Here is a 72,089-nt window from a genome sequence, read left to right as displayed (position 1 = left end):
AGTAAGTGCAACACCCATGCCCTGTATCGATCATTGACCGATTATTCACAAAATCGAATCACTTCATCCTTCCATTCCCCAAGCTTTCACTAAGTGTCGTCCAATTAGGATAAAAAGGCTTGAGTGACGGTGCCCTTTAACCTTGGCCTTTCCCCAATCGTTCTTATTCAAAGCACTTCTTTCTTGCCTGGCTTTCAACCCCTTTCATGAAGTTTGGTCCAGACTGAATCAAAACTGAGTTAAGTTATTCACACACACACACACACACACACACACACACACACACACACACACACACACACACACACACACAGACGCATGCGCGCGTACACAGACTCTCACGCCTAAGAGAGAGAGAGAGAGAGAGAGACCCTCGCGGGACTGGGCTGAGGATTTTAAAATACATCTCTATAGGTACTCCCACGACGTAAGTTATAACTACAGTTGAAGTTACACCGTTGAATTTAAGTTTCACGAAGTCTCACCAACGGCTTAAATTAGACCCTCGACTTAGTCTACATCTGTGAATTAACTTACACCCATTGTTAAAACTACAGTCACGTCCTGAGTTACGTCCAAGTCTTAAGTTGCACCCACGACTTACTTTACACCCAATGTTTAAGCTATAGTGAAATCCTGAGTTACATCCATGTCTTAAGTTACACACATGACTTAACTTACACCCACTGTTAAAGCTACATTCAGAACCTGGGTTACATCCACATCTTAAGTGAAACGCACATATTAGATTACGCTTACAACTTTATTTACTCGCCTTCAGTACGATTCAGATTATTCATTTATATTCTTGCTACTGCCATTCGAATTCATCCAGTGTGGGAAGGATCTCTCGAAAATGATCCTGCCATGTAAAGAAATTCAGTGGAAAATAAAGTACCTGCAAGGGAGTCGTCTAAACCCACAGGGATACGATATTTAGTCATTCACACAATCTTTTCGTCATCAAGAGCTTAATAATATCATCTGAAGGCTGCAAAACTAACACAATTACTATTATAATGAACGGAAACTGTTTTTAATCCTTTCAGTTCCCGTTGAGATGAATTTAATTATGTGAAGAAAGACAGGGCAACAAACGTCATCATGCTGCAAGCCTTAACCTCTTCAGCCCAAGGACTTCTTCATTAACCTACACTTGCAAATCGAGAATGGGTGTTGCTTTGCCTCTCTTGACATGTGCGTGTGTGGGGGGGGGTGAATGTGTGTGGGGCTGTTTGTGTGTGTATGAGGGGGGGATGTTTCTGTGTGTGTGTGTGTGTGTGTGTGTGTGTGTGTGTGTGTGTGTGTGTGTGTGTGTGTGTGTGTGTGTGCGCGAATAAAATAACTCTAAAATAACTCAAAGAACTTCTATCCGAGTTTAAGCAAATTTGGTATAGGAGTAAAAGTACAGCCAGAAGGAGTTTTTTTTTTCTTTTGACAACAGGCCAAAGACCAAAGTCACAGGCTAGGTAAAAGCTTGACCAAGCTAAGTTAACACAAGCAGCTTTCATCCGATTTAAACCAAAGCTGGTGGAAATGTTAAGGGTAACGTAAGGACGAAGTGGTCGATTCTCAGGACAAACAGTCAGAAATAAGGTTACATGGCAAGGTCGAAGTTCAGCTCGTATCTCAGTGTAAGTAAAGGAGCCAAACAGTTTTTGTCTGAAGACCCACACTTGGTTGAAGAGTTAAGGATCAGCCAAGGGAATGTTCTACTGTTTTGGAGAACACAACAAAGGTTAGGGCTGAATTGCAAGGTCAGCCTAAAAATAAAAAAAGATAAAAAAATAAAAAGATTTTGTACAATTTACACCAAACTATGTGGAAGGGTTCAAGGTAAGGTAAACATAAAGGGATTTGAGTGTGAAAACAGTCAAAAGCCATGGTCACAGGAAGAGGTCAAAAGTAAAGGTCAAAACATAAGGTTGACGAAGACAAGAGTGTGATATGATTTCGACCTGTCTTGGTGGAAGAGCTAAAGGTTAGGCAAGACTGAGATAATTCGATTTTGAGAGCAATGGATCGACAATTGTCACCGGACTAGGCTATGTGAAATATTCGTCCGTTAGGCCAGTTGGTGGGCAAGGTTGGTTTACTCTCTGTGTGCTCCTTCTTCTTTACTCCATGCTTCCTGCATGATTTTTTTTCCTCACTTAAAAGGTGCGCCTGATACTGGAGGATTTAACCATTTCATAGTTGCTTCAGCCCAAACCTAATATTTAGGCTACAACCAGACAACTTTATGCAGAAGGGGGTGAGTCATAAGAGTTTGAGAGTGTTATAGAAGGATACATATAACCTAAAAAAAAAAAAAAAAAGGAATATCATCTCAACAGACTAACATGATGTGGTGGCAGCCTGGCTAAAATAAAACGATCTAGAATTGGTGGTGCTGAATAAACTGGCCATGGCTTTGGTCTCATCTGTAGTAGTTTACAGACCTCGCCTTGAAACTGCTTAGACAGAGAATGATACTGATATAACGGCTGCGTGTGTATATGTGAGTGTGTGTGAGTGTATGGGTGGGTGTGGGGGGGGTGGAGTATTTACGTGTTCAGTAGGTAAGAAAGCTGTATGTTTGTTGTGGGGGAAGTAATCCCCCAAGTCATTATGTAGAAGGTAAAACTCTTCTTTCTCTCTCCACAGCTCCCTTTCCCCAAAATACATGCTATGCACCTTTCTCCATATTGCTCCAAACATTGATTCTCTCTCTCTCTCTCTCTCTCTCTCTCACACACACACACACACACACACACACACACACACACACACACACACACACATACAGTTCACAAGAAGGCCCACAGTGAGCCTAGACCTGGGTTTGATCAGTTCCCATACCGTGATGATTTTGTTGGAAGGAGGCCAGGCGTACCGCCCTCTGCCTGTCGGCTCATAGTCGCGAAGCTCATAGGTCCCTACCCTGGGGTTCCCTTCTTTATGAAATTTTTAAAATGCCCAGTTCCGTCCTATACTGAGGACACGGGGTGCAAAAGGATTAAAGAAACTAGTAAACTTGTCAGTGTTTAACCCCTTAGGTCCCAGAGTTCCTGTGCGGGGAATATTGCTGGAAGGGAGCTAGGTGTACCACTTTCCGCCTGTTGGCTCATAGTTGCGAAGCTCATAGGTCCCTACCCTGGGGTTCCCCCTCTTTATTAAATTTTGAAAATGCTCAGTTCCGTCCCATACTGGGGATGCAGGGTGCAAAGGCGTTAAGATACAGATTAAATTAGAATTCATTCTAGACAGTTTACCAACCAACAAAGCTCCGAGTCCATATGGAATTCCTCCAATTGTTTTGAAAAAATGTTCCCAAGAACTTGCTTCTGTTATGGCTAAAATTTTCAGACTATGCATCCATACTTTTTCATTCCCCAATTCTAGGAAAGAAGCCAATATCCACCCAGTTCCAAAGAAAAGAACTTCCTTTGACCTCTCTGACTACAGACCAACAGTCAACACATCTTCTGTTGGTTAAATATTTGAGATCGTAATTAATAGGTACATTATTAAGCATTTTGAATCTAACAACATAACTCGCTGCCTCTCGGCCAATTTTTCACCGATGACCCTCCCCCCAATCCTGGCAGATTTTCGAAAATTTTTGTTGTGGCTCAAACCTCCACTTTATATGAGAAACATTGGAAAATACCAAAAAAAAAGTGCTCACCTTAGCTTTTAAGAGCATTATACAGGTGTCCCTCCGAACACGGTGGCTCAGTCGGTAGAGCGGTGGTCCGCAGTCCTACCGGACCCAGGTTCAAATCCCTGCTAGGGCAGGGAACAGTTTAAGGATTTGAATGTATTAAAAACAGACTTTACTGATCTACCAGAAGACCCGCCGACGTCGTAAAAATACCCCCGCTAACACCAATATACCAGTCTTGTATGAGACAGCCCTAGCATGTATTCAATATGGATGGTGGGTGTTAGCGCCGAAGTGGTGACATGTAGACGTGTATGGTATGTAGGAGGACTACTGGGCCTTGGGAGCAGGCTATGAAGCCTATGCCCAGAGTCGGACACAAAAAAAAAAAAAAAAAAACGTACCATCTTCTCTGGAGCCGTACTGCTGCTCTCAAGTTTTCTGAGATAGGGGTAACTATTGCAAACCACTCAGAATAGGTAGATATTTGTTCATTTCGTACAAATTTACATGTAAGACAAGAATATACTGTATTGGTTTTCACACAATAATATAGGCAATATAAGCGTTGTTTCACTCACCCAACACATCAACATGCTGCACTTTCCTTGGTGACATTACCTCATCATCACTTCTGCTCGTTTCTTCCTCCAGCACTATGTAATCTTTGTCCTCCGCATCGTCATCGATCGGGGAATCACTCTTGTCTGTAAAGGCATCAAGGGCTGCTTGAATTTCGTCGTGAAAGAGACCGCCACTTGTCTTTACTGGCCAGGCCATTGCTTACAGATGAGTTGCCGAGACAATGGCTCGCTGGGGTCATGTGGGGGATGGGGAGTCTGGGCAGGTAGAGGAAGGACTCCAGCATAAACCTACCAAAAATCACCTGCAAAACTTGAAATATGTGTAACTGACAGACCTCACAATTGCAGAATGTACTGGTATGTCGGCCGGTCTGAGCATGAAAAAAAAGTTGTGATGTACCCATACGTTGACAGGACGTGGCGGGTTAATTAGTGATAGACAGTATGGTTCCTGCCACAAAAGATCCACTGTTGTCATACTTAATCTCCTGACTCGTACCACCCATCAGTCAATTAACCAACATCGAGAAACTCATGCAGTAGCTACTGATATTTCTAAAGCTTTTAACAGGGTTTGACACCATCCCCTGCCATAGAAACTCCCTTGCTATGGCATATCATCTTTTGTACCTCTGATTCCTCATATCTCAGTGACAGAAAGTAAAGAGTAAAAGTAGATGATGTATAATCCAATTTTCACTCAAAGCTGGTGTGCAACAAGGATTAGTCCTGGCTCCAACCTTATTTCTAATCCATATTATTGATTCCTTATCTGTCACCCCTAATCCCATTGATTCATATGCAAATGACTCAACACTTCACAGTTCATTCACACTTAAACACACATTCCCAAAGTTTAATATTTTTAACTTACAACTCAGCACAGCAGTCTCCATAAATCAATATTTATCTCTGATCACAGAATGGGGACAAAATAACATTATATTATTTAACCTTAGGAAAACCAAATGTATACAGTTTACTAGTAGACAGCTATTTTCCTGATTCCTATATTATCTTCAGTGCTACCAATATTCCTAACTCTAAGAGTACTGAACGTCTAATTCACTTAACAATGCCCTCAGCTGGACCTCTCATGTTAGATCACTTGCTAAAACTGCTTCAAAGAAACTTGAATTATCGTACAGATTCCATAACTTCTTCACTGACGAGAAGTAAGCTATAATTTACAAGAGTCATGTGCGCTCTCAGCTGGAATATTGCTCATTCTTGTGAAATAGATGTGGAGAGGTTGCACTAAAACAATTGAACAAAAATCAGAACAAAGCTATTTACTCAGCTAGCAAGTGGGGTTCAGCAGTCATGGAATTTTATGATTGTTTCATATCATTTTAATCCTTGGATCACCAGGAATAATATCCAGGTGCACAACCTTGGAAACAAACTATTGTAAGTTGGAAATCCAAGAGCATCCAAGATGGCTGCATATCCATAAATGTTAATAAGTTGATCATTATTTGCAATAATTTCAAGTGTAAAACAAATTTTCCCGGGTTTTTAGGGACAAGGAGTACATTTTTAATAATTTCAAAGTAATTTGACAAACATTTGCCTGTGATATCAACTACTGTAAGCTTGAAAAAAAATGACGTCCAAGATGGCTGCCATATTTATAAATGTTCATAAATTTGTAATACTTTACACTAATGTTCATGTAATAAAAGTTTTCTTGGGTTTTTAGGGACAAGGAACTCAATATATATATTTCTAAGTAATTTCACCTACCTTTACTGGTAATTACCCTCCATCCTTATTTAATCGGGATGACACAATGCAAGCTTGTGGAACAAAATAAAGTCGTGTGAAAGCTATATAAGAGGATACAGGCATAAGTAGTTGTGAAAAGTTGCCACGGTTCAACAAAGCATGTGCATTTGTTATCGATGTCAGGCACTAGGTTCATCATTTGCTATTTGTGGAAGATGAGAAGTTCACTGCCATTGCACCTGGATACAAACAAGTAATTCTCTGTGAAGTCTCAGCTAATGCAGTGGCTGTTCACCTGCGTTTGATCGCTATAGAAGTCCAAGTATTAACGAAGCAAGAAGGCAGATGAAGACTGGTAAGCCAAAAACAGTAAAATTATTTGATGTGTCAGGCCAGCACAAAGCACCCATCCTTCAGAGTTCTTTGTTTGTTCTATAAACAAACCACAGTTACTTGCCTACTGGTTTGAAATATTGTGTCAGCTCCAGTCTTCATGTTTTGGTAGCAACAAAATTTATCTAGGTGATGGTTTCGTAGAAGGAACAAAGTCAGTAATATTGCAAAGTGGAAATGTAAGTGCAGTCCATGCCCTTGAATCAACACATGAAGAGGCAGACGCTCGTATTTTTTGCATGCCCTGTATAGTTTTTAAGTAGACGAAGTTGATCAGGTTATTGTGCATTCAAGTGATACATTTATTATTCCCCTTTGTCTTTATTATGCATCCACCATGTTGAAGAATCTTCCTGACACTTGGTCAAGACAGCAACAAACAATTTACCTTCCCATACATGACATTGGCAAAGCACTGCAACCACACAGATGCCTATCACTTCCAACAGTTCACAGTTTAAGGGGCATGGATGGCGCCAGCAGTCCCCTTTTTTTTACCAGCAAAAAAAGGATGGTTAGCAGCAAGTAACAAAATTCACCTGGATGTTGTGGAGGACTTTGGCAGTGACAGCAATGCTATCATAACGTAACATATTATCAGTCAGGCTAAGAAGTTACTTGTCACCGTCTACACAAAGAATGACGATATGTCAGATGTATCTTTGAGTGAGATTCGCACTCAAAAAATTTCTACCAACAAAACCACACTTCTCAAGCTCCTTCCACCTACTGAAGATGCTTTTATGCAACATCTCAAAGGTTCTGCCTTCGCAACAATCATCGACAAGACAGCATACTTTGCAAAGCCTTGCATTCCTTCACTTGACGAATATGGATGGTGAGTATAGCAAGCAGAACTTTTGCCAGTTTGCCAGTTCCGGGGACTCCAGAATTCTGGCCACCAAAGATGTTTACATCCCTTTCTTGTGGTTTCAGAAAAGGTTATTTAAGAAACTGTTCATGTGCCAAACGGAATGTTCCATGTTACCTTCTCTGCAGATGCCGTGGATTTCCAGAAAGCTGTTTCGGAGTTTAGTACTTTCAAGAAACTGAGTATAGCCCTGACTCTGGTTAGTTTTTCTATGAATAGTGTATTTTCTTTTTCCCAGTCTAAACAGAATCATCTCTGTATTGGACTAAATCTCGCTATTAGTTATTTTAGTAGTTACATTGGTTGTGTTATATCTCATTCACAAAAAACTGTGTTATGATATAAGGATGAAATGTTTAATTACTGGGATATTATAAAGGATGTTTTAAGAACTTATATTCATGACATGTTCAGTTATTGACATTTCTCTGATGTCTGCTGTTATCATCATCATCATCATCATCTAATCATGTGTTGCCCCATGAGAAGCGTGGGAGCCCGGAGCTAGGCAAGTTGGACCTAACATATAAGATGAGAGTGACTAACGTTACACATCCCTAAGTGGCATTACGTCAGCAGTCAACTCCAACCACCCCTTCAATATATACCAACACAGGCTCCATCTAGTTGGAGCACCTTAATTAACCACCAAACCACCAGGCGACACAGTCGGGATATATGGTTACCACCCAGCCTAGTAAATGGTTTCCTGGTGCTTTACACCTTGCCTAGGCAAACTCGTTCGTCTTTGTCTATCAACTCGTAGATTTCATTCTTGCTGAAAGTTTGCTTTCATTCAGCCAGTCCCAAAGAAAGGTGACCATTCCCAACCCTCTAACTATCGTCCAATTGGTTTAACATCCTGTATCTCAAACGTTTTCGAGTCAATTCTTAATAGAAACATTTTAAAACATTTTTCCTATCACAACCTTCTTTCTGATCGTCGGTATGGGTTCCGTCAGGGACCCATACTGACGACCTTCTCACCTACCTTTCAGACTCCTGGTCATCCTCCTTTCGGGACTTTGGCGAAAGCTTTGCCATTGCACTTGTCATCTCTAAGGCTTTCGATCGAGTCTGGCATAATAAATCTTTAATTTCCAAATTGCCCTCTTACGTTTTCTGTCCTTCTATCTGTGCCTTCATCTCTAGCTTCCTTTCTGGTCGTTCTATAGTCGCTGTTGTAGACGGCCATCATTCTTCTCCTCGATCTATCAACAGTGGCGTTCCTCAGGGCTCTGTCTTATCACCAACTCTCTTCCATTTATTCATCAATGACCTTCTAAGCTGTACATCTAACCCTATCCACTCATACGCTGATGACTCCACGCTTCACCTTTCCACTTGGTTCCTGCAACGTCCATCTCAGCATTTATTTCAGCAGACAAGAGATGAGGCAATAGCACACCTAATATCTGACTCGGCCTGTATCTCTGACTGGGGTAAAAATAACCTGTTTGTTTTTAATGCATCAAAGACAGTTTTTACACCTATGAACCCGACAAAATCTTCCACAGGTATACCCACTAACGTTTAATAATATTCAGCTTAATCTTGCATCATCCTTGAACCTGCTTGGGGTTTCATTTACTCAGGACTTATCTTGGAAAGATCATATTACATCTGTTGTAAAATCTGCTTCCAAGAGATTAGGTGTGCTAAGCCGACTCCGTTCCTTCTTTACTCCTACACAATTGCTGAATCTATACAGGGGTTTTATCCGCCCCTGTGTGGAGTACAACTCTCATGTGTGGGGAGGCTATCCACATACAGCTCTTCGCAATAGGGTGGAGTCAAAGGCTATTCGTCTCATTAACTCTCCTCCTCTTACTGACTCCCTTTAATCTCTGTCTCTTCGCCGCACTGTTGCATCTTTGTCTCTTTTCTATCGCTACTTCAATGGTCACTGCTCCTCTGAACTGTCTGCACGCATTCCTCCACCTCTACGACGGGCACGTAGCACCCGTCTAGCAGCAAACTCTCATCCCTTTTCTGTCCAACTCTCCAATGCAAGAGTTAACCGTTACTCCCAGTCCTTCATTTATGCAACAGGTCAACTTTGGAACTGTCTCCCTCTGTCTGTATTTCCTACTTCCTATAATCCCCAGTCATTCAAACGCAGTGTGTCCAGGCATCTCGAAATGATCGGATCTTGAATTTGGCTCTCTCTTGTATTTTGTTTTTCTCTTGGAGGGAACAATAATTGCGGGCCCACGGCCTTTGGTTCCTTCTTCCTCGCAATATATATATATATATATATATATATATATATATATATATATATATACAGAGAGAGAGAGAGAGAGAGAGAGAGAGAGAGAGAGAGACAGACAGACAGACAGACAGACAGACAGACAGAGACAGAGAGAGAGAGTTTTATTTCCTTTATAATTTTTCCTCTGCCTCCTTTCATCTCCTCTCCTTCATCTCTTTAATTTTTGAACGGTTATCATCCCTTCTCTCGTTTGCCTGTGTTGTTATCTCTGTCGCTTCTTTTCCATTCCGTTTCTCTCCTGTTTCTGCAGTTTTTTTTTATATTTTTTTTATATTTCACCCTTTCTCCGCTGTCTAATATTATTTATACCTCTCGTCTTTGCTTTTTCACCACTCTCTCTCTCTCTCTCTCTCTCTCTCTCTCTCTCTCTCTCTCTCTCTCTCTCTCTCCATCACCATCTACCTGCCTATCTATATATATACAGTATCTATTCTCTCCTGTCATCTCTTTTCACTCTCTCATAACCCCTTCTTGTCTCCCTCCTGTTCCTTTATTTCCCCTGATCCACATCCTCCAACAGTACAATTTTCTCTCTATTTTTCTTCCTCTCATGGTCATCTCTCACCCACTCAGTTTTCTCCGTTGTGTCTTTTACTTCAATCCTCTTTCATGTTCTCTATAACTTTATTTCCTATCCCTGGTAAATGGACGAATTTCGTAGTTATTCATTATAATTATTACTGTAGTCTTGCCACCTCCAGTTGGTTTTATTACCTTTGGAGAAGCTCTTTCGGGTGACTGGGATAAAAACTCTTTCTCGTTACTCCCTTAACCAAGGTCGGGGGGTCCTTGGATTTACTGTTCACAAGGTTTTTGCCACTTTTAGTCCTTTATGAAACATACTGAACGAAAAAAAAATGGGATCATGTTGATTAAAATACTATGTTGTCATGAATACGAGACGGTCAAGGGAGTTGGTGTTAGCTCTTTTAGGCCTCACGGACTCACTCTGCTGGCATTCATTGAAATAGAACACTAAACTGTCCTCATCATGAAAGGGTTAAAAAATAGAAGTATTAACAATTTCTAGTAATAGAATAAAATGCTGGAGGTGTCCTAAGGATGAAAGTTAATAAAATCAGCGATTACCAGAAGAGAAGGGAGAGAAGATTGATGGAGATGAGGAAAGGAAAATGAGGAGGTAAAGCAGGAAAAACGCTGGTGAAGACAAAAGATTAAACCAATACCTATTGTCAACACGAGGGTCTTTTCCATGAAAACGAATGACAGTGGCCGCTTTTACATTCAGGTTCCCAAATAAACTGAGAGATGATTAGACATTAGAGGGCAGCAAACCGAGTTCACCAGGCCAATTATTCCATCTACGACTCCTCTAATTGCGAGTTGGACGTTTTAACGAACACACCACTGGCTATCCCTGGAGGAATGATGGAAAATCGTAAGAGAAGAAATGAGGAGGCGTATGACGAGAGAGAGAGAGAGAGAGAGAGAGAGAGAGAGAGAGAGAGAGAGAGAGAGAAAAGGGGGGGGGGAGGAATACGAGACGAAAAGGAGAGAAAGGAATACGAAACGAAAAGGGGAGAAAGGAATGTGAGACGAAAAGGAGAGAGAGCTTGAAGGTGAAGGGATAATTAGGCGAAAATAATTATGAAGATACATAACCTAAAAACCTCATATGTTTGCCAGCTTTCAAACACCAGTGTATTCCTGCGCGACATTTTTTATGGATGCCATAGCATTTCACCCTCGGTCTGTGTGTGTGTGTGTGTGTGTGTGTGTGTGTGTGTGTGTGTGTGTGTGTGTGTGTGTGTGTGTGTGTGTGTGTGTGTGTGTGTGTGTGTGTGTGTTTGAAGTTGCACGACCAGATGTTGCTATGATGTCAGGATGTGGGTACCACAATATGGAAGGCAAGGTTGAAGGAGGGAAGGAGTTTCTTCCGGTGATGTTGCTAAGTTCCGAAGTGCATGTGAGATGAGACCTGTCCACCACCGGAACGCAACTGATTCTATGGGAACTTACCACCGGTACTGTAATATATATACTTATACACCGTTTAGGGATCTGACGCCCCTTTGCGATAGACCATATCTCACTAGTTTCGGACCAGAGCCTTTTCCACAGCGAGGTGTAGGGAAATACGAGGAGGACTGACACTCGGGTGGACGGCGAAGCCACTCCTCCCAGGGTCCAAAACTCCACTACGTGTAGGCTGTGGGAATATGTGTAGTGGGAAATCCGGAAGCTTGAAAATTGGTAGACCTGACAGTTATCATTGACTTATTGTACTTCTTTTGTTATACATATGGTCTCCCGTTTACCAAGATAAGAGGTCCGAAGCATTTGTGCCGCAACGTTGACCTATGGGTGACGGAAAGATGTTCGTAAAACCTTGAAAGTCAGTAGACTGCCTCTTTGCAATCGACTCTCAAGTATTGTGTCTGCAAGATTTCACAGGTAAAATTGGCACAGTTGTTGTTGTACGGTACCCAGGAGTTGTTTTGGGTGTTGAACTAGTGGTAGGACTAGGACATTCTGACTGCGAATTTTTGATGGTTTACACAGAAGTACAAATTAAACAATGAGTGCCCCATTGGTTCACTCTTTGAATATTCGTTTGCATCTGTCACCTATAGCACAGTACATCTGACAATGAGAAATGTCTTCCTCAAAAAGTGGCCAAATGAAAATGGATGTTTCTATTTTGTTTTATTTCAACATAACGTTGTCAGACATTTTACATGCGAACATGTCCGATTTGAACTTCAGTGTATTCAGGTCCTGACCCTTTCCATTTAATAGTTTTTTTTTTTTTTTTAAACCTACATATACCAGGAGAAACAAGCCTTTATCAAAGACGTATCCCACCCATATGATAAAGAATATATAGATATGCACAAATTTGTATGATGATTTCCTATATAGGAGCAAAAACTTGGACTATACAATAATGGTGGGAATAATAATAATAATAATAATAACAATAATAATAATAATAATAATAATAATAATAATAATAATAATAACAATAACAACAATAATAATAATAATAATAATAATAATTTCTTAGAAATCGATCTGCCAAGCATCATCCTCAGATTCTTTGTGCAGATCGAATGGAAATCTCCAGTAGACAGCACCAAGTTATCAAGATAGATTTCTCGTTATATGGTCATAACTCGTACCGTACGACAATATGGCAATTTTACATATATGGGCATCGGCTTTCTGTGTGACGTGAAGCCAATCCACCTGATAGAGTCTAAGATACAGGTCCGGACGGAAAGACAGGCAGAGTATATCATCCGAGTTCATAAAGGACAGACAATGTGGCAGTTTTACATATACAGGCATCAACTACGACACACTCTCTTTCTTTGTGATATGAAGCCATCAGTCTGGTGGTTTCCTGGATACATGCCAAGACGGAAAGACGGACAGACATGACAGACTTTTCCTTATATGATTATAGCTCGCAAAGTACAGACAGTATGGCAGTTTTATATAATATAAGGGCATCAACTACGTCACACACTCTATCTGTCTGTGTGATATGAAGCCAATCCACCTGGTAGTTTCCGAGACAGAGGGCCGGACGGAAAGACGGACGGACGGACAGACGGACGGACTGGGGCGATTCCTATATCCCCACCAGAGAGAGAAGCCAGCTTGTGAAGGAGATAATGCGAACGACTTTTTGTCTCAGTCACTACACAGAGCTTCTCCAAAGGTAACAAAACCAACTGGAGGTGACAGGACTACAGATATGTAATGAATAACTATAAAATTCGTCCATTTACTACGGCTATGAAATAAAATTATAATAGAGAACATGAAAGGAATGTGTAGTAAAACACACAAGGGAGAAAACAGAAATCGTGATAGATGGCCGTGAGAGGAAGAAAAATAGAGAGAGGAGTATATTGTTGGAGGACAGTGGAAAGGGGAAATAAAGGAAGCAGAAGGAGACAAGAAGGGGTTGTGAGAGAGTGAAAAGAGATGGCAGGAAAGGACAGAGAGAGAGAGAGAGAGAGAGAGTAACAAAGTTGCGTCAAAAGAAACAAATATATTGAAGCATCAAGAGAACGGGGGAGGGAAGACGGAGTGAAAAAGTAAAAAAGAAAAAAAAAATCAAGTAACGGAAAGAGTCGACTGGTTTTAAAGGAACGGTTTGCAAGAGAAAGTTTGCGACAGGAAATGCAGGAACGCGGAAGAGACAGATGGAGAGATTCAGGGGAGGAGAAAAAGGAGGAACAAGATGGAGGAGGGAGAAGTGGAAGACACGACTGGAAGAAAAATAAACCATCAGCAATTTCAATAGCTCACCACATCACAAGCAATCGCTGGACCTATTGATTTCAATGACTTTCATATAGAGAGCACTTCGAAGTGAAGCGCTGGTGTACTAAGGCCTCCCTAGAAAAGTGTCATGCATGTTGGGCGAAGGTGAAAGTAACAAAATCCTTGCAGAGCGAAAAGGGCGAAGCCCAAAATTCTTTCCACCGACCCCTTGGCGATCTCAGAAACTACTGGCCCAAATGGGACCATAGTCCTTTCAGACCTCCTCCCCGAACCTGTCCATATCACACAAAATTTTCAAGTCTGTACCTTTATGGGTACCTGGGAAGCCGCGAATAAACCGTTTTTAAAGGTTTTTGGATGTAACTGCAAAATCAGTTCTTGGCACTGGATGATACTGGGTCACATGAAGTTGCAAACTGAGAGACACAGATGACCAAGTATGATGGATGTAGCTTTGAAATTGAGAGAATAAGAGCAATTACTTCTTCCTAAGAAAAAATATATAATAATAATAATAATAATAATAATAATAATAATAATAATAATTGATAATAATAATAATAATAATAATAATAATAATAATAATAATAATAGTAGTAGTAGTAGTAGTAGTCCATCTATCTATCTATTGCCAGACGCCTCAATCCCGTTTGGGGTGCCACAAACAAATCGCCTCCACGTCGTCCTGTCCCCCGCCATTTCACTGCCCTGCTCCCAACTCACACCCCCCTCTCTCATATACCTCTCCACCCCATCCCTCCATCTCATCCTCGGCCTCCCCCTCCCTCTTCCCCCCTCCATCTCACTCACATACACTCTCTTCGTCAGTCTTTCACCCTCCATCCTCTCCACATGGCCAAACCACCTCAGTGTGTTCCTCATAACACTTCCTATCACATCCACATCCACACCACAACGCTTCTTTATATCCTCATTCGTCAGCCTGTCTCTCCATGTGACTCCACAGGCTCCTCTTAAATAACTCATTTCCACTGCTGTCACCCTTGACTTGTGTCCTTCCAACAACGTCCAAGCTTCACTTCCATACGTTAGAGTTGGTATCACAATACTGTCATGTAGTAACTTTTTCACTTCCATGCTCACTTCCCTGTTTCTTATCGCTGCTTTCAAAGAACCAGCAACCTTTCTTCCCTGCTGTACCCTTTCAAGCACTTCACCCTCCAAACCTCCATCCTTACTCATCACACTACCCAAGTACTTAAACGTACTCACATTTTCCAATTCCTCACCATCCAACCTCGCTGTACATTCATTGACTTCACCTCTCTCAAAGACCATCACTTTACCCTTCCCTACATTCACCTTTAGATTCCGTTTCTTACACACTCTCCCAAACTCATCCACCAAGCCTTGCAGCTCCCCTTCGTCTTCACTCAACAACACAGTATCATCTGCAAACAACAGTACAGGGAGTTTCCAAACACTATCCTCTCTCACCAGGGCCACTCCAACATCCACTACCCTACCTTGTACCTCTTTTATTACCCCATCCATGAACAGATTGAACAACCATGGAGACATGACACATCCCTGTTTCAACCCAACCTCCAAAGAGAAAAATTCACTTAGTTCACCATCCACACGCACTGCAGCCTTAGCGTCATCATAGATACTCTTCACAGCATTCAACAACTTTCCATCTACTCCATATATTCTTAATACTTTCCACAATCCATGTCTATCCAGCCTGTCATATGCTTTCTCCAAATCCATGAAAGCCGCATACGACTTCTTTCCCTTCTCTAGAAACTTTTCCAATAAAGATAATTATTATCAATGACAAGACCAATATAACTATTCGCTGGTGTGATGAGGTATAATGTGGGGAGAGAGTGAAAGGATGAGAATAACAAATGAGAAAGAAACACCATGATGTAAGAGAGCAAAGTGATGAAAATTTGGGGGAGGAGAAAGGAGCGTAAAGAGGAGGAAGACAAGAAGCGAGAGAGGGGAGAGAAATGTAAGAAAACAGAGCAGTAAGGCGTAGAGAAGCAGGCGGGGCGATTCAAAGAAGAGGGAAAGAGGAAGGACAGAAGAGAAACGAAAGACAAAGGAAGAGACGAGAAAAATGAGAGGGAAAGAGACAGGGTAGGAGACACACTGAGAAGCTAGGCACTTGGAAATATAATGTCTTGGCAAAAACAGGAATTTACAAATGACAAAGAAGTGCTTTTTAAACATTTACATTTGAAAAGTTCACCATCAACTCACCCGATGGAGTGTTAACTTTGAATGATTTTAAACTATTTACTACGCTGGGTGGAAACTATATAAGTAAAGAGACACTTGATAGTTTCATGGTTAAGTCACTGTACAGTAAGTGGATGTGTCAAATACAGGTGTACATTGTCAGATGAATGTAGTTTATTACCCAAATATTGCTATTCGGGACAGAGCAGGTGTGCACTTGCCTTACATAGCAAGAATAACCAGCAAAGCCTGAGATCTCTACTCTCCTGATGGGGCAATAAAGCATTGGATAATAGACAGATAAATGCACCTTGTCACCCTGCCAGCTGGACAGATGTTAGCAGTACTTGTGGAAGACAATACTTCGTCCACCTTTACTTGGCGGAGATCTGTGTCCCTTTGATGCTTACTTCTCCAAGTTCAGCGGCAGACTAAGACTATTCTGTGGCTCAACATTCTATCCGAATTTCACTTTTTGCCACTATCGCTATACTCTAATGTTAATCTCTTTTTACATTTAATTAGCAGAATAGATAATACTATGGTTCTACATACTATTCATACGACCAGCATCATATTTTAATGCTAATCTTCTATTACACTTCAGCAATCGAGAGAAGAAGTGGCATAGGTCAAGTTAAAGGGGATGAAGTATAGGAACCAAGCCTCACGGACTCACTCTGCTGGCGTTTATTGAAATAGAACACTAAAACTGTCCTCATCATGAAAGGGTTAACGATGCAAGTATTACCAATTTCTGCTATTCGAAAAAAAAGCCAGAGTTATTCAGAGTATAAAAGTTAATAAAATCAGCGATTACCAGAAGAGAAGGGAGAAAAGGCAGACGGAGATGCAGGAAAGGAAAATGAGGAGGTAAAGCAGGAAAAACGCTGGCGAAGACAAAAGATTAAACCAATACCTATTGTCAACACGAGGGTCTTTTCCATGAAAACGAATGACAGTGGCCGCTTTTACATTCAGGTTCCCAAATAAACTGCGAGATGATTAGACATTAGAGGGCAGCAAACCGAGTTCACCAGGCCAATTATTCCATCTACGACTCCTCTAATTGCGAGTTGGACGTTTTAACGAACACGCCACTGGCTATCCCTAGAGGAATGATGGAAAATCGTAAGAGAAGAAATGAGGAGGCGTATGACGAGAGAGAGAGAGAGAGAGAGAGAGAGAGAGAGAGAGAGAGAGAGAGAGAGAGAGAGAGAGAGAGAACCTGAGTGTGAAGAAGAATGAAGAATAAAGACTACAGAGAAAGAGGAGGGAAGAAAACCCTGAGGGAAGAAAACAGTTAAAGAAGTGAAGCGGAGTACAGCAGAGGAAGAGAGAGAGGGAACAATAAGAAAATAGGATGACGAAAAAGCAGAAACAAAGCAGACAGACGGACAGGCTGATATAAAGATAGAGACTGAAAGACAAAGAAAAGATAGATAAAGGTTCGAGGAATGGTGGAAAACAAGTGGGTGGATTATATACCAACATATTCCCGGAACTCATTATTTTCAGTGACCAACAGGGAAGGAGAGAGAGAGAGAGAGAGAGAGAGAGAGAGAGAGAGAGAGAGAGAGAGAGAGAGAGAGAGGGAGAGAGAGAGAGAGCGTGAAGGCGAAGGGATAATTAGGCGAAATTATGAAGATCCATAACCTCAAAACCTCATTTGTTTGTTAGCTTTCAAACATCACTGTATTCCTTCGTGACGATTTTGATGGATGCCATAGCATTTCACCCTCAGTCTGTTTGTGTGTGTGTGTGTGTGTGTGTGTGTGTGTGTGTGTGTGTGTGTGTGTGTGTGTGTGTGTGTGTGTGTGTGTGTGTGTGTGAAGTTGCACTGCCAGATGTTGCTATGATGTCAGGATGTTGGTACCACAATATGGAAGGCAAGGTTGCAGGAGGGAAGGAGTTTCTTCTGTTAATGTTGCCAAGTTCCGAAGTGTATGTGAGAGGAGACCTTTCCACCACCGGTAGGCAACTGCTTCTATGGGGACCTACTACCGGTACAATAAAATACATACACCTTTTAGGGATCTCGCGACCCCTTGTGGTAGACCATACCTCACTAGATTCGGACAAGAGCCCTTTCCACAGTGAGGTGCAGGGAAATATGAGGAGGTATGGCTCTCGGGTGAACGGCGAGGCTACTCTTCTCATGGTCCACAACTCCACTACGTGTAGGTTATGGGAATATATGTAGTGAGAAATCCGGCAGCTTGAAAACTGGTAGACCTCACGTTTATCATTCGCTAATTGTACATCTTATGTTATACAGATGGTCTCCCGTTTACCAAGATAAGACGTCTGCAGCATTTGTGCCGCAGCGTGGACCTACGGGTGATGGAAAGATGTGCGTAAAACCTTGAAAGTCAGGAGACTTCCTCTTTACAATCGACTCTCAAGTACTGTGTGTGCAAGGTTTCACAGGCAAAATTGGCACAATTGTTGTGGTACGGTGCCCACGTGTTGTTTTGGTGTTGAGGTAGTGATAGGACTAGGACATTCTGATGGTGAATTTGTAATGGTTTAGATGGGAATACAAATTTAACAAAGAAAACCCCATTGGTTCATGATTTGAACATTCCTTTGCAGCTGTCACCTATAGCATAGTACATCCAGCTATGAGGAATGTCTTCCTCAAAACGTGGCCAAATGAAAATGGGTGTGTCTATTTTTGTTTTATTTCAGCATAACGTTGTCAGACATTTTACATGCGAATATGTCCGATTCGAACTTCAGTGTAGTCAGGTCCTGACCCTTTCCATTTAATGGCGTTCTTTTTTATTTTAACCACCATATACTAGGAGAAACAAGCCTTAACTGCCTTTCATTCTATCTACTGCCTAACGCCGTGCGCGTTCGTGTGTAGCAGGGCGGGGAGGGGAGGGGTGTGAGTGTGTGTGTGTGTGTGTGTCACCTTCATCACTTTGAAGTCAGACTCGGATGAGCTTCATGAAAGGGTTACAAACCAACGAACAGAAATGGTGCAAGAAAATGCAGTTAGCAAGCGACACACACACACACACACACACACACACACACACACACACACACACACACACACACACACACACACACGCACCGCTCGCTGATGCAGTGGTAACGCTCTCGCTTGCCATCTGGTGGACGAGAGTTCGCGCCTCGCTCAGGTTGCGAAAAGTTTCGCTGACGAAGTGGGTGGTTACTGTCCCCCTTGAGCAAGGGGACGGGTGTGTGCGTGTGTGAAGGTCACAGCCTTGCCCTTAGATCGGACTATATGAGCTCTCAGCTCCCTTCCGGGAGGGTAAAAGCTGACGATCACGACCATCAACTGATCCTGACCGACCCGGTGAATTACACACACACACACACATTCAGGTTGATTGTAATGGTGGCGTTCGTAACTCCACACCGCACAACTGGTCCAGCGTGGGGGCCCTTAGAATATGGCTCAGCATAATTTTGTGTCTGGCACCTCACCACCTCCTGGAGTTGCCTTCCCCTTCCCAGCCCTTTTCTCTCACCCCCTCCACCACTCACCCCTCCCCTCACCTCAACACTCCACTCCAAGCCTCTCATTTCACCCCTCCCCCCCCCCAATTCAGCACGGAATACACTGCTGACTCTTCCCTTCCTCCCCACCATCCTACCTCAACCCTTCCCAACACCCTCCACCACTCTTTCCCATCCCCTTCCACCACTCCCTTTCCTTTCCCCCTCACCACCGATTCAACACCAACTGTACAATCTCTTGTACCCTACCACACCACATTACTACCATTCTTTCCCTTCCCCTCTACTGTAAATAACCAACTCCAAACACTCCTTCCCTATCCCATCAGATGTTGCTTTTCCATTCACCTAACTCTTACTTCATCAGCCATCGCCTCCTCTCTACTATACCATACAGCATCAACACTGTCCCTCCCGCACCATACGAGCTCTCGTACAACCAACACCATCCTTTCCCTTCCACTTCACCCACAAGCATCACCCCCACCACCATCACCACCACCATCATCCTCCCACTCTACCCCACCCAAACCATTCCTTCCCCCTCCCCATCTTTTGTTTTCCATTCTACCATACCTCATCATTACCATCCCATCCCGTCCACCTCATCCCCACAATTATTATCTCCCCGTCCACCCATCCCCTACCTCACCGACCATCCATTCCTCTACAACCTGCACTACCACACCACCGCCATCTCTTTCTTCCTCCTACATCACAATTATCTTGCCTCATATCATTATTCCTTTCCCTTTCCTCTAAACTACCATCATTCCTTCCCGGCACCGCATCATCTCTCTCTCTCTCTCTCTCTCTCTCTCTCTCTCTCCACACTATAAACCAGTACCATTCGTCTGTCCATCTCCACCCTACATCTCTGGCACTATCTGACAACCACCCTTCCCTCCCTCTCCATTCTGCACCACCCTCCTCCCCAACCAAAAGCAGTTATCGCCATCTGTTTATATTCTTTCCCACTTTCACTGTCCCTTCCTGTCCCCCAGCACCACTGACTCCATCCTTTCCTATCGATCCTGCCTCATCTCCCCACACCATCACCACACCCACTCCACTAAACCAGCTCTCTCAATCTATGAATCTATTCCACTCCTAATCCATCATCCTTCCCCCACCCAGTTTTAACCCTCCACCGTACTCCACTACTATCCTTTTCACTCTTCCGCCATTCCACACCACCACTATCACAACCATCACCACTATCCTACCACCATCCATCTCTTCCTTCCCACTCCACACCACTACCACCGATCATCCATCCGACCCTTCCCGCTCAGTTCCACCGCTACCATTATCCTTCCCCATCCATCATTCACTCCTCTCCGTTCCACATCTTTATCTGTCTCACTCCAGTCCTATACAGCCGACATCATCACCAATCGTCCCTCGCCCTTTTACACCATCGCCACCATCCTTTTCCATGCATCTTTCCCTTACCACACCCATCCCCTCCTAGCCACTACTACCATTCCCTCCTCATATGCCCCTCTTCATACCACCACCACCACTACCACACTTCACTGTTCTGTCATCTCCACCCGAAACCATTTCCATCACCACTAACTCACCACCACCATACCACCGTCTCTCAATGCCAGACCACTACCACAATCACTGTCCCATATTTATCTGTCCCTTTCCACGCCACCATCACCATTGCCACACTAACATCCTCAGCCCCCCACCACACTGCCACCACTTCCACACCACAACCATACCATCATCCGTCTTTCCACCTCCCTCCACTCCAAGTCCCACAAACTTCCCACGGTCTTGCATCTCTCTCTCCCCTCAAGTTCCTCGTTTTTACGCCTGCGATAACACTTCCGGACACACACACACACACACACACACACACACACACACACACACACACACACACACACACACACACGCCTCCTATGGTTTTCTGTGTTTGTGTTAGTTTCTTGCTGCTGTTTGTGGGGCTCAGATAGAAACTAGTTTAGGACGGTGAAGGATTATAATGCCAGTGGTTTCTGCAGTTCCAAAATTCATGTCTGCTAATGTCGACTATGGAACTTGGAATACTTTTGTGGTTTTCGGTGTTTGTGTTACTCTTTTCCTGTTTCCTGTGCGGTTCAGATTCACGCAAGTTTACAGTAGCGAGCGATTACACTTCTAGAGGGCTGTGGTGATCCAAAACTCCGAATGCTGTTAACCACTGTGGATATGAGCATACTTCGCCTATGTTTTTAGTTGCTTGTGTTAGGTGGGGATTGCAATAATCCAGTCACATAATGTAGAAATACCTTAAGGCCACTGCGCTGAGTGACAAGCCAAATAGTTTTAACCACGTTGGGTTGTGACCTTATAACTGAATCGATGCTTAGTGGCTCAGTGGATGATGGCACTGCAACTGGATGTTGCAGATAAGGGTTTATATCCAAGGTGTGGTTCGGGTTTCATGCTCACATAATACCACTGAATTCCACGGAACTGGCCACTCAACAAGAATGTCTGGACTAATTAGCCTGTCCTCGGGCTCCAACGTTTTTCTTGAGGCCAAGGTGGAAGAAGCTAAGGATGACGGTGGGACAATGATGCAGATGGGATTTGTCCTTTTCCAAAAGATTATGCCAGCTAACACCACTTCCGGAACTCCATATAAATCTCATATAGTTTCAGTACTTCCATTGGGGGAGGCGGTGGCTCAATCGGTAGAGAGGTGGTCTGCAGTCCTTACGGACCCAGGTTCGAATCCCGGCTGGGGCAGGGAACAGTTTAAGGATTTGAATTTCATTAAATCAGGCTTTACTGATCTACCAGAAGACCCGCCGGCATGTCGTAAAAATACCCCCGCTAATACCAATACACCAGTCCTGTATGAGACAGCCCTAGCATGTATTCAATATGGACGGTGGGTGTTAGCGCCAAAGTGGTGACATGTAGAGGTGTATGGTATGTAGGAGGACTGCTGGGCCTTGATAGCAGGCTGTGAAGCCTATGCCCAGAGTCGGACACATAAAAAAAAAAAAAAAAAAAAAAAAAAATTATTCTCTCACTGTGCTTTGTGCGGTTCATGTAGAAGTAAGTACTGTATAAGATGAATGCAAACAAAGAGCCATCACAGCACTTCACCCATCACTTGTTCCACTCTCACGACAGCTACCCCCTTCCCCAGGCCTTCAGTCATGGGGAAAAGTTCGCCGACAGACCCCTACCAGCATTGTGTTATGCTTTCCAAGGTTTTCTCATTCATCCACCTGACACAGAGTAACTTCTTTCTCATATCGTGTTCCTGGGTGTTTTGTACTGACAGCAAATAAAAATAATTCGTGTATCACTTCTTTTACCATAGCCTGAAAAAAATTGTTGCCGAACTTTTGCTTACGGTTGTACATGCCCACTTGGGTGGTTCAAAAATGTACCAAAAAACTTTTTCAGATATATTATTCTCCACAGGGCTACTTCTGTTCCATATCACTTAAGGAGCTTTCATGCAAAAAATCTAGAAAATAGGCTCATATTTAGAATTCACTCCCTGGAGGAAAAATATGTGATCCTGATAATATTATGTTTGATCACGAATGTCTAATGAATATGACTTGTAACTGCCCGTAACTATCCTAAAACTGTGACAACTATCGAACTAAACATTGAATAAAGCTTGAGCAGTAGTCGGTAGACATACTTATTGTAACATGTGTCTACTACTGATGTGTTCTGCAGACATCTGTTGGAAACTCCGACGTAGCCGGAAAAACACCACATCCACGCCGCACCACGTGCTGGGTGACTCGTTGAAGACTCGGTGGTCACTCAGTCACTCAGTGGATGACTATTTCTCCACACAATAGGACATACATTGGTGTGCTCTTGTGTCGTGACATAGAGCAATGAATTACTCTGGTCTGGCAAGTAAACTTTATATCATTATTATGAGTACCAATAATGACACTTATCAGAAAGTTACTCTCATATATTAGGTTTTTATGCGCCACATACCAGGCACTTATTGATGAATATTTGATTTATTGATAATGGAATATTTCTAATACCAAACACAATGTTCAATAATCATTGTATCAAGCATATGATCATAAGTATCCAGATATACAGAGCAAATTGAAGCTAATATATCAAAATAATGTTCTGATGAATATTATTATCGATAGCTATAATTAAGCCTTGCTTATCAATGTGTTCCATTCACAGGGCATGCCTATGACAAGAAGCAGTCCAAAAGTATGGCTTCTGGGCCAGCCTGAGAAAGATATTTTGGGCGCTCACCTGCCAACTAATGCCAATGTCTTTAGGAAGTTCATGCTTCACCATCACAACGGTATTACAATCAGTCGCAGCACTAACAGTACCACTGAGAAGGTAATGGTGATCTGGAATAAAGCACGCATCCCGAGCCAAAGCGTTCACTCGAGTATTCGCAAGCTCTAGAAGCTTCACAAAGAGTACTGTGTATTGAAGAACAACAGATCGTTACCAAAATCAGGGTACCTGATCAAAGAGCAAAACTTCAAGAAAAACTCACAAAACTGATATTCCTCAACAGGACAGTCTGCTCGCTATGACAAACGAAAAGGATAAGCAGTTCCTGTGATTAGAGCAACAGAATCCCTTCAGAGGGAGTATGTCTGGGGTGGACAGAATCTTGGCAAACATTAGGCTTGTATGCGGCATAGAAGTGATCAAGCAAACGCTTGAAAAGAAAAATGCAAGCTCATTGCACAGCTGCATGCTTGTTTTTTATCATCGTGTTGATGATGCCACTAAAGCAGCTATGGTGGAAAACCTTGACTATCCTCCTCGTCGGAAACTGGCACGACGTTTCGATGGTGATGCGTTCTACCACCGCGCTTGTCTGGCAACTTACATCACCAGATGTTCATTGAAGTTCTTCAACCTACTCTCTGTGACAGTACAAGATGATGTCAGGGCGTTCGTGGCGAAATTACCCAACCTTTGGCTGACTGACGCCTAGTAGCCTATATGTTGCTTCTGGCCAAGTGCAAACATTTGAAGGTTGTCAACGACTGTGCCGAGAGAGGTGTAACTCTCATCCAGTCGTACAACGACGTCCTGACGAGAGACGAGACTCAAAAGCAGCACAAACTGTAGCTCGTTGCTGACCACCAGAAAAGACTGCCAGTTGTGACGAAAGCTGCTTTGATGAAGACAGTGATGCGTTATTCCTATACTTAGTGATTTAAGTGTGTTCTTTTAGCACTCAAATAAAGAGTGTCTATGTTTGGAAACGTTGAAAATACATGCAGGCATTTCGTTGTTTTTTTGCATGTCCATCGATGTTATGTTATCAGTTCATTTTTTCGGAATTACGGCTTCGGGAGTGACCTCAAAAATTTTTCATTTCATCAAATGTTTCACATAGTGCCTTCAGTGATGATAAGGAAAATATATAACCTTGTGGGAGTGAACATTTTCTATTTTGTTTTCTTTGGCCTCCCTAATGCCCACCATAGGATAAGGTTAATTCTGGATATCGTTCTACCGAGTTAAAGGTCCAGTCCTATAATGCTTTCTTAGTTACCCATTCACCTATTCGCAAAGGGTACAATGTACACATTTAAATGTTATTCAAGAAATCCCAAACTATTATATTCTGATAAAGGGTGACCCTAAAAATTACATGAGTTATAGCTACCTCCAATCAATTCCATTCAAACAATAGTTGAACAAAATATTGTAAAGAAACATAGTCTGATATAAAAAGTAGTAGTAGTTGTAACTCCAGGTTCATCTCACATGTGACCCTGGTGGACAGTAAACTGAGTTGACCTTCTTCGGCAGGCAACAGTCCTCTTGTGGGGATTATTATTATTTTTTTTTTTAACAACGGAGAAAGGAAAAACAAATGAATAAAAAAAAAAAATAATCCATACACCAAATTACTGGTGTCCTCAGTTCATAAAATATCTGTAACAGTTACACTTGAATAGCTGTGGGTTGAAATTTGGAGGGAAACAACTCTGGGGAAGCGAGTTCCAGAGAGATGCAGTTCGGGGAATGAAAGAATTCTGATAGGCAGAAGTTCTGCAATAAGGCTGGGTGACATTCCAGTCATGAGCGCTACCAGATGCCCGTGTAGCACGAGGGAAGGCATGGAGAGGTGGCACCATGGACGCAACTTCGTCTGAGCATTTGCCAAAAGAATATCTGTAAAATAATGCAAGGGAGGCAACATTCCTTCTTACTTGCAGTGGAGGTAGTTTATTTGTAATGGTAGGGTTGTTAAGGATTCTAACAGCTTTGTTCTGAGTTTTGTCTAGTTGTTTTAATGCAACCTCTCCACATCCATTCCACAAGGCAGGGCTCGTGCTAACTGGCGATGGTTGCGAGCCATTTGGCTCCTAAAGTTTCAGATTTACGAGCCAAATAAATATTTAGGAGCCAAACTGACTACGAGCCGAAATATTTAACGAGCAGTAAATACATTTATTTATTTATTTACACACTGTTTATTTTTAAACATTCACAAAGGCGACATGGAAAGACTTAATAATCGATCACAACGTGCTTTTTGCTCATTTACGTAGACTATTTTGTAGTTTACTGGGTTTGGAAGTGGATGTATTTCTCGCCAAAAAGCGACTTGCATGTAAAATTTGTTCGCCGAAGGGAAAAAACACTCGCATTTGCGAGCTATGGCTCGCCAAACAAGAGCCCTGCAAAGGTGAGCAATATTCAAGCTGAAAGCGCACATGACTCTCATAAATTATAGCTAACTGCTCATCAGCAAGGAAGTAACGGACTCTATAAAGGAGTTTACGAATGTTTCTATAATCAGGCATTTCAATTCCCCATTTCAATTGGTGCCATCCCGTGAAGACGTCTCTCTCCAACATCTGTAGAGTTAGTAAAAATGTTTGACTGAATGGGGTAGAATGGTTAAAATCTATTTGCTCTTTTTTTTTTTTTTTTTTAAGTGCTTGTAAGTCTCACGTTGAGGCAGGATAGGATTGGTGCTGGAATTAAATTGCTGAAGTGGGGCAAAGATTTACTTACTCAGATTAATCACTCTAGTGAACTTTTTACGTTCTCAGGCTCCTGTGACTCGCTGTAAGCTTAATAAACCCGTCTGGCGTTGGTTGGAATAGAATATTTGAGTTGTCCCAACAATGAGAGGGTAAATACGGAAAATACTAACACCAAGCTTCCTATTACTCACTTGATTGAACAAAATCTTCACGTGTTACCAGGAGCAAAATGCGACAGAAAACGTAAACATGAATTTCCTTAATGCAAATTGTGGATATATTGTTACGTTATAAAATATCATTTTATTTATCTTTAGCTACACAACATACTGTATGGTGCATCTTAAGAGGAATTCTTGATGAATTGCCTTTTCACATCCCCTCACGATAGGTAAGTAAAGAGAGAGAGAGTTGGAGACATTGACAGACATAATTAAACATATAGATTAGACACATACAAATAAATAAATTAGAAAGTCTGACAGAGAGATAGATAAATAGGCAGACAGACAGACAGAAAGTCAGATAGATAAATAGGCATACAGACAGACAGAAAGTCAGATAGATAAATAGGCATACAGACAGACAGAAAGTCAGAGAGACAGATAAATAAACAAATAGACAGACTGACAAAGAAAAGTAGACATTAAGTAGGTGGGGAGGCCCAACATTCATTTTTTTTTTTTTTTATGCGAGGAAGAAGGAGCCAAAGGCCATTGTACTGCTTGTCATGGGGTGGGGGGGAATTTAAGAATACGATGCTAATAAATGTATATAATCAGTTGACACAAGGTGAATCGACATTTGGAATCTTGTAGTAAGTTTTACTTTATGCCGGCTTACTTCGCCGATTCTCTAAAGATGAGTATTTTATAACTTATCTCAACAGTACACAGCAGAGACTATCTACCCACCAATGCTGTATCATTAGTACTGTTGGCCTCTGAGAAAGTGTCTTTACCCCTTGACAATCAATAACTAATACTAATAATAATGGACAAGTTCTTGCTGATGCTTAAGTCCTGGTTGGCACATCGGATTTGAGAATTAATACAAAAGAACTGGCCTAAATGCCAGTTGTGATTAATATAAAAATTTGTGCAAACTGGGATAAGCAAATTTAATAAAGCACAATGTGGAGAAATCAAACACGATTCTACATTTACATTAAGCTCAAAGAAAAGAACTGTAATTTTATTAATTACAATGAAATAGATTTCCGTTACAAGACTCTCAAAAATTAATTCAAACATCAAAGGAAATACACTCACTCTCATTCAAAAAAGCTAATTTGACTTAAGTTAAACCTAAGAAAAAGAACGGAAATATAGGTCAATGGAGGGAACGAAGCTGAAGCTACACAAGACTGAGCGTCTTTGTTGCTACGGCAGGCGCTGCTTGCTGCTAAGTCCACTACACTGATCACCAACTCGGTGAGGAGATGCGAAGCCTTCTCCCATGGCGGTCCGAAGCTAACTGACGTAACCAACTCCGGTACAGGGGTGTGAGAATGGGCATGTTCGCCGGAAGTGGGCGTGGCCTAACTCCAACGGTCAACGGAGGCAAGGCGAACGATATACACACGCAATAAAATCACTCAGTGGAGCACTAATGTCATGCATATGAACAGTCACTTTTGGAGCAGTGACGAATATTCTGAAAAACCATCCCGATCAAAGTGCATACAGAGACGGTTAAACTGAGTGATGCACAGTGGGTTTTCCACTAAAGTTCGTGGTTTCCCACAAAAGTACAATGTCATGAATTTGTATAAATACACATTCGCACGAATTTGTGACACTGCTAACTTTAGGTGGCTCTACAGTGGGTGACAAATCAGGTCGTTTTCCGTATTCCAGGAAACCATTTACTACTATCGGTCATGACAATAATACCAAAAGGACGCCTGGAGGTCTAGTGGGTTAAGGCGCGCCAGTCGGATGTAGTCCTATAAGGGCTAATATATGAGGAGTGGTTGGGGGTTATTGCACACGTAAAGCAATAAGAGAGAGCGACTGGAGTCCCAAGCCCTCAGTGATGGGACTGAGTGGCATAGCGCCGTGCCCTATGCTCGTGATGGGACAAATGAGAATTGGATGATAGATAGATAAACAGATAGACAGATAGGCAGATTGATAGACATATATAATGACTGAAAGGTGATGTAAAGTTGTGTAAAAAATCTAATATCTGCCTCTGTTGGTTAACGAAAATGTGGTGCTTCATGATCCAACAACTAAAATGAAATGCTGAGAACTCGTACCACGAGCTGTTAACGCAAAGCATCCCTCGATATGCCTCCGCCAAGCCTTGCACAAGGACTGTCCATAAAACCTCCATGACAGGGTTTATTGTGGATTGAAATGAGACTAAAGATAAACTAAATCGGCCCAATCTGACCTTGACCTTTAACCCCATGACCTTGATGACTTAAGCAGTTCATCCTCTCTTCATACTGAATCACTGACAAAAGTTTTATTGAAATCCATCAAGGGGATTAGGAGGTATCGTGTCCACATCCATCTGACCTTGACCTTTGACCCTTTGGCCTTGTTGACCTAATCATTTTATCGTCCCTTCATGGTGGATCACTGACAAGTTTGGTCGAAATCCGTCAGGGGTTCAGGAGATATTGGGCCCACACCCATATGACCTTGAATATTGACCCCTTGATCGTGCTGACCTAAATAGTTCATCGCCGATTCACACGGTATCACTGATAAAACTATGGTCTAAATCCATTAGGGGTTCAGGAGATATCGTGCCCAAATTCATATGATCTTGACCTATAACCCCTCGACCTTGCTGATGTAACCAGTTCTTTGCACCTTCATACACTATCACTGAAAAATGTTTGGTTGAAATCCGTCTAGGCGTTCAAGAGATATCAGGCCCACACTCATATGGCCTAGATTTTTTATCCCTTGATCTTGCTGACTTTATAAATCCATCGTCTCTTCATACTGCACCACGGAGAAAAGTTCGGTCGAAATCCGTCTAGGGGCTCAGGAGTTACGTTCCCACACCCAGTTGACCTTAATCTTTGACCCTTTGGCCTTGCTGACCTAAACATTTCATCGTCCCTTCATACTGTACCACTGACAAAAGTTTGGTTGATATCCGTCAAGGGATTCAGGACATCGCGCCCACAGTGATAAACCAAGTCGACCCCATGACCTTGACCTTTGATCCCTAGACCTAGCTGACTTAATCAGGTCATCATCTCCTCATCTTGCATCACTGTCAAAAGTTTGGTGGAAATTCGTCGATGGGATCAGATATCGCTCCCAGAAAAGTGATATGGACGCACGCTACCACGGACGGACACATCAGTCAATGAATCTTCCACCATAAGTTGGCGGGGGCATAATGAACAGTTCAGACAGAACTTCTGACCACTTCAGGCGATTTCATTAAGCTTTAAATAAGACCTCTAGTAAAGAGATGGATTTTAAATAAAATTTGGACGTCTCATATCTATTCTTTCTATATATCGTTAAACCAGAATAAGATTTTCAAGATTATGGCCAGCAGTTCAGTAACAGGGCTGATTGTGCAAAGGGAAAGTTAGGATAGGGGTGAAAGGGTTACCCGTGGCGGACTGGCGTGTGCTGCAGGGTGGAATAATCGCTGCCCTGCCCCTCACCCACACACACTGAGTATCTTATTGGCTAATGCGGACATTCTGTTCTTTTGACCTCTCTCTCTCTCTCTCTCTCTCTCTCTCTCTCTTTCTTTCTTTCTCTCTCTCTCTCTCTCTCTCCGTTTCCCCTCTTTCCTTCTATCATCTACCCTGTCATACTCTCTCCTCCTCCATTTTCCTCTCTCCCATCTCTCATCTTTCTCTTATTTCACCCTCTCCTTTCCTGTCCTATTCTTTTCCCTCTACCTTGCTCATCCGTTCCTCCTCCCCATCCTTACTCTCCTTCCCTTCCTTCCCACCTTTACCCCCTATTTCTGCTTCCATCTCTTTCTTCCTCCATTCTCCCCTTTATTTTCCTGTGCCTTCCTTCCCTTTCATCTCTCTCCCCTCTTCAAGTGCTTCGTCTTCTCCCTCCCTCACCATTTCCTTTCTTCTCTCTCTTTTCTTCTCTCTCCAATTCTCTCCTCTCTCCTCCCTTTTTTCCTCTCTTCTCCTATCCCCTCCCTTACTTCTTTTTCCTCACTCCTCCTATCCTCACCCTTACCCGCTTCTTCCTCTTCCCCTTCCCCTGTCACCTTTCCCTTCCTATCCTCTCCCTTCCTTTTTTCATCTCGATCGTCTTCGCCTTTCTCCCTCTCCTCCCATTCTCACCCTTTTCCCTTTCCTCCCCCTCTAATTTCGACTTTCCTATTCACCCTCCCTCCTCATGATTACACCTTCCTGATCTCCATTCATGACCATTTGCAATTGCCGGGCGGCTATGCTAAACAAATGGGAAGGATGCCGAGTGGGTAGGGAAGGGGGAAGGGAGGAGCTGGGGAGAAGCAAACCTAGGAATAGAAGGAAAGACCAAGAAAATGAGTAATAGTAGTAGTGGTTGTTGTTGTTGTTGAGGTAGTTGTTGCTGTTGCTGTTGTTTTTGTTGTTGCAACTCCAGGTGGATGTGAACCCGGTGAACTACAGGCATGTTGCACTTTACCTGTAGTCCCTCATCCTCCTCTCAAGGAACAGAGAGAGAGAGCTGAGGGACGGTTGTATACAAGGGCAGTGGAGCCGCCCGGTTCTATCGCATTCACCACTTGAAGACGCCCGACTTCAACGCTTCGAAAGATCATAAAAATATGTGAATAGACCTAGGAAGAGGATAAAATAATACGACCTAAAGAGTGGATGGAAGAGGACTGGAAGGAAAGAAACACTTGCATACATAAAAAGGGAAAAATTATGGCAAGCAATGCTAACGGGGATCAGAAAATAAGAACTGAGAAATCGTGAAGGGAAAGGAATATCGAAAAGACAAAGAATAAATAAGGGTAAAGGCATAAAGTAGGTGAGTGTATGAGGCAGGCTAATGAAAACTGCGACAGCGAAAGAAAAGGAAAGGTAATGGAATAAAGTAGGTGGGTATACGAGGAAGGATAATGTGTTATGCAAGATGGAAAGACATCATTAACCCGCGGCGTCCTGTCGACGTTCTTCTACGTCCTCACGTTTTGTCACTGCCAATCCCGTCGACGTACTTTAACGTCCTGCAATTGCAAGGTTCATAATTTCCACAATTTTCAAAATTCGCGCGAGATTTTCGATTCGCCCACCTACCCAAGCCTCCCCTACCTGCCGCCAGGCAAGCAGCGTCCCAGACCCCGCATGACCCGCGCTTGCCCTTGGCTCGGTCACTCACCTGTTAGCAGTGACCCAGGTCGGACATGGTGCGTAAAGGTCTCTCAGACGACGAAATACAATCCACCCTGGATGCCTTCATTGGAGATAGTGATTCTCCACTTGATGATGATGTGGTGGATCGAGATTACATCCAGCCTGAGGAGGAAATAACAAGCAGTGATGAGGAGGTCCCTTTGCCCTGGAAAAAGCGGTATGTCACGTATCGTAAGGCAAGGGAAGGCCAGCCTGCACCCAAAACACCTGCATGGACCTCTCTCCATCCCCTAGAGAGAGATTCTGATGAGGACGGGGATGAGGACGATGACAATGACGGCGGCTTAGGACGTGATGTTGCCTCATGGTTGGGGAAGGAAAAAATCTCACCCCGAGGATCAGGGTGAGAAGGCAAATAAGGTATGGTCCTAGTGTTTTGTCTGGGGAAGGCGAAAGTGGTGTGGTGGGAGTGCGGGGTGAAAGGGAAAGTGGTGTGGCGGGAGCGCGGGGTGAAAGGGAAAGTGGTGTGGCGGGAGTGCGGGGTGAAAGGGAAAGTGATGTGAGGGAGGCAGCACGAGCACGTGGTGCACGTAGGCATAGGGGAGAGGAGGTGGAGCCACTCCCCAGCACATCTTTCGCCACACAATATTCCCAAACTTCCTCCCCACAGCCCCAGGATGTCGGGAAAGGAAGGAAAGGGAAGGGAAAGGGTAAAGGAAAAGGGAGAGGGAAGAGAAGTGCGAGTGATGAAAGGCGCCGCTCTCCACCTCCCCAACCTCCCCCACCACCACCAATGTTGCGTTGTGCCTTCAGCCATGTTTCTGAGAGTACCATAACTTCCTACACTACTGAAACTGTGTGGGATGGCGATATGACGCTCAGTATAATGGTAAGGCCAATCAGTATGTGCTAAGTCTTATGTAAAGTTGAAACGGGTGTAATGTTTGCAGGAAAGTAATGTATAAGTTGAGAAATAGTGTAAGTTGAAAGAAGTGATATCAAAACTACACCTACTGTGTAAATCTGCGAAAATATGACTCTCAGTATAACACTCTGGTCAGTAAATATGTGATAGCAAGAATATAAAGTGGAAACGGGTGTAATGTTAGCAGGAAAGTAACGTATAAGTTGAAAAATAGTGTAAGTTGTAACAATTGATGTCACAAGAACACCCACTGTGTAAATCTGCGAAAATATTACGCTCAGTAGAACATTCTGGTCTGTAAGTATGTGATAGGAATGATATAAAGTGGAAAAGGGTGTAATGTTAATAGGAAAGTAATTTATAAGTTGAATACTAGTGTAAGATGAAACAAATGATATCGCGATAACACCCACTGTGTAAATATGCGATAATATGATGCTCAGTAGAATAGTAAGGTCTCCAATTATGTGATAGCAATGATATAAAGTGGAAACATGTGTAATGTTAGTGGAGAAGTATTATGTAAGTACAAAATAGGTTGTAAGTTGAAATAATACTCATAGCAACTTCACCCTCTGTGTTATTATTCGCTATTATTACGCTAAATATTTACGTAAGGCCTGAAACTATCTCAAAACGGTTCTCTAAAGTGGAAAAGTGTATAATGTTATTAGGAAAGTATTATGTAAGTTGAAAAAACACAATACGGGTTGAAACAACAGTCACAGCGAGTTCACTCACTACATAAATAAGCGCTAACATTACGCTAAATGTTATCAAAAGGCCTGTGAATACGTAAAAACAGTTCAATAAAATGTAAAATGGTATAATGTTATTGGAGATGTATTATGTAAGTAGAAAAAATGATATGTATCATGATTCAGCAATGTTTGCGATTCATCGTGAACAGTTTGGCCGATTACGCTCGGTTCGCCCGATGGTACAATGCTTATTTCACCTCTATTTTTGTATAAAATCCAATTTACTTTTGTATCATATGTTTTTATGTTTGTAATAAATACATATCTACTTACTTTCATTGGTTTCCCAGACTTATAATACCATAGAAAACGTGAGAGCCTCAGACCATCTACAGAGAACACGGTACCAGGTGTGATGAAGGTATACCTGTTTAGGCCACTTATGGACCCCGGTGAACACTTTCTTGGTGATTGACCATTGTTTCTGACCAAAAGCGAAAGTTTTAGCAAAAAAATTTGGGTCCAAAAATGGTCGGGATTGGAGTGTACCAGTGGTGAAAAAGTGGTCAGGACGGGGCGGGTTAAGGAGTAGGGACAGAAATTCCTGGAGGAAATCACAGACAGTAAAGAGTCGATAAAGTGGCATTATTACTAAGAAAAAAGTGACAAAAGAAGATGAAGAAATATCACCAACATATTAGGACAATATTAAATGTGAGGATACAACAGCATCGATCTGGCTCAAACCATCTTGAGGTCCAGGCCAGGCTAAAACTGTTGTATCTTTATTATATACACAGGCTCAACAATATGTGCATATTTTTCTTCATTTTACCGATTCACACCAGTGTGATATTTAATGCCATATTTTAGACTGCATTAGAAGCTTTGTAGCACCTGTGCCTTAGCGATTTGTTTTACATACTACACCTAAGCATTCTTTGTATGTTATTTATATCGTTTTTTCAACATAGCTTGCATTAATAGCATTTCAAAGATAACTGAGTTGTAATGTGCTGAATAACAATGCCAAGGAGGAATTGCTATAAAGCTTCCTATGTCACATGTAACACGACCCTTACACCCATAAGGCAACTTAATATTTGAAGGAAACTGGTGAGTCGCTGAAGGAAAAACAGGGGTTATTACTGAGTGGGGACAGAAATGCCGAGAGAAAGAATCCATTTTTTGAGAGTCGACGAGAAGAGTAATTACAGGCAGAGAAGTGACTGTGAGGATAAAGAGTAGGAAAGTTTATTGGGGGGGCGTGGTGTATTGTGCAGGGAAGTCTCGTTATTGAATAGGGACAGAAATACCTAGAGGGGAATCACTAATGGAAGTCGAGAGAGAGGAGGTGTTAATACAGGGAGAAAGGTGACAGAAGTTGGAGATAAAGTAAACTCGTGCATGAAGTAGGACTATGTGTCGAACGAACTGTTCTGATAATATTTTTAGTTTCAAATAATTAGGAATGAATGTCCATAATCACAGCTTCAGGACTAATTTCAGTACTTCATATAGGGTGTGATAAAGGAAACAGAATTACAGGGTGTGGTAAAGGAAATAGAATTCCAGAGAAAATATTGCTGGAAACAGGCAGGACAGTATTTGAGGGAGGGTAATGTGATGCACAGGGCAGCAGGATAGTTACTGAATAGGGATATAAACGCCTGGGGATGATTTTGTCAAGGAGCCCTCACAGAATGAGTTGTAGGGTGGTAGATGATCGAAATCAGGCAATACTGATAGAGGGAGGCAGGTAAGGGAGAGGAAGGAGCCACTTAAAAAATGAGATGCGGAAACTGTTGGTTAAAAGAATGGTAGGAAAAAGGGTACGGGAGTGAAGGAGGAACAGAGAGGGACAGGGCAAGGAGGGGTAAGGAATAGATACTGTGGGAGGATTGGGGATGTAAGGGAAGGAATAAAAAGGTTGGAGACGGTTAGATGAATGAGGGTAGGGTGGGGAGGGACAAGGAAGGAAGGAATGGGTGTGGGATGGTCGGAAAGGAAGAGGGAAGGTTGAGGAGAGTGAAGATGCTGTGTGAGGATTGTAGAGAGAAGGTAAGGATGGACAGTGTGGGAATGCCAGAGAGAGAGAGAGAGAGAGAGAGAGACAGACAGACAGACAGACAGAGAGAGAGAGACAGAGAGAGAGAGAGGGAGGGAGGGAGGGAGGGGGAGGGGGGAGGTAACTGAAGAGAATTAGGGAGAGTTGTAAGGGAAGTGGAAGGTTGGGGAAGTGTGAGGGGGATTTAGAAAGTTTGGAAAGTGTGAGGGGGCGATGGAAGGTTGGGGATACATGAGAGTTAGGTGGAAGATTGAGGAAGGGTGACAGGGAGGTGGAAGGTTGGGGAACTGTGTAAGGGAGACAGAAGGTTGGAGATGGGTGAGAGGGAGGTGCAAGGCTGTGGAAGTGTAAGGGGGAGGTGGAAGGTTGAAGAATTGTGAGAGAGAGGTGGAAAGTTGAGGAAGTATTCCAGGAAGGTGGAAGGATGAGAAAGGGTTCCAGGAAGGTGAAAGGTTAAGTGTGAGAGGGAGGCGGAATCTTAAGGAAATGCAAGAAATATGGGGTAGTGCAAAGAAAGATGGAAGAGTAAATAAGGGTAGGGAAGGAAGGGTGGCGTAGGATCGAAGTGTATTGAGGCTTCGGTGTGTGTGTGAAATTTAAGACGCGGCCTTTAACAGCGCCTGCTAGTGACGTGGATTGCACCACACATTTCCTTTCTTTTTTGTTTTTGTTTTTGCCATAGACCTTTTCATTACAATGAGATTATATAATAATTTATTACTGTTACTCCTAAAAGACATTAGTAAGCTTTATTGAGAGTCTTCTAGAATTGAAGGGGATAATCCAGTCGTCAGTATTCTCTTCAGTGTCAGAGGTCTTTCATCTGTTGAATAAAATTGTCCAGTGTTTGCATGAAGCAAGTAAAAAAAAAAAATAACTATTTCACGGATTAATCTTTTCACTCTAGTAACTTCCTATATAATTTCATTATTACTGGTAACAACCAACATTATTCGCCTGTGGACAGGTCTTCATTAACGAAAGGGTTAATGAATGCCTAATTTCTACTGTTCGAAACGTTTTTCCTAATGTGGCTAAAATCGACTAGAGAAAGCAAGAATGAAGTGAAGAATGTGACCTTTTGATTCCCCGGCAGTCCACGAGACCTTTGGGTAGGGTCTCTGTTACTCCGGTCTTTTCATACATAAAAGTGAAAAAACAACCCGAATTTGTAAAGTGATGGTGGTGTGTCAGTCCAGGGGAATGTTCATGGGATACTTTCCTTGCTGTTACACTTATACTGTCTGTGCTTGATTTTCCCGCACCAACAGAATACTACCTGAGCATGTGTGGTTTAACCCAGCACTTACTCCTTCTTCAAAATTTCATTTCCACAGTACCTAATCTTTTCTCAGTCCCTCTCGTTCCTCCTAGTTTAACGGCAACCCTCACAACATTTCTGGGGGCTTTCTTTGTTAGATATGCAGTGTTTACGTATTCATGTAATTATCACTACTCAGAATTAACCAGTATAATAACCTCGCAGTGCCTGGCACACTTTACACAGGACATCCTTTACATTATCGGATGGGGTGACACTGCATGACCAAACCTCCTATGACACACCGCCACCAACCTGCTTTTCTCACCAATCTGGAATTACAACAGCATTTTCTTTATTTATCTGGAGTATTGTTTGACTTTGATGCAATATATGTGATAAAATATTAGGACGGTCTGGATGTGCAGTGTTTACAAGAAGTATTCTTGCTAGGGAATTGATGGTTGCTCAATGAGCGCTTTTGCTCTTCCCTTTTGTTTCGTAAAGCAAACATTCCTGACTGATTACCAGTCTGTCTATAGGTCAGTCTATCTCTCTCTCTCTATCTATCTATAACCAGACGCCTTAATCAGTCAAAGGGTGGCCAAGCACAGATTGCCTACATGTCACCTTATCTTCCGCCATCAGACTGCCCTCTCTTCAGTTCATACCTCCTCACTTTTGCCTCCAGCTCATCCTCTCCTCCCCTTCCTTTCCTCTACCTCACTCACGTGTACTCTCCTAGTCAACCTCTTATTCTGTTTTCTCTCTACATGGCTAAACCATCTAATGATGGGTCTCCTAAAGTTTTCTAGAACATCCACATCATTATCACAACGTTCATTCATTTCTTCATGTTTTTTTTTGTCTGTCTCTCCATGTAACTCCAGAAGCTCCTCTCAAATAACTCATTTTCATTTCTCTCACTGTTGACTTTAGTCCTCCCAACAAAGCGCAAGCATCACTTACAAACGTCATGGTGAGGATTACAGTTCCGTTATGCAGCGACTTTAGTTTATTTCTTCGCGCAGTATACTGCATGTCATTATTTAAAGTTCAGTATACATTCAAATTTAATAGAAACAACAGACATATGCAAATATAACTTTCTTGGTGAATATTAAAAAAAAAAAAAGAAACTTGGAAATATCTGAGAAACGCATTCACTCTAAGTAGCCTACTCATTTCGATGGCACATTTTAAAACATTCTAGCTGCTACCAGAGGACGATTTTATGCAATCCCGTTAAGAATGATTAACTGAGGCTATGCCAAGCCCCTCCACTTCGAGAGGTCTTCCCTAAGCTGAATAAAATCATCTAGTGGCAGCAAACATTATTACAAAAGACGTCATTGTAGTGAGAGATAAAACTTAAGCTATGCTTCGGTAGTTTTAAAAACTGTTGAGAAAACACTGGGAAGATATGTGATGCCCTCGCTGTGTCCTAGTTTTTCACAAAGTTTAGTGAATGGCCTTAATTAACTGTTGTGAATTTGGTAAATTTATATAGCTTAATCAAGCCTGACAGCTTTCCTACAGCTTAATGAAGTCATTTGCTGATAATTAGAACGAAATTATAGAGTGCCATGATTTTACAGTATAGAGAATTGATCAGATCGAAAATAATGAAAAACGTTTACTTAGAAAATACAACAGTTTTGGCCTGACTTGGACCGTCCCTCTGTAAAGGGAGTAAAAAATTGTCCATATTGCATAAAAAATTGTCTTAGCATCTCAGTAAACAATTTTTCCATGTGGGTAAATGTTATTCCAAAATATTTCTGTTGTCTTTTTCATAATGGGATTGTATATATATATATATATATATATATATATATATATATATATATATATATATATATATATATATATATATATATATATATATATATATATATATACCTAGGCTGCTTCCCCCAAGGAAAGGGAGGTAGCCGAGACAAGACGACACACTCCCCATTTACTCATCCATTCAAACAGTCATTCGCATCTTAGCCCCAAAGGGGAGAACGGACAGATCCTCACCGCACCACACCGCACAAGGGTCAGCTGCGCAATGCAATCAGTGACATCCGCAGCAGGGCCCGACAGCAGAGCTGGTTTACCTCTGCCACATCATAACAGACCCATCCCCTTACCCGCACCTGACCTGACTAGCTGATCAGACCAAATGAGGGAGAATATCCCCTCAGGGCTGCGTCATCATTTATTCATTCACAATTTCTCTCCATTTATTTCTGTCACGCACAGCCACTCTTCCTTGCTCAACAGACATCCCACTTGCATCCAGCGCTCTCTTCACACTGTCCATCCATCCTATTCGTGGTCTTCCTCTCAGCCTTACACCTCTCACTTCAGATCTAGTTATCTTTTTCACCAATCGCTCGTTATCCATTCTCTCCATATGCCCAAACCGTCGCAACACCCTCTGCTCAACTCTACCAACCATCTCCCGAACAACTCTGTGTGCGGCATGTCGGGGTGAGCAAGTAAAGATTGTCAGGCGTGAAAGGATTAAACTTGCTGGTGATTCTCTTGAGTGTGTGGAAGAGCTTTGTTATTTGTGAGACATGTTGTATGCTGGAGGTAGGGCTGGAGCTACGTAGCTCTGTGGCTAGGGTGAGAAGTGGTCGGAAGAAGTTCAGGGAGCTGTTGCCTTTCATGACACTGAGAGGACTTTCCCTACGTGCTAAGGGGTCTTTATGTGTAACATGTGTTTGGAGTGTGATGCTGTATGGTAGTGAGACCTGGGCAGTAAAGGAAGAGGATGTTTGCAGGCTCAAGCGTACAAAAATGACAATGATTACGTGGATGTGCACTGCGCAGTGCGTTCCTGCATGCAAGGCCTGGGGGGGCTGGGTTTATGATGGAAGAGTTGAGAGGTAGGATGGGACTGGAATGTATTGGTGATGTGATGAGGAGAGGTAGATTGAGATGATCTGGCCATGTGGAGAGGATGGGGCATGATAATTGGGTGCAGAAGGTGAGAAGTGTTAATATTGGGGGTGGGGTTGCGAGGTGTAGACCGAGAAAGACTTGGGACGTGGTCATTAAGTGTGACCTCAGGGTTAAGGGCCTGAACGGGGAGGTTGCCATAGATCGAGCAGCATGGAGAGCAGCCATTAGGTGACCATGGCCGACGCATGCAAGTATGTTGGAACCTTCACAAACGTTATATACTGCATATATATATATATATATATATATATATATATATATATATATATATATATATATATATATAGTGCCCCTCCCTGTAAAACAAATAACTCAGAGTCAAATGGCCACCCTGTACGGGATTATGGCGTCTGGAAATATATATAGATAGATAGATAAATGGATAGATATAGATAGATAGATAGAGAGATAGATAAAGACATAGATAGATAGATACATACATACATATAATATATATATATATATATATATATATATATATATATATATATATATATATATATATATATATATATATATATATATATATATATATATATATATATATATATATACATATAATATATATATATATATATATATATATATATATATATATATATATATATATTCTGATTATGCAGTTGACACTGTTTTAAACTTCAGTTCAACTAATTCTGATTACTCATTGTATAAACTAAATTATCTACCTAATTACCAAACACATCTGTGTAGTTTATCGCTCTCCCAATGCTTCTTCAGAACCCAGTGTATTTGACTCCATATCCACATAGTTGAGTAACCTTAACCGTGTCCTTAGCACCGAAATAACATTCTGGGTAATTTTAACTTACATAACGTTAAATAGTTATTGCATTCTGCCAGGACAGATGATGCCAGGCTAGAGTGCCAGCTGTTTGCTGAATCGTTTAATCTCATGCAGTTGGTAAAGAAACGAAGCAGAATACCAGATAATCCTGACCATAATACCCATCTCTTGGATCTATTCCTGACAAATAATCCAGATCAATATACAGTAGGACAGGATCCTCTGACCACAATCTCATCAAAGCCTCCTTAGTCAGCCACCCCCCCCCCCCCCAAAAAAAAAAAAAAAAAAATCCCGTTCTGAACCTGTCAGAGTGTCCCGGTGGCACCTTTACAGGGCAAACTGGGATAGATTTAGAAATTATCTTGCTGACATTCCATGGCAGTCTTTCTTCTCTAGTGATGTCATTTCTACCCAGTTCCACGTTAATGACTAATACTAGCTGGTGTGGATTTCTTCATACCAAGTCAACAGTTCACTAAAAGATCAAACTCGACAAAGTGGTTTGATGGCAACTGTGCCAGAGCAACATACCAAAAGTTGTTAGCATATAACTTTTACGTAAAATCGAAAACATCCGAATCACTCTGTCAATTTATAATTGCTAGCAACCAGGCAAAAGTTGTTATAAATCTCATTAAATCCAACTTTCTTCAAAATCAAGCATCAAAACTACTTAACAACCTTAATTACAACAGAATATTTTGGTCAACTTTCAATTTTTTCAATAATAACTTTAATAAGTCATCATTCACTTCCCCACTAAAATCTTCTGATGGCAACATTACAAATGACCCGCGTGGGAAAACAAATATCTTTGCCAATACATTTGCCAGAAATTCTACCATAGTGGAAGTCAGCCAGAATGTCCCAGTACTTGAACATGACCTTCCCAGAATTGTTCCACTTAAAATACAGACTAGATACGTAAAATCCATCCTAGACAATTTACCATCCAACATAACTCCAGGCCCAGACGAAATTCTGCCAATTGTTTCGAAAAAGTGTTCCCCAGAACTTGCTTCTGTTCTAGGTAAATTATTCAGCTTATGTATACATACTTCTTCATTCGCTAATTCATGGAAAGTAGCCAATATCCGCCCGATTCCGAAGAAAGGAAGTTCCTCAGACCCCTATGGTTACAAACCAACACCTATCACATCTTCTCTAGGTACATATTTGAAACTGTAAGGCACATCGTTATGCACCTTGAATCCAACAACTTAATTAGTGATAGACAATATGGCTTTTGCCACGAAAGGTCCACCACTGACATACTCTACTGTATCTCCTGACTCATACCATCCATCAATCAATTGACCAACATGGAGAAACTCATGAGGTAGCCCTTGATATTTCTAAAGCTTTCGATAGAATGGGGCACCACTCCCTGCCGTAGAAACTCCCTTGCAATGGACTAACGTTTTTTGTTCCTCATCTTTACTCATATCTCAGTGACAGAAGAATATGAGTAAATGCAGATGATGTATATTCCAATTTCCACTCAATGCCAGCGCTCCACAAGGATCAGTTCTGGCGCTAACCCTATTCCTAGTTCATATTAATGATCTCTTACCTGTCATCCACAATCTCATCCATTCATATGCAGATAACAACACTCACAGTTCACTGACAGTCACCCGTTTACAAAGTTTAACAGCTCTAACTTTCAACTCAGTACAGCCATCTCCATAAATTAAGACATATCTAATATCAATGAATGGGGACGAAATAACCTTGTCGCATTTAATGCTAGTAACACCAAATATATACAATTTACTAATAGACAGGTATTGCCAGATTCGTATATTACCTTCAGTGCTACTAATATTCCCATCTCAAAATTTTTTGAAATTCTCGGTGTTTCATTAAACAATGCCCTCAGCTAAACCTCTCATATCAGATCACTTGCTAAAACCGCCTCAGAGAAACTTGGATTATTGTACAGACTCTTTAACTTCTTCACTGACAAGCAGTTAGCTATAATTTATAAGAGTCATGTGCGCTTTCAGCTTTAATATTGCTCACCCTTGTGGATTGGATGTAGAGAGGTTGCACTAAAAGAGCTAGACAAAATTCAGAACAAAGCTATTGGAATTATTAATAACCCTGCTATTATAAATAAACTACCTCCCCTACAAGTAAGTAGGAATGTTGTCTCCCTTACATTGTTTTACAGATACTTTTATGGCAAATGCTCAGACGAAGTTGCGTCCATTGTACCACCTCTCCATACCTTTTCTCGTGCTGCATGGGCGTCTGGTAGCCATCATGACGGGAATGTCACACAGCCATATTGCAGAACTTCTGCCATCAGAATTTTTTTTTATTCCCCAAACTGCATCTCTTTGGAACTCTCTTCCCCGGAGTTGTTTCCCCTCAGACTTCAACCTACAGCTGTTCAAGTCCAACTGTTACAGACATTTCATGAATGGAGGACGCCAGTAATCTGGTGTATGGATTTTTTTTTTTAATTCATTAGTTTCTCCTTTCTCTATTCTGGTATTTAATATATATATATATATATATATATATATATATATATATATATATATATATATATATATATATATATACACACACACACACACACACGAGTATAATGAAGAGCCACATTTAGTGGCAAAGGCTAATGAGACCTAATTAAGAAAATACTTGAAATCAAGCGGGTTCGGTCTCTTAGAAGTGTATTGAAATTGACAAGGACTGTAGATAAGATCATTATCATCATCGGTTATATCATCGTGACTCTGTACAGCAATGTATGGGAGGAGGCAGCATCTTTTTTTTTTTTCTTTTTTTTTTTTTTATGTGTCCGACTCTGGGCATAGGCTTCACAGCCTGCTATCAAGGCCCAACAGTCCTCCTACATACCATACGCCTCTATATGTCACCACTTCGGCGCTGACACCCACCGTCCATATTGAATACATGCTAGGGCTGTTAGGTTCAAAGAAAGTTAAAATAAGAAAGCTATGGCATGAAAATCCTAAGATGATCACTTACAGATCACTGAAGTCCCCAGCATCCTGGCTCCATCTCACATGCCAAACAATATGCGCATTTTTTTTTTTTTTTTTTTTTACTAGTTTCTTTCTAATTGTGATTCACCTATAGGTGTCAGATAGAGTCAGTCTTTCGACTGTCACGTTACAAAAGATGATTGATACCGTGGTCATGTGCTTGTCGGTGAATATTTTATCAGCATAATACGATACCCAGTCACTTCTCTTGACTCATGAACTTACCATGCTTACTCGTATATTCATTTGAAATATCCATCTACTTTCTTCTTGATGTGCAAGTCTCCCCCACTTTCAGATTCACTCACATATACCATTTTCACCACTTTATCTACCGTAAGCTCTGTCTCTCCGTGTGACCATATCATTTAACTTCACGCTCACTCCCTTGTACTCAGTTATCAGCTTACTACCTTACCCAGTTTTACAGTATTTCATATACTTCACCAACCATATTTTCTTATCCTATCCGTTCTGTGCACTGTACATAACTTAATAGTTCCAGTTTCACTTCCTTATTCTCTTTATTTCTTTTCTTGTCGTACCAGATTCTCGCACACATGCTTTAATTGGACAGTAACTTACAGTCATGCAATCTTATTGCTTGGTGATGTCTGAGGGGCTTTATCGGCTGAACTGTGCCTTTTTTTTTCAGCCTTCCTCCTTTCAGGTGCTGCAGAGGGGCGCCTTGACGTAGTGGAACCGTTGTACACCCACCCACCAGAGTTTTTGTACCCTTCCGTCTGGAAGGATGTGGAAGTCGGGGTTAGAAAGAGGACAGGCAAACGGACAACTGTGAGTGGTAGTTTCATACTGAGTTACGAGGCGAATGGTGAGAAACTTAATGAAAATGGATTCGAAACATTTCCATGTTATTCACCTGCAAAACATTATGCATTCGTAACATACATAGCATAATGTAACATAGACTACTATGATATCATGGAGTCCTGTGAAACTGGTCCAGACACGAACCATCTGATGCTCACCATACAAATAAAGCCCCGAGCCAGTTGTATAATTATGAGCTGCGACTTGTCATTATCACTGCAGCGATAATTTTTGTGAATATTGTTACATAGCCTATGATTTCATCATCCTTTGTGTAATTTTAACGCACAGTTGCTGCATGTTTGCTCACGAGCGTGTTCTGCCTCAGTCCCCCCCTTCTACCCTTATAGTAGAGTAAGTCGTTCTCTCTGTTATACTTTGCGGGATTTTCAGCTCTCTGTCCCCATGGCTTCATTTGCGCGTCCCTCTTACAAGTTGTATCAAGCTCTGCCAGCCCCTATATAATGAGCTCAGTCTCTGCATCATTGCCACTTAGATCTGCTCCTCATTTTGTTCACATCTCTGTCCTCCCCTGTACAGATATTATTATTGTGAGTGCTCAAGAAATCTCCAACCATCTAGCAGCTGTGTGTAATTTGAGTATAACTGTTGTTGCATTTTTTCTTGTACTGTATAGCATAAGTTTAATTTGTAGGCCTAGTGAAGTTTTTGTAATTCGTGTGGGGTTCTTTATGTCAGTCATTTTTGATAATAGTTTGTATCTGTAATTATTTATCTGGCATTCACTGAGTATTATCTGGTATCTCATTTTATCAGGGCTGACTTAGATAAATTTATTCTTGCTAATTTCGTGTTAATAGAGGCTATTGCAGTTAACCATATATTTAACCTGTTTTTGCCATTACATTATCCTTATGAGTCCTGAATGTTTTGTTGTTAGTTTGAGCATTAAACTTTAACTTGTAATTTTACCTAACTCTTTTGTTTTGAACCTGGAACTTTACGGGACAGTAGTGACTTTTAGTATTCTCACTTAAAGTGTACGTTATCTTTCTCTGTTCCGTAACAATATGTAATTCATGGATTGTCTATAGCTATAATATAGAATGATTGTGGAATTAATGCTGATTCCCACACTAGCTGTGCGGATGCTTATGTTAAAATTATTTTATGTGGACAAATAAACCACACTGATGGGCAGCGGAGAGCATTCACTAATACTGAACTATAACCAGATGAAATTAGAAGCAAACAACACAAATTATTATGAGACAACGAAGATACTGTGCAGCTGTGGCTTCCTGCTCTGCCTTATTATCTAAGCCTTAATTGTTTCACCTCAAACGTGCAGTATTTTCCTGCAGTCTCTGCCTCTTCTATTTCCCTTACGTACCCGTAAACTCTTGCTGCGAGCCGTCATATTCCTTAGACGTTTTCTAGTCGTCCCGTCCTATAACCCCTACTGTAGTACATTATTAGTCTCACTATCACTCCCACACAAACAATGTTAGCACAAGACTGCTGAATCTGTTCCTACCATTATTGGCACTGCCACTACTAGGCCTAATCCCCCCCCTTTCCCCCCTGACTATTTAATTTCCCCACAATACTACTACTGCTACTCCTACTACTAATCCACTATAAATCTGTACAATCATACATATGATTGTCCTTATGTCCGTGTGTATCTGCTAACCACATTGTTCCTGTCCCACCGTCGACAACTCGTCGCTTACCCCCCACCACTACCCCAGTTGCACCCCCTCTCTCCCAGCCACCAAAGACCCTACTCCCCTACTCCTACACCACGCTATCCCTTTCCTCATCCTTGGGCCACCAGGCCTGTTGTGCACCCATTTACCGGTTAATATAAGTGGTATGTATTATTAATAATAATTATTAAAATAACAACATAGATGTGTAGTGTTCCTAACATTACATATAAGAATTGCAGACCCAAAACGTGCCCATATTATGAAGCACTGATAAAATAACCACAGCTGAATGAGGAGTTTGACTGGGACAGGGAAGGTTTGGAGCCAGCAGACCCAGTGTTTGGCCCTTGGCCTTTGATTGATGCTGCTACTGTGAGTGAGGCAATAGGCAGGATGAAGGTGGGGAAGGCAGCAGGTGTGTTTGGGTTTGCCGAAATGTTGAAGGCCTTAGGAGATTCAGGGGTAAGGTTACTCACTGACTTGATAAATATGATTATATATGAGTGTGTTGTCCCAGATGATTGGCTGAAGAGTGTAATTATAAATGTGTATAAAGGGAAGGGTGATGCCCTGAAAGAGGAAATTATAGATGTACTGTATAAAACTTTTAGATCAGATAATGAAGGTAATGAAGAGAGTTTTAGAAGGTATGATTAGTGAAAGAGTGAATATTGATGAGATGCAGTTTGAGTTTGTGCCATGCAGGGGGACCACTGATGCCATATTCATTGTTCGACAGCTTCAGGAAAAATATATTGGTAATAAAAGTGATCTGTATTTTGTGGAGTCACATGGAGAGACAGGCTGACAAATGAGGATATAAAGGAGCATTGTAGTGTGGATGTGGGTGTGATAGGAAGCGTTAGGAGGAATACACTGAGGTGGTTTGACCATGTGGAGAGGATGGAGGGTGAAAGACTGACGAAGAGAGTGTGAGTGAGGTGGAGGGGGGAAGAGGGAGGGGGAGGCCGAGGATGAGATGGAGGGATGGGGTGGAGAGGTATATGAGAGAGAGGGGTGTGAGTTGGGAGCAGGGCAGTGAAATCGCGGGGGACAGGAAGACGTGGAGGCGATTTGTTTGTGGCCACCCCGAACGGGATTGAGTCGTCTGGCAATAGATATATAGATAGAAAAGGCATTTGACAGAGTCCCTAGAGAGGTGGTGAAGTGGGCAATGAGAAAGCATGGCTTGGAGGTGTGGCTGGTTAGGGTGGGTATGGCTATGTATGTGGGTGCTCGCACCCAGGTAAGAGTGAATGGAGATTTGAGTGATGAGTTTTCCGTGAACGTTGGTGTGCATCAAGGGTCAGTTTTGAGTCCCATGTTGTTTATCATGGTACTTGAAGCCTTCTCACGTGACTTCAGAAACGTGGGAGATGTTGTATGCTGATGATTTGGTGTTAATTGCAGAGTACGAAAGGGAGGCGGAGGAAAGGTTTAGGAAGTGGCGAAATTGTATGGGGCACAAGGGTTTAAGGGTAAATGCAGATAAAACAAAACTTATGATATCTGGGGTTGGTGGCGGTACTGTCAAAGACGAGGGAGAGTGGCCATGTGCAGTTTGCCACAAGGGCGTGGGAAGTAATTCTATCTTCTGTGGTGTTTGTGATAAATGGATGCACAAGAGATGTAGTGGTATCAGAGGTAGATTGCGAGATAATGTTGATTTTATGTGCATGGCGTGTCGGGTAGAGCAGGTGGAGATCGTCAGGCGTGAAAGGATTGAACTTGCTGTGAATCTCTTGAGTGTGTGGAAGAGTTTTGTTATCTGGGAGACATGTTGTGTGCTGGAGGTGGGGCTGGAGCTAGCTATGTGGCTAGGGTGAAAAGTGGTTGGAAGAAGTTCTGGGAGCTCTTGCCTCTCCTGACACTGAGAGGACTCTTCCTACGTGCTAAGGGGTCTTTGCATGCAGCATGTGTTAGGAGTGTAATGCTGTATGGTAGTGAGACCTGAGCAGTAAAGGAAGGGGATATTCGCAGGCTCAGATGCACAGAAATGACAACGAGTAGGTGGATGTGTAGTGCGTCCCTCCGTGCAGGTTCTGGGGGGACTGGATTTACGATGGAAGAGTTGAGAGGTAGGATGGGACTGGAGTGTATTGGTCTTGTGATGAGGAGAGGTAGACTGAGATGGTTTGGGCATGTGGAGAGGATGGGGGATGATAACACTGGTTTACAAAAATATTTAGGCAAGCATGAAATTAGGTGTTCTAACCTAATTTTGGGTTGCTGATTTCAGATTCGAAATCCGTTTTCACTCATCACCTCTAGTTTTTGAGATATACATGCATACATGTATGTACTTGTATACATATAGGCCTAGACCCAAAATATTCGTCAAAAATCCATTTACCCTTCTATTTTCTTGGAACTTGATTTAAAACGCGCGCCACAACAAGCTCAAACATGTCAAACACTACACGCAGAAGGACTGGGGGTCTAGGAGCACTTTCGTGCCTGGGAAACTCAGTTCCCAAGAAAATCCTCTGGTGGACATGACCAAGATGCTTCTTCCCCCTCTTCATATCAAGCTTGGCCTTATAAAGAATTTCAAGAAGGCCATGAACAAGGATGACGCTGCCTTCCAACACCTGTGCACTCTGTTCTCTCAGTTCTGCTAGGCTCAAGGAGGGCATCTTCATCGGACCTCAGATCCGGGAGGTGCTGAAGGATGAGGTATTCGAGGGGAAGCTTACCTTGAAGGAACTGAGAGCATGGGAAGCATTTAAGGTAGTCTGCCATGGGTTACTTGGTAATACACGGGCACTAGATTACCAAGAGCGTGTCGAGAAGTTGTTGCAGGCTTATCAGGATATGGGATGTCGAATGTCTCTCAAGATTCACTTTCTCCACTCCCACCTCAACTTCCCCCAGAACCTCGAAGCAGTAAGTGACGAACATGGGGAAAGGTTCCACCAAGATATTACTAAGATGGAGAGCAACTACCAAGGCAAGTGGAACCCCAGCATGATGGGGGACTTCTGCTGGATGCTCCTGCGCGACATCCCGGAGGCAAAGTACACCAGATCGTCCAAAAAAACTCACTTCTGACTGTCTGTAGTACCATGGTGTGTATATATGCTTATATCCAAGTAATGGTAATATTTAGTTCTGTCAGTGTTCTGTGTCTGTTTTGTTTCGTTCTGTAATATGCCATTTTAATATGTGAAATAAACTCATTATATTATAAATATATGCATTATAATAAAAAAATGTATATGTGAAAGCAAAAAAACTAGAGGTGACAGAGCAAAACTGTTTAGAAATTTGAATTAAGCATATGGAAATTAGTCAAAAACACCTATTCACATGCTTGCCTCAGATTTTTTTTTTTTTTTTTTTTTTTGTAAACCAGTGTAATATGGTGAGGAAGGTGAGAAGTGTTAATATTGGGGGTGGGGTTATAAGGGGTAGACCGAGAAAGACATTGGACGAGGTCATTAAGTGTGACCTCAGGGTTAAGGAACTGAACAGGGAGGCTGCAAAAGATCGTGCAGCATGGAGAGCCGCCATTAGGTGACCAAGGCCGACGGATGCAAGCATGATGGAGCCTTTAAAAACGAAGCGAAACGAAACGAGAACCAACCACAGACCGTTCTTATCATTACCACTGGACCTTCCCTACAGCACTTCACCATGGTAATACAACCCATTGTAGTTTAGTTCTTTGTCGGATCACTACAACTGTTTGGGAAAATAGCATGGTGCACGACATGCCTTCAACTCACTAAAATACACGTGACGTTTCACTGACATACATCAATTAGCGTAGGAGGATTAGTGGATAAACAAACACACGACTGGACATGCTGTAGACAAAGGCCGAATGTTTCGCATCGGTATATGACGACCTGGCAAAAATGCTACCATCCTGCTTTGCAGGTGTCATCATAGTTATAATAATGATAATAATAATAATAATAATAATAATTACAATAATATTAATAAAAATCACATGTTATTAGTCGCGATACAGAGGAGAATAAACAGTGAAACAGCATATGTTGACGCAATACAATATCTGTTTGCAATGACAGAAGGTTGGGTTGCTGTCAAACATTGATTTAGTCATCATTACTATAATCCTACCATTGCAGCATATTATTGCACTGTTTGGTTCATATGAAAAGCAGTGCTCACGTGTTTTATCAGGGAGATAATGGTGTTTGTCCTCTTCTGTATCGTGCCTATTAACATGTTAGTATTACTACTGATTTTATTATTATTAATTATTATTATTATTATTATTATTATTATTATTATTATTATTATTATTATTACTACTACTACTACTACTACTACTACTACCACCACAACTACTCCTACTACAACTATTGCTATTGCTATGACTATGATGACACCTGCAAAGAAGGATTTTAACAGTTTTGAATGGTCGTCATATACTGATGCGAGACATTCGGCCTCTGTCTGTCTGCGTCCAGTCGTGTGTTTGTCCACTAACTCGTCCTAGGCTATTTAATGGATGTCAGTGAAAAGTCACGTGTATTTTAGTGGGTTGTAGGCATGTCGCGCAATATGTTATTTTTCTCAAACAGCTGTAGTGATCCCACCGTCGACAACTCGTCACTTACCCCCCACCGCTACCCGAGTTGCATCCCCTCTCTCCCAGCCACCATAGACCCTACTCCCCTACTCCGACACCACGCTATTCCTCTCCTCATCCTTGAGCCACCAGGTCTGTTGTGCACCCATTTACCGGTGAATATACGTGGTATGTAGTAATAATAATAATAATATTAAAATAACAACAACATAGATGTGTAGTGTTCCTAACATTACATTTAAAAGCAGCAGACCCAAAACGTGCCTATATTACGGAGCACTTATATATTAACCACAGAACCGACCACAGACCATTTTTATCATTACCACTGGACCTTCCCTATAGCACATCACCATGGTAATACAACCCAGTGTAGTCCTTTGTGGGACAGGAACATTGTGGTTAGCGGATACACAAGGACATAAGTACAATCATAATGTATTATTATACAGATTTATAGTGGATTAGTAGTAGGAGTAGCAGTAGTAGTATTGTGGGGAACTTAATACAGTCAGGGGGGTAACGGGGGAGGTAGGCCTAGTAGTGACAGTGCCAATAATGGTAGTAACAGATTCAGCAGTCTTGTGCTAACATTGTTCGTCTGGGAGTGATGATGTGACGAATAATGTACTATAGTAGGGGGTATAGGACTAGAAGACTGAATCCCTCTAAGGAGTATGACGGCACGCAGCAAGAATATACCGGGAAGTAAGAGAAATAGAAGAGGCAGAGATTGAAGGAAAATAATGCACATATGAGGTGAAACAACAGTTATGGCCTAGATATCAAGGCAGAGCAGGATACCACACCTGTATCTTCGTTGTCTCAAATTATTTTGTATTGTTTGCTTCTAATTTCATCTGGTTATAGTTAATTATTGGTGAATGCTCTCCGCTGCCCATCACAATGTGATTTATTCATCCATATAAAATACTGTAATTTTAACATAACCATCCTCAAAACCACTGTGGGAATCATCATTAATTCCACAATCATTCTATAGTATAGCTATAGACAATCCATGAACAATATATTCACAAAAATTATCACTGCAATGATGATGACCAGTTACAGCTTATAATTATACAACTGGCTCGGTGATTATTTGTATGGTGAGGATTCGAAACAGATGGGTCGAGTCTGGACCAGTTTCACAGGACTCCATGATAACAGTAGTCTATGTTACATTATGCTATGTATGTTACGAATGCATAATGTTTTGCTGATGAATGACATGGAAATGTTTCTAACTGAATTTCGTTAAGTTTCTCACCATTCGCCTCGTAGTTCAGTATTAAACTTCCACTCACAGTTCTCCGTTTGCCTGCCCTCTCTCTAACCCTGACTTCCACTTCCTTCCACCAAGGGGGTTACAGAAACTCTGGTGCGTGGGTACCAGTGCCGTGGAGCTCCACGGTTATACAAGCGTTCCTCAGTGCCCTCCATATTCCCTGAAAGGAGAATGGTGGACAATGGAAAAAGTGCAACTCCTGCCTGCAGTACACTGCGTTCAGGCACCAATGAGTCGAGGTGCAAATAGTACTGCTACTCTTTAGCTACAGAGAATTGTTTAACAGGAGGGTTTAAGATATAGCCCCCATTAATCACTTCACGACAATGGGAGCTTCTAAGCCGGATATATATACTCTGCATTTTGTCAAAATGAAATAGAGGGGGTTGTAGTGTAGTATTAATTAAGTGATGGTGGAGGCGCAACCTGTGAATATTTTCACTGTGATGGAGGATCTGCGGCTACCTAAAAAAAAAAAAAAAAAAAAAAAAAAAAAAAATGTATAGTGTACTATCAATTCTTTTAGCCCGGTGAAAAATTATTAATATTTTGTCACATGGGCAGGGAAATTCTAAGTTTCTCATTGAACGGGGAGTTTCAAGTCGTATTTACTATAGGCCTATTCCATTGATTCTCAAAGATACTGGGCACTTTTGAGATTTCTATCTCTGAAAATATGTAAGCGATTAACTTTCTGTAGCACATGCAACCTACCTTCATTCCATTGAAATTACGGCCTACAGCTAAGCTTGCTACCAAGCTCTCCTAGCGAACGTTTTACATTGGTGCAGTATTGAAGTTCCTTACCGATTTGTTAGATTAGGTTGATTTGGTTAGGTGAAGGTAGGTTAGGTTAAAACTGATTATAATTTTGTCCTGATAGGTATTGGGGGAATTCAGTGTTAGGCTTAGTGACACTCCCAGACGGCTGGTCTATTTGGCGAAGCTCCACCTTCACCCCGTTAGGCTAGGTTGGGTTAGGATTCGTTAGGTTACGTTAAATTGAGTTAGTTAGGTTGAGGTAGATTAGATTAGGTCAAATATGATCGTTAAGTAAACAAGCAAACGCGAGCGTCCAGGAGCTTCATTAAATATCCCAAAGTAGGTATATTTCGCTTGTCCTATTCAGTTTTTGAAGGATAAAAAAATAGTAAGTTTATGTGGCGTATATTTTCCTAAAATTAGCTTCCTCAAAAGAGTGCGATTATCATAACATATCTTTATTTGGTGCACCCCGGCAGTAAATTTTTACCGAAGAATTTTGTCATTTTTTCTTGCTGCCTCTAAGTGATATAGCTCACCTTCAGATAGACTTTTCAAACTGGAGGATTTAGATATAAGCAAACCTTCAATAATTCCTTCATTACTAGAAGTATTCCCTGAGCTGAATAAAAATGTCTGAAGGTATCAGGAATAAAGCGAAAAAATACGTCGTCGGATTGGAAGGTCTGACATGATGGTGGTGGCGGAGATGTGGTAGTGATGGTGGTAGCAATGGTGCTGGTGATGGTGGTGGTAGCAATCGTGGTGGTGGTGGCAACACATTCACTGTGAAGGTGCTGTTCCAAGCTGAGTATAGTCGTTGGTTTATATTAAGAATAAAAAAGACTGCTGGCAATGTGATATTAAGAGGGTCCATGGCGATAGTGGAGGTTATACTTGTTAACGTGACTATAACCGTCATAGCCACACCATACTACGCCCGAGGGGGTATACGAAATAGGACAGGGAATAGGCATGGAGGGATGAAAGAGGAGGGGGAAGGTGGAAGGAGAAGGAGGGAAGGAATGAATATATGAGAAGGGGAGAGGTAGGCTGTGGCACGGGCGAGGGTGTTGGAAAGGGGAAAGTTGAAGGATATAAGAATAGGAAAGAGGAAATATGTGGGAGGGGAAGAGGTGTTGGAAAAAGGGATGGGGGAGAGGTGTGTGGGACAAGGAATGGTGTGTGGGAGTAAAAAGGTTTAGGTAGGTGGGAAGATTGAAACTTGTTACTTGGTGCGAATGTGGGAAGGGAGGGGGGGGGAGGAGAGAAAAAAGGAAGGGTGTGGGAAGATGGAAGATACAATGTGTTGGAGGGTGAGGGTGTGAGAAGGGAAACGGAGAAATGAGCTGGAAGTGGAGGTCGTGGGAAGAATGGGGGAATATGTACAAGGAGGAAGAGTGTGGGCAGTTAAGGGGGAGAATGCAAGGGAGGGTGAGGGCATAATATATAGGGAGGGAGGGCGTGTGTGTTGGATAGAAGTAGGTAGGTATTACGAGAGGTGGTGTGGGAAAGAGTAGAGGCTGCTCATGGGATGGGAGTTGGCAAGTAATGAAATGGAAATGTGTGGGAGAGGAGAGGGTGTGGGAAGGAGGGAGTGGGGAATATGCGAGAGTAGTGATGGTGTGGGAGAAAAGAAGGTAAATTATATGAGAGGTGCAGAAACGAAGAAAAGGGGTAAGTGTAAGGAGGTGAAGATTTTAAAAGTAAACAAAAGGAAATTAGTGTGTGACAAAGAAAAATGTGTGAATAATAAGGAGGGTTGGAGGAGGACATGTTTAGGGAAAGAGAATTTCAGGGGTTCGATGAGTACGATAAAATCGGGACGCTAAATTGTAAAGTGAGACCATTTTGTCTCCGCTGGCACGTCCTCCCCTGATGCGACAAAATTTTTATAAATTTTTCATGAACGGCCACAAATTTATGACACCCCAACCCCACATTTACACCCTGTGCCTGGAATATGGCTGAATAATCATCGCTGAGTGAAGGAAGCGTCATCCTGAGTGAATGATGAAAGAGATAAATGAAGGAGAGGGGTGGATGGAGAGAGATTCCAATGAAATATGAAGGAAAGATATACGAGAAGGTAAGAAGTGGGGGCAGGAAATGACTATCATAGAGACTGATTAAGAAGAAAGATGATAATATGAGAGGATGAGTAATGGAGAGTATCTAATAATAACTGAAGGAGAAAAGCGAGTGAAGGAAAAAGCTGAGTGATGGAAATGTCCCCCACAGTCAATGATGAAGTCAAAAGTTGAGTGAAAGATATGAATGGGTGAAGGTAAATGCTATGTAATGGAAAGGATACCTATGGCCAAAGGGAAAAAAAAAATCTCCTTACTTTGGGTGAGTGAAAAGATTGTCCCGAAGAAAAGAATGAAGGAAAGGGTACGTAAGGCTGAATGAAGAAAAAGGCACTTGGTTCTGAGAGTAAAATCAAAATGTCATTGATGTCATTGAATGTACGAATGCCGGAAGTGGAGGCAAGAGCTAAATGCAGTAAGTTTCTAGGCTGGGCTTCTTAAGTTATCTTCCAAAGTACAGTGACGACTATTATTAGTTTATTCTTGTTACTACCACACTCTCTCATAAGCTGAAGAAAGTCGTAGGGAGATCTGGTTCAAGGGGTTACATTACTGCCATGGCCGTGACGTAACAACTATTTATTATTGCAACTAAGAAGGAAAAACGCAGATCTTCCTACATCCCTTGCCGTTCTTGTAGAAAAAAAAAAAAAAACTTTGTAACGGCGGGAAAGCAGTTGAAGAAAGTCGAGTGCAGTGGCTTTCTATTTCTTTGCTCATAATGCAAAGTTAAATTTATAGTTGTGAGATTAAAAAAAAAAAATTGACTCTATCCTAAAAGTTGCCACCACATTATCACGAAAAATCTATTAATATGCCGTGACTGAGATTAATTTTTACAAGGCGGATGACTAGAGAGCAGAACAGAAGCTTCCCGTATCTCTTGTTTTATCTGCAAAACCAGAGGAGAAAATGTACAGGAATGCCCAGTGCAGAATTTTCTTATATCTGTGAGAAATTTATCTTCCGAGATGAAAATGTCTCTGTCTGTCTGTCTGTCTCTGTCTCTGTCTCTGTCTCTGTCTCTCTCTCTCTCTCTCTCTCTCTCTGTTTCTGTCTCTGTCTGTCTGTCCGTCTGTCTCTGTTTCTGTCTGTCTGTCTGTCTGTCTGTCTCTCTCTCTCTCTCTCTCTCTCTCTCTCACTGTCACTATCACTCTCACTCTCTCACTCACTTTCACTCAGTCTCACTCTCACTCGCACTCACTCTCTCACTTTCTCACTCTCCCACTCACTCTTTCACTTTCACTCTCACTTTTACTCTCATTCTCTCAGGAAGGAGCCAGGCGCAACTTTTCCCTCGATAATGCAATGCACTTTAACGTTTTTTTTTTTTGCTTCATTTTTTTATTTTATGAAGTGACAGCAGTTGGCGCGGGAGTTTTAACACGAGAGAGAGAGAGAGAGAATGTGTGGGTGGTGACGTAAAAACATTGGACAGTAAGAATTATGAATAACTTAGCTTTGGTTGGCCGGTTTCAGAAGTTTAGGAGGGCAGTGCAGGGTGAGTGAGGTGGGATGGGAAGTCCTGCAAGAGGCAGGGAATAGTGAGTGGGTGTTAGGCAGAGACAGGGTCAGGCGCGGATGGATATAAGGTATAGTATGGGCAGAAGTGAGGCATAGAATGGGTGAGGGGGGGCAAAATGCCATTTCGTGAAATGCAAGGACTAATCAGTAAATGGTCGGCTGAGATGGGATGAGGCAGGATGGATATAGGTTCAGTTCTGGCTGAGGCAAGGTATAGATGGAGTAAGACAGGAGGTAAGTACTGGGAGAGGCAGGACCACAGAGAAAGTGTTAGGATGGACTTGTTGAGGCTGAGGACAGATGTGAGACAGGGAAAGGAGGAGAGACAAGGATTACCCTCGTCAACAACGAAAATGGTTCTGACTTATTCTCAACTGTTTCTAACTAACGTGGTACCCCCGACTTCTGATATGACCCCCAGATTTGGCTATCACATAACCTTGATGGAGCACATCGTAAGTATGGAAAAATTCCGTGGAGCGCTCAAATTTGTGAAATAAGTGTCAGTGAGTCTATATATTGTCACAATATAATATCAAACTTATAGTTTTTATTTATATCACATAGTAAGCACAAACCATTTTATAAAAAAAATATTCCTAGATCCTTGCACATTCTATGTGCCTCTTCCCTTTGCTTTTGGGTTTGTGGGAGCAATTACTTTCACGCTGTAAAGTCCAACAGTAGTCGCCCATCATGTCTGGATTGAGTTGACCTTAATATCGGTTCCTCATTAAGGCAATTTCCTGGTTAAACCTTACAAATCGTTCATCACTGACGTTGCCTAGTTTAAATGGAAGTCCAAACGGGAATGAAAGAAATGTATCTTGAGTGACATCCGAGGACTGAGTGCTTGGTAACTCTTCAACATCTTGTCCACAAGCTCCCCATTATTCGGTGCTCGAAAGTTTCCTAGATAATTCTTGGTAAGAACCACTAAACCCTCCCAAGCAGTCCTTTCCAGCCCACATAGGCTCTTTTCAAAATCCTGATCTTTGAGTTTAAGACGAAGTTGAGAACCAGTGAAATCACCTGCCTCTACTTTGGCCTCAGATACAATGCCTTGGAACTTCGTTAGCAAGTACTGGAAGTCAAAATCATCTTGATCCGTGGCCTTCACAAAGTTCTTAAGCAGACCAAGCTTCATATTAACTGGAAGTAAGAATATCTTCTCAGGGTCAACAGGAGGTTTGTGAAGACAGTTGAACCTTCCAGTCACATCTTTTTGGTCATATCTTTTAGTCGCACTGGCCATTTTTTTAGCTGTATGCTGCTTAGCGCCTGCTCTGCTGTCCCATAAACAAAGAAAACACATGTCTTTTGTGTAACTTTGCTGATGTTCTAAAAGAAAGCAGATCACCTTCAGGTTCCTGTGTTGTTCCACTGATGTGTTTTGTAGTCAAAAACAATCAACAAAGCACTCTTACTTTCATAACTTTCATTCAGTCCATGGGCATGCGTGGGTGAAACAGAAGGAAGCTCGTTTCCATTGTGGAGAAGACAGTCTTCAGTGAATTCTTACCTGAATCTATGAACAACCGCCATGCTCCAGTTTGATAAGGACGCGACCTACAAAGTTGTTGCATTTACGATACAACATTATAACAGTAAGAAAACATGTCCATCTTGAAGTACATTGAGAGCTCTTCATGTCTATGATGGAACGTGGTGGTACAAACTCTCTTTTGCAGCAGGTTCCTTTGCTTGAGTCGAGATCCAAAGTGTTAACTTTTCTCCCTGGGCAGGTTAAGGTCTCTTATGAGGTCATGGAGCTCTACCTGACTGATGAGGTGTGGCTCCATGCCCTCTAAATCTTATTGAAAGTCGGCATCGATGCAGCTATCCTCTTCACTTGATTCTGATTCTCTTGTGGCACTTAATGGAGGATTTGGAACTGTAAGCTCAGGGCCATGGAGTACTGGCCTAAGACCAAAAAGTACATTAAGATACTTGATCATGGACCGGGATTTCACTGAATACCCTCTGGTGTTAATGAGGTAAAGGTAGCAGTCAGTACAGTGATCCTTTGGTTCTCCCAAACTATTGGTACAGCAAAAGGCATACTTGATGGCCGTTTACCACGCATCCATTAGTTCATGTGTGGTTTACACGGGGCTTGCATGCTATATGGAGTGCCTACTTCTTTTCTTATCACCAACAGGACATTTCATGTAATAATTGTAAGTGGCTTTAACATTCCTTGAAATTTTTTTCAGGCTTTCAGTTGTAAAGAGCCTGCAGATGTAGCAGAAAGACTCTCATGCATTCTTACAGTTACTCTGCACCATTGCATGCCGACACAGATCAAGGCACTTTGTAACAGTAAAGAAAGTTTTAAATAGAATACTGGCAAATATTAATTACTTATGCATGCATTTATGTCCCATTCCTCAAAAAAAAAAAAAAAAAAAAAAAACTGCTTGGTCATAGGAAAACTTTACCCGACTTTGGCTGTGGCTGACTCACTTGAGTTGCTAAATATCGTGTGATCCAGGTGCTTAGCCTAAACTGGTATAACCGCCGCAAGAACTAGCTGAAGTGCACCTTTAAAAAGTATTTTCATTTCTATGATAGGAATTGGGTCGAATTTTCTCACGTACGTGCAGATTTTTCCGTGGTATACTGGTTCTCGAAATCTGGACGTGCTAGCGAAAACTGGATATCATATTCGAAATTTACAGGTTCATGTTGCCTAGAATCTTCTCAAAATATATTAGAACCATAACACTTTTTAAATTTTGCCGACCAGTGAATTTAGGGGACATGGCCAAGACAAGGCATAGAGATAAGGTAGAACTGGAAGTTTTGTGAGAGAAGCAGAAAACAATGAGCTGATGTTAGAAATGTTTGGATGTTGTAAGGGTAAGATATTTGGGAGAAGGCAGAGGAAATGAGTGGCTGGCAGGAGGAGATGGAGAGTAAGTCAGGAAATGAGATGAGGTAGGGGATATGTGAGGTAGAGGTAGGAACCAGGGTGTATGGCACCGATGAGGTTGGCAAAGTGTAGAAGAAAAAAGTTTTGAATGAGACAGGGAATAGAAAAAAAGGGTGTGAAGTAGAGGTGGGATAAGGAAGGGATAGGAATGGGACAAGGACACATATAAGACACAAGCGGGGGTGACGGGAAGATGGGTGTACTTAAGGGGACAGGTGTGAAGCCAAGACAGTAGTAAAGAAGAAATGGGGTGAGAGTGCATGTAAAGCTGAAGGGTTTGAAGCAGCATTGGAAGCCGGAAAGTTGTGAGTGAGACTTTGGAAGAATGGAAGCTGGGTGAGTAGTGAGGCGTGAGAGAGAGAGAGAGAGAGAGAGAGAGAGAGAGAGAGAGAGAGAGAGAGAGAGAGACGGAGAATGGCTGTGACGCAAAGAATGGGGTGAGGCAGGCCGGGAAAGGTCTTGCTTGCTGGATGGAGGAAGGCAGCGGTGAAAAGTTTTGGAGAGGCAGGGCATTGTGAGAGCTAAAGGAAAAATGGAGAGGCAAAAGTGGGGTAAGGTAGGAGTGATGTGATACAGGAGTGGGGTGAGGCAAGAATGGGGTTGAGTAGTAGAGGTGGGGGAAAGCAGGAGTGGGGATAAGGCAGGGAGTGGGGGTGAAGTAGGAGTGAGGGTGAGGGAGGAAGGGTTGGGGATGAGACAGGGAGTAGGGGACCCGAAGACAGGGAGTGATGGTGAGGCAGGGAATGAGGTGAGGCATGAACCTGATTAGTTAGGGATGAGATGAGGATGAGACCGAAATGAGTGAATAGGGTGAAGCAGGAATATGTGGATGGGATGAACCAGGAATGAGTGGATAGAGTGGGGCAGGAATGCGTAAGAGTGAGGAAAGAATGATTATAAGAGGTGAGACAGGAATAAATACATGGGGAGACGAAGCAATGAGTAGGAGCGGTGAGGGAATAATGAAGGATGGGTTGACGTAGCAATGACGGGATGAGGTAAGGGATGTATGAGTGGATTGGTGAGGCAATAATGAGCGGATGGGGTTAGGCAGAAATGAGGGGATGGGGTGAGGCAATAATGAGGGGATGTTGTGAGGCAGGGATGAGAAGATGGATGTTGACAGAAATGATGGGATGGGGTGAGGATATAATGAGGGGAGGGGGTGAGTCAAATGAATGGATAGAGTAAGGTGAAAATGAGGGGACCAAGTGAGGCAGAAATGAGAGCATGGGTTGGGATAAGAATGAGGGACTGGAGTTAGGCAGAAAAGAGGGGATGGGGTGAGGCAGTAATGAGGGGACAGGGTGAGTCACGAATGAGTAGATAGGGTGAGGTAAGAATGAGCGGACGGGGTGAGTCAGGAGTGAGAGGATGTGGTGAGGCAGGAATGAGAGGGTTAGGTGAGATAAGAATAAAGTGACGGGGTGAGGCATGAGGATAGGGGATAAGGCATGAATGAGGATACGGGGATAAAATACGAATGTAGGGCATGATGGTGGTGGGGCAGGATCGTGTGATGTGGAGGGAGGTATTCCTCAGCGTGGACGGAATAACTGTCAGTGTGGAAGGAAATCCCTAATGTATGATATGAGGGGGTCTTGCACCATATCATCTCATACACGCCACACACTACCATCTATTAAACATACTCACGACCCGTCAAACACTTTGGTAAACAGAAATACTTAAACCAGGTTTTTCAAATGTACTTCATTAAAGTATCGTCGATTTCCTGTAGCCAGGAAATCATTTAATACACTGGGTAGTAACGTTATGGTCAACCAACACGTGCTCCCTATGTGTCAACAAGAGGGTTGGCGGAGGATTACAGCCCCTCGCCGGAAAACAACTAACAAAAATTACAAACAAGTGGTGCCAGGCACAACAAACCTCACCCGACAGCAGATTTTTCATTTTCAACCGTTTCGAGTTATAGCCTCCTGAACATCCGTGGCCTTGAGCTTGACTTTTCAAGGTCACTTAAGGTCAAACGTCATGGTACCAGTTAAAAGCCAATTTGTGACTTTCTATATGTTGATAATAGTAAATAACTCACTACAGTATTTTCATCCAGTTTTGAGTTGTAGCCCCCTGAATAACCATGACTTTGAGTTTGACCTTTCAAGGTTACATAAGGTCAAAGGTCATCGTACCACTTAATAGCCCATCTGGAGCTTCCTATATGTTGATAATAGTAAATAACTCCCCATCTTCAACCAGTTTTGAGTAGTAGCCCCCTGAACAACCGTGACCTTGAGACTGACCTTTCAAAGTCACTGAAGTTCAAACGTCATGGTACCAATTAAAAGCCAATATGGGAGTTGCTATCTGTTGATAATGGTAGGTATCTATCCGCAACCAGTTTCAACTTATAACCCCCTGAATATCCGTGACCTTGAGTTTAACCTTTCAGGGTCATACAAGGTCACAGGTCTTGGTGCCAAATGATATCCAGTATGGGAGTTACTGTATGTTGATAATTGTAAATATCTTTATCTTCAACCAGTTTCCAGTTATGGCCCTCTGAAAATCCATGACCTTGATTTTGACTTTACAGGGCCACTCAGTTACCTTAAAAATTTAGTCACTTCCTTGTGGGACCAATGCCCACATATCCTGAAAGTTTCATGTAATTTCATTCAGCCGTTTTTCTGTGATGTTAAGAAACAAATAAACAAACAATGAAGCAAACAAACAAACAAAGAAACTTGACCAAAAACAATACCTCGCCGGATTCAACCTGAGTGAGGTAACAAAAAGCCTCGGACCAGGAGAGATCAACAGGTGACGGCAAATGACTGGAAAATGAAATGCCACGGATTGCAACATGGAAAGTAAGGGGAGGAAATGATGAGGTGAAACAGGGAGAGATTGTCCAGGTGCTTCAGGGTGCAAAAGTTACCGTCTGTGGACTGACTGAGACTAAAAGATGGTGAGAATGTGAGAGAGTGGGAGAATGAATAGGGTATATGCCTGGGAGTAGGTGAAAATGAGAGGGCAAAACGAGTTAATACTGTTGTGTGCAAGATATGGAAGGAACATATAAAAAAGCATAGATCAATTATTAGTCCAAGGATTTTGTGGGTAAGATTGAATGTAGGAATACAAACGTGTGCAATTGTGTGTACGGTACGCACCAATGCAAGATCGTACCAGCAGAGTGAAAGAAGGGTTCTGGGCACATAATGGAAGTGTGCATGGAAAAGTTTGAGAGGAATGAGAGATCAATTTTTACTGGAGATATGAATGGAAAAGTAGGAAATATGAAAGTGGATGGAGTAGTTGGTGAGTGGGGTATTCCTGCATAAGTGGATGAGCATGGCAGTGCTCTAGTGGACATTTGTGAGGGGAGGAGGTTGGTGATAGCCAATAATCTCTATGGGTGTCATAAATGACTTTGTGTCATAAAAGACTGTGTAGGTTCCTTTGTGGTTGAGTTATATATATATTTTAGACTTGTGGTCGAGCGGTTTTTATATCTTGGAGTAGCTTCCCATTTGTCATGTAGTGACAGGAGAGGTAAAGAATAGTATGGGACTATTTTTATTTGTCTTGGAAATATTAACAAGTCTCTCACACAGAGCAGAATATAGAGTCTCGCTCCCTCTCTCTCTCTGTCTCTGAGTTGCTAAGCCCTTCTCCCCTTCGACCTGCCTCTAGTATCACTTGTCCCCTTCTGACCTCTCTGTTCTATAGCTAACCTCCGTCTGAGCTCTCTTTCCTAAAGTCTGGTGTAGCAGGGGTGTGTCACGTGTGTTCCTCGTGGATGGACTAGGTCTTTGTTCACGAGAGGACTGCTGACAGCTAACTGCATCATCTCCTTACTGGCCGCTGTCGTCAGCTTTCCTCAGTGTAACTTGCAAACCTCATTTCCTTTTCCCAGGCTCGCAGAGGGCTGTCTATCTATCTATTTATCTATTTATCTATTATGATTTGCAATTATAATATGGAGTCCTACCACACTGCTCGGCCGCGCAAAAATGGCGTACCATCGACATTTAATAGTCATAACATATTAATACATATTATATATATATTATAATGAACTTATAAGCTAATTAAATGAAATACATAATATTGTAAAAGTAACATAATTGTATGAATATTGTATACATATAATATTCATAGTAAATAGTGATTATTCAGTAATATTACATTTTAAACAAGTTGTATACATATTTGAATAAATGCAATGGTTGTTGTATAACACTTTGTAAGACGTGTATGTACAACAGACGTACGCATATAATTGTGCAATGGTAATACTGCTAGGTTATACATTACATAGAGTTATCACTTTAGTAATGTCTAATATTTCACCTAACTTGTATGATGATACTGGTAATACAGAATTGTGCTATAATTGTATGACTTATAATATTGTACTAACATTGTGGTACTACATAATTGTAACATTTTATGAATTGTTACAAAATATTGTAGTAATGCATAATTGTGTTGGCCTTATAATTGTAGTTACATTTTGTTAATGCAACTATTACATAAGTGTCTTGGCCTTATAATTGTAGTTAAAGTTACATAAAAGTTACATCTTGTTAATGCAACTGTTAATTGGCAAAGTGTAACATAATGCAATCGTTTGTCGTTACATAATTGTTACATATCGTTTGTAGTTACATTATTGTAGTTAAAGTTACATAAAAGTTACATCTTGTTAATGCAACTGTCACAGAAATGGTACATATTGTTTGTAGTATTGTTTATAGTTACATAATTGTAGTTAAAGTTACATAAAAGTTACATCTTATTAATGCAACTGTCACATAAATTGGTACATATTGTTTGTAGTTACATAATTGTAACAAGTGTAACATAATGTAATCGTTTGTCGTTACATAATTATAATATGGAGTTACAATTGTAATAATTGCAGTCCTAACATATGCTGCGGTCGATGATAGTGATGATGTGCAATGCCACTTGTTTGTGGAGACAACAATTTGCTTTTTTGTTTGTAGTTTATGTGGTATTTTGACATATGTAGTAACACTTACACTTATTTTCATTTGTTTGTTATGTGATCTTACTCTGTTTCTCTTTTTTCTTTCTTACTTTTCTTTCTTTCTTTTTTTTTTTCTTTTTTGTATGTATTGATTTTCTATAGTTTGTTTTTCTTCGCTTGTGTACGCTTTTTCCATGTTGTTCATGGTTGCATAATTACTGGCTAATTTCCTTGGGATACTTTTTAAAAGTTTAGTTTATATTGCACAGAGATTATAAAATGATATTATATAGTCCCATATTTTGTTATTTTATATAAAAAAAATATATATACATATATACAGTATTAACTATACACACTGACTTGTTGTTCACCTGTACCTATCGTGAGTAATAAGTGTGTCAGCACTGTGTGGAAATCATTGTCTTCACGATTGTGTTGAAGATGTTCACTCTTGCTAACTGCATTTGTGTTGGCCATTTTTTTTTTTTTCTCGTAAGTTAATTTATCTGTTTCCACTAGGTAGCTTTAATTAATAAATGTTTAATACAGTTCTTTTAATTGCTCACTGAGTAACTGTGATTGTATATTTTCTTTATCACTTTGTAGATATAATAATGTATAGTTGTATGTATGAAACACGTATTTTATGTAGGTATAAATGGTAACACTCGTTGGTAGTAAATAAATGTTATAATAAATGAATGAATATATATAGTGTAGAATATTTATTGTTGGTGATTATTTAGTGTTTGAGTTATGCAGATAACTGAAGTAAGTATGTGTATTTACTGTAACTATACAGCACGTTTTATATGTTTATGCAGAAGCTTATTGTCTATCACTGTGTATTGTATAAATGAAGTAACTATGTAACTCACTAAATTTTACCGTGGAGGAAATGGTGTGAGTGGTGTTGCAGGTGGTGTGTTGACTGACGTGGCGTATTTTCAGCAAGCACGCATGATGACCTCAACTTCCCACACTGGTAGCTGTGATGAGTGAATGAGTAGCGATGAGTAACTTGAGTGAAGATGAGTGAGTAAGATGAGTTATGAGTCGTGTCTCACTCTTCGTTTGTTTGTTCCGTTTTTCTATGTCGATGTTTTCTCGGTCCTTTTCTCTAGTGATTTACTAGTTGTGGGATGAAGACTGCCGCTACTTGTAGGTGCGTGTAGAAGATTATACTGACGACATAGAGTTGTTAATTGTAGTTGATTGTAGATGGTTGTAGTTCGCTGATTCGTCGTAGAAATTGCAAGATCGTATCAATATTTTGTTAAACTGCTTGCAAGGCGTCCTTCTATTCACCTCTGCATCAGCATGATGATCTGGGAGACGGAGGGGGCTGGTTGGAGAGAATACTGTCAGGAGCTGGTTGTGTTGTTGGTTGAGAGAGATATTCTTTTTTGTTTTCAATCTTGATATTTTGTAGGAATTTAATGTTGATTCGTAGACGAGGTTCGTATACGTCAGCTGCCACCAAATGTCATAAATGACTTTGTGTCATAAAAGACTGTGTAGGTTCCTTTGTGGTTGAGTTATATATATATTTTAGACTTGTGGTCGAGCGGTTTTTATATCTTGGAGTAGCTTCCCATTTGTCATGTAGTGACAGGAGAGGTAAAGAATAGTATGGGACTATTTTTATTTGTCTTGGAAATATTAACAAGTCTCTCACACAGAGCAGAATATAGAGTCTCGCTCCCTCTCTCTCTCTGTCTCTGAGTTGCTAAGCCCTTCTCCCCTTCGACCTGCCTCTAGTATCGCTTGTCCCCTTCTGACCTCTCTGTTCTATAGCTAACCTCCGTCTGAGCTCTCTTTCCTAAATTCTGGTGTAGCAGGGGTGTGTCACGTGTGTTCCTCGTGGATGGACTAGGTCTTTGTTCACGAGAGGACTGCTGACAGCTAACTGCATCATCTCCTTACTGGCCGCTGTCGTCAGCTTTCCTCAGTGTAACTTGCAAACCTCATTTCCTTTTCCCAGGCTCGCAGAGGGCTGTCTATCTATCTATTTATCTATTTATCTATTATGATTTGCGATTATAGTATGGAGTCCTACCACATGGGCACAAAATGATCCACAGGTATACGTGGTGAGTAATGAGGATGGTGGGTGGTGAACTGAATGAACAGGAGGCAATGATTGATTTTTTGTGTGTTGATGACAGGATGAGAAGGTATGAAATGGATGAAAGAGCATATAGAGGTTGAGGGAGTGGAAATTTAGACTAAGGCTCGGTAGTGGTGAAAGTCAAGGAACAAGTTCAATGGATGAATAGGAGGGAAGGACAGGAGGAAGAAGTCCATACAATGAGTGTAGAAAGGTTGCAAGAGGATGAAAAAAAGGCAGAATATAGGAGAGAAGTGGAGAAGCTATTGTAAATATGATTTAGAGCCAATGGAGAAGATTGAAGGTGTGTACAAGATATTCGTGGAAGAAATCTGTGCAGCATGTGAGGTGGCATGTGGGGTGACGAGAAGTCGAAAAGGGGTGCTAGGAACAGCATGGTGGTATGAAGAGGTGAGACAAGCTGTGGCACAAAAAAAGAAAACATAGTGAGTGGATGGGAAACTGAGGCATGGAGGAAGTCGCGAGACAGAAGAGAGAGTTAAATGAAGAAAGGAAGAGAGAGGCAAAAAGATTAATAAGAGGGAGTAACAAGAGAGTGGATGAGGACTTTGGAAGGAATTTGAGTGTAAGGTGGACGGAATGTAAGAAAATGTTCTGGAAGAGGTGTAGAGAGTTAGCCAGGGTGATAAAGAAGTTAGCAGAGGAGTAAAAGATAATGGTAGATAGAGAGTGGAGAAGGGGAAAAAAATTAGCAGATGGAGCGAACACTTTAAGGAACTGTCAAACAATGAGGATGAAAGTAATGCAAGTATAAGTGACTGAGGAATGGCTGGGAAAACGAGCGAGGTGAGACGGGAGGAAGAGATCGGTTGGAAATAATGGAAGCAAGGAAGAAAGTCAAAACGGGGAAAGACCCAGGGAATGATGGAGTATGTGGCGAAATGATTAAGCATGGAGGAGAGATAGTAGGACTATGGATATGGAAGATGTGCAGATTGGCCCCAGAGATTGAGGTAGCGTCCCGGAGGATTGGAAGTCAGTTATAATGATTCCCTTTCATAAAGGAAAAGGCGATAAAGAAGTGTGTGGTAATCATAGGGGCACTTGTTTTCGTTGTGTAGTAGGAATAGTAAATTGTAGGATATTAGTGACGGAGTCAGGGAAATAACAGGAATTATTTGGAGAAGAACAGGGAGGTTTTAGGAAGGGAAGAAGTTGTGTAGATCAGCTATTCAGCCTTGTTCTTTAGAGGAAAAGTTTCTAGAGAAGGGAAAGAAGTTGTCTGCAGCCCTCATGGATTTGGAGGAAGCATATGGCAGAGTGGATGGACAAGGAATGTGGAAAATACTAAGAATATATGGGGTAAATTGGAAAGCTGTTGAATGCCGTGAAGAGTGTGGATGAGTGTGCTAAGGCTGTTGTGCGTATGGAAGTTGATCTGAGTGAATTTTTCTATCTGAATGTTGGACTGAACCAGGGATGTGTCATGTCTCCATGGTGGTTCAGTCTCTATATGGATGGGACTATAAAATTGATACATGGTAGGGGAGTGATGTTTGAGCGGCCCTAATGAGAGAAGGCAGTGTTTGGAAACTTCCAATACTGTTGTTTGCAGATGATACTGTATTGTAAAGTAAAGGCTTGGTGAAGAAGTTTGTGAGAGTGTGTAAGAAACGGAATCTAAACGTGAATGTAAGGGAAAGTAAAGTTATGGGGTTCGCGAGAAGTGAACCATTGAATGCTGAGTGATGTTCAGTGAGGTTGGATGATGAGGAAATGGAAAATATGAATGCATTTAAGTACTTGGGTAAAATGATGAGTAAGGATGGAAGTTTGGAGGATGAAGTGTTTGAAAAGTAACAGCCAGGAAGAAAGATTGCTCATTTTTTGCAAGCAGTGATAAGAAATAGCGAAGTGAGCATGGAAATAAAAATGGTTACTGCATGATAGTATTGCGATACAAACTCTAACGTATGGAAGAGAAGCTTAGACCTTGCTGGAAGGACAGAAGTCATGAGTGAGAGCAGTGGAAATAAGTTATCGGAGAGGAGCATGTTGGCTGTGGAGCTGCATGGAGAAACAGACTCAGAAATGTGGAAGTGAAGGAGCATTCTGATGTGGATGTGTGTGTGTGATAAAAAGAGTTAGGAGATTACACTGAGGTGGTTTGGCCACGTGGAGATGATGGATGGCGAGACACTAACAAGGAGTGTATATGTGAGTGAGGTGGAGGGGCGGAGAGAGAGAGGGGGAAAAGATGAGATATATCGATGGAGTGGAGGGGTATATGAGAGGCGGATGACAGCTGCGGGGAGGGCAGTGAAACGGCGGGAGACAAAGAGACATTGAGGTGATTTGTTTATGGTCACCCCTTACGGGATTAGAGCGTTTTGCAATAGATAGACAGATGGAACATGTCATCCGCACATATTCCTCTCTAAACTCTCAGACTTGGTACCAAAGACGATGGATACTGCAAAATACCCATTGGTTGTACAGTCGCCCCAAGAAGTGATGGCAGAGTATCAGATTGCTTCGGTCACTCTGCACTGATATACGTTCACTGAAAACTTAGTGAATATATGGTAAAACTTCTGTGACTCCATTACGTTATCTAAAATAATATATATATATATATATATATATATATATATATATATATATATATATATATATATATATATATATATATATATATATATATATATATCAAGCTAAGAATTATGTAAAACGAATAACATGGGGTAGTAATATATCAGAAGTTAATATTCAGATTCTTCTCCCAGTTTGAATAAATGTGTAATGTATTATTCCGCACGTGGTGCGCTGTATAACGCCATGTTCCTGATGTATTTGCTTCCCATGATTTCAAATACAGATGCTCTAGTTTCGAAGACCAATCAAGTTAAAACTCATGTGACTGCAATACACTACCTTATTTTCAATTGCTATGGTGACGATACAGCAAGAATACGGACGCTGCAATAATGATGTTTTTCTTAGTAAAGATACCCTACCTGCGGTAGTAGGAAGACCATTCTGCCTTTTATTCCTTGTCTTCCCCCCGCTTATAATAATTTGTGACTTTATTCCTAATTCATGCAAAATTATTTTAAGATATACGCAGATATGACAGATTTTACCTTTTTCTCATACACTAGGCAATGATGAGGACCAAAGCATGAGATTATACTCTTGCGATGTAAAAGCACATACTTTTTGCTCTATCTATTAGTATCTAGTATCCTTCTTATTAAGTAAATTTCTGTGTCCTGCATAACTGAAAATGCTGATTTGATAGTTTTGAACTTTGTGATTTGTTTATGAACATATGCATTTTCTTTCTCTTGCCAATTGTTTACACTGAGGATACTAGGCTATGACACAAGTTTGTCATTCTCCAAGGAGCTCCGACTCTCGGCAAATTTTCGAGGTTTTCCTTATTTTTCATTCATTGATAGTCCTCGGGCTTATCTTAAAACGTCAATAGAATTTTCTTAATGAAAACTGGCCAGATGCAGTGTAATAACTGCATGTCTTTGAGTAAAAGCTGTTTCTTTCTGTGCGTGTTGATCGAACCTTTAAAAATAGCCTACTAACTTACACTGGATTCCCGCTTTCTGTCGTCCATGGAGACAAAAACGGAAATAAATGAGTGTGTATAGCTGTGAGTAAAAGATGGAAGATAACGTAAGAGAGTATGGATCAGTTGAGTCAAGGATTGTGTGGGTAAGATTGAAAGTCGGAATACAAATGTAGGCGATTGTGTGCGTGTATGCGCCAACGCAAGATCGTGCAAGCAGAGTGAGAGAAGAGTTCTGGACAAATGTGGAAGTGTGCATAAAAAAGCTTGGAAGGAATGACAGCGTGTTTTTGATCGGTGATATGAATGGTAATGTAGGGAATGTGAAGGTGGATGGAATAGTTGGTGAGTGGGGTGTGCTTGCTGAGATAGATGAGAATGGCAGTGCATTAGTGGACATTTGTGCTGGGAGTGGGTTGGTGATAGCCAGTACCGTTTTCAGGCACAAAATGATCCACAGGTATACATGGCGAGTGATGAGAAGGGCGAGTAGTGAACTGAAAGAAAGGAAGGCAATGATTGATTATGTGTGTGTGGATGAAAGGATGCGAAGATGTGTAATGGATGCAAGAGCTTATAGAGGTTGGGGGAGTGGACTTTCTGACCACTACTTGATGGTGGCCAGAATCAAGATCCAAATAAGATGGAGAAATAGAAGAAGGGAAGGACGGGAAGTAGGAGCATTTGCAAGGAGAGTGGAAAGGTTACAAGAGGATGAGAAAAAGGCAGAATATATGAGAGAAGAGGAGGAACAATTGGACAAATATGAATTAGAGCAGATGGGGGACGTGGAAGGTGTGTGCAGGATATTCACTGAAGAAATATGTGCAGCATGTGATGTGGTGTGTAGGATGAAGAGAAGACTGAGGGGGGTGCAAGGAACAGCGTGGTGGAAAGAAGATTTGAGACAGGCTGTGGCACAAAAGAAGAAAGCATACAATGAATGGATGAGACATAGGGGAGTGGAAGAAGTAGAGAGACGGAAGAGGGAGTTATATGTAGAAAGGAAGAGAGAGGTGAAAAGATTAGTAAGAGAGAGTAAGAAGAGAATGGATGAGGAATTTGGAAGGAATTTGAGTGTAAAGTGGAGGGACTTTAAGAAAATGTTCTGGAAAGATGTAAAGAGAGTAAGACAGGGTGGAAGTGAAGTTAGCAGGGGAGTGAAAGATAAAAATGGTAGATTGCTAGTAGAGAAGGGAGAAAAAGTGAGCAGATGGGGGGAACACTTTAAGGAATTGTTGAACATAGAGGATGGAAGTAATGCGAGTATAAGTGGCTAGGGAATGGCGGGGAGAAGGAGGGAGGTGAGAAGACAGGAAGAAATCAGTAGGATAGAAGTTGTGAGAGCAATGAAGAAAGTTAAGTTGGGGAAAGCCCCAGGAATTGATGGAGTGTGTGGTGAAATGCTGAAGCATGGGGGAGAGATAGTAGTAGAATGGATGTGGAAGATGTGCAGGTTGGTCTGGGAGGAAGGTAAAGTCCCGGAGGATTGGAAGTTGGGTATAATTATTCCCTTGTACAAAGGAAGAGGGGAAAAAGAAGTGTGTGGCAATCACAGGGGCAGTTGTCTTCCTAGTATAATAGGAAAAGTGTATGGTAGGATACTTATTGACAGAGTTAGAGAAAGAATAGGGGAATTAGTTGGAGAAGAACAGAGAGACTTTAGGAAAGGAAGACGTTGTGTAGATCAGATATTCATTCTTACATCTTTAGTGGAAAAGTTTCTAGAGAAGGGAAAGACGTTGTATGCTGCTTTCATGGATTTGGAGAAAGCATATGACAGGCTGGATAGACAAGGATTGTGGAAAGTATTAAGAATATATGGAGTAGATGGGAAGTTGTTGAATGCCGTGAAGAGTATGTATGATGGTGCTAAGGCTGCAGTGCGTGTGGATGGTGAACTGAGTGAATTTTTCTCTTTGAAGGTTGAGTTGAAACAGGGATGTGTCATGTCTCCATGGTTGTTCCATCTGTTCATGGATGGGGTAATAAAAGAGGTACAAGGTAGGGTAGTGGATGTTAGAGTGGCCCTGGTGAGAGAGGGTAGTGTTTGGAAACTCCCTGTACTGTTGTTTGCAGATGATACTGTGTTGTTGAGTGAAGACGAAGGGGAGCTGCAAGGCTTGGTGGATGAGTTTGGGAGAGTGTGTAAGAAACGGAATCTAAAGGTGAATGTAGGGAAGAGAAAAGTGATGGTCTTTGAGAGAGGTGAAGTCAGTGAATGTACAGCGAGGTTGGATGATGAGGAATTGGAAAATGTGAGTACGTTTAAGTACTTGGGTAGTGTGATGAGTAAGG

The sequence above is a fragment of the Coenobita brevimanus genome, chromosome 52 (assembly GCF_032717465.1).
Source record: "Coenobita brevimanus isolate Jiangsu-jjx chromosome 52, ASM3271746v2, whole genome shotgun sequence".
NCBI classification, from domain to species: Eukaryota; Metazoa; Arthropoda; class Malacostraca; order Decapoda; family Coenobitidae; genus Coenobita; species Coenobita brevimanus.
The sequence above is the reverse complement of the archived record's forward strand: the minus strand, read 5'-3'. Positions refer to the sequence as shown.